This window comes from Dasypus novemcinctus, chromosome 24 (assembly GCF_030445035.2).
Source record: "Dasypus novemcinctus isolate mDasNov1 chromosome 24, mDasNov1.1.hap2, whole genome shotgun sequence".
Taxonomy (NCBI): Eukaryota; Metazoa; Chordata; class Mammalia; order Cingulata; family Dasypodidae; genus Dasypus; species Dasypus novemcinctus.
The window spans coordinates 62,249,051-62,312,840 of NC_080696.1; the positions used below are offsets into that span (position 1 = coordinate 62,249,051).

Here is a 63,790-nt window from a genome sequence, read left to right on the forward strand (position 1 = left end):
TGCAGATGACATGACACAATTACACGGAAGGCTCAGTCCCATGTCTGACGTGGAGGACGAGCTCGGTCTCTGGTCCCGTGTGGCACACTGGCCCCTGGTCACCACCCACTGCAGACCCTGAGGGAAGTCTGCGCCCCTGCTATGGTGGGGGAGAGGGGTTCTGTGGGACTCTGAGCCTCGGGGAGGAGGGGAAGCAGCATCTCTGGAGCATGTGGGTGCTCCATCAGGGGGCACGGATGGGTATGTGCCAGGAGCCAGCTCTCTCCAAGACTCTTTTTTTTTAAATTTTAAAGTGACAAATGAAGGTACCCTTGATATATATTTTTTAATATTTATTTTTTATTTATTTCTCTCCCCCCCCCTCCATTGTCTGCTCTCTGTGTTCATTCACTGTGTGATCTTCCTTGTCCACTTGCATTCTTGTCAGTGGCACCAGGAATCTGTGTCTCTTTGTTGTGTCATCTTGCCGCATCAGCTCTCTGTGTGTGCGGTGCCACTCCTGGGCAGGCTGCACTTTTTTTGTGTGGGGTGGCTCTCCTTGCGGGGCATGCCCCTTGCGCATGAGGCTCCCCTACAAGGGGAATGGCACGGCACTCCTCGTGTGCATCAGCACTGCACGTGGGCCAGCTCCACATGGGTCAGGAGGCCCGGGTTTTGAACCGTGGACCTCCCATGTGGTAGGCAGATGCTCTATCAGTTGAGCCACATCCGCTTCCCTCTCCAAGACTCTTGAAGGCAGTCCTTTCTCCACCAGGGTCAAGAAGGCCAACAGGGGTCAGTGGGCAAAGGTAGGCTGCTGGGAGGACGAGAACGGCAGAGACTCTACCCACGGGAAAGGGTTCCTTGTGGTCTCTAAGTTCAGCAACTTTTCTCCTCTCCCCTGCCCACCCCTCCCCTCCTCTCCTTTCCTCATCTATCTCATCTCTTTCCTCCCCTTCCCTATCCTCCTTTACTCTTCTTTTCCCTTCCTTCCCCTTCCCTCCCTCCCTCTCTCCTCTCTTTCTCCTGTGAACAGGGATTCTGCTCAAGGAACGTGCGTGCGTGTGAGGGCGCGTGCATGCGTGTGAGGGTGCGTGCATGCGTGTGAGGGTGTGTGCATGCGTGTGCATGTAGTTCTCTTAAAGTACGTCCACCACCTGAGCTTGGCCCACTTCCTGGTTGTCCCAGGGACATCCCCCCCCCCAACCCTTTACACGCAAGATTAACCCCAATAAACAGGGAGCCCATTGGACAGGCCATCTCACGGGGCGGATTTGGGGCTCTAGGATCTCCCTGCCGGGGGCCTCTCTTCCTTTTTGGGGCCCTGTGGAGGCAGTGCTTGGGCGGGACCCCTGCAGGAAGGCTTCGTCACGCCTTCTGGTTTCACGAGGTGGTCGTGGGCTGCGGGCTAGACCACCGAGCTGGAGCCCAGGAGCACGGAGCCGGGGGCCCTGGGAGGGCCTGGCTCCAGGGTGAGGTTTCGCTCTGCTGGCTCAGACACGCTGTGGTGAACACGCTGCTTCTGAAGTTCTGGGGCCTCTGGGCTCGAGCTGACTCAGCGCAGAGCTTTCAGCAGCCCCAAAGACCACCCAAGAGACCCCAGCCTCCCTGCCCACCGGGGTGGGCTCTCCACCTCTCCTCCAGGGGCCCGCCCACCACTGTCAGAATCTGGGGCCCCCACTGGAGAATTCCATTGCTCACCAAGGGACTGACGGTCTCCCCTCAATCCCCCCTGCCCCCTCTTCAGTGAGCCACCGTCCACCCAGTTGCCCACGTTCAAACGTGCAGCATCGGCGTCCCCTCCTGTCCCCTTCACCTCCACAGCCAGCCCATTGCCTCTCCTGGCCTGGCCTTCAGGCTGTTGCTGTGCCAACTCCCCCCATGCCCCCCAACGCCCACCCAGACCACCGGCCCCCAGCAAGGCTCCCCCTTGCCCTCCTTGGAGCTCTCCCAAGTCTACTGCTTGCCCCTGCCGGGCATCTCCCCAGCTCGCAGCCATCTGTGGGTCCTCAGTGCCACCACAGTGGATTCCAGATGCCCCTTGTTGGCCAACAAGGCCCTGGGATTTGGCCCCTGCGGACCTTCCCCCAATCCTTCTCCATGTGCTCGTTGCCCGAGGGCCAGCACCTGCCCTGCTGGCATGGAGCCTAACCTTAGCCTCTGGGTCTCCCCACGTGCCACTCCTCACAACTAGAACACGCTTCCCCTGGGCCCCACGCCCCAGGCCTACCGCCTGCCTGCCCACCTCTCGAGAGCTGCTGCCCACCCCCCCTGCTCTGGACACGTTTGATCATCGGGGAGGCAGCCATCTCAGCCTGTTAGGTGAGCCATTGCCTCCCTTCCTGCAGTGGGTCACTGCCAGCTCCCCAGCAGTGCCCCAGCCGGCCTGGATGAGCTGCGCAGGCAGGGCGTGGCCTGGGCCACTGTCGGATCGCCAAGCATCTGGCACAGTGTCATGGCTTGGTGGGTGCCTAATAGACATTTGAATGAATGAATGAATGCATTTGTCTCCATCTCAGAACTGTCTTCTCACTAATGTAGAATTTTGTAAATAACCCCTGAATAAAGCACCCCCCCAAAGTGGGTTGAATTGTGTACCCCCAAAACATGGGACCCAGAACCTCAGAATTTGAAATAAGGGTCTTTGCAGATGCAAGTAAATGAAAGATCTTGAAATGAGCCCAGCCTGCCTTAGGTGCGCCCTAAGTCCAATGATGTGGGAAGAGATGAAAGAGGAGACCACAGACCCAGAGGAGATCTGTTTTTCCTTGAGCCACATTTGAATTGGGTTTCTGTTGTCGGCAATCAGGGGTTGGGATGGGGATGGGAGAGACATAAGAAAAAAAGGCATTCTGTACCTCCACCTGGAGATAGGCTGAAGAGAGGGACACGTGAGTGAGTCCCCGCTGGCCCTGGAGTCACTGCTGACCACCCTTCCCCACGCTGTTTGCAGGAATAACTCTGGAAAGCGATGCTGTGTTTACCTGGGGCCTTTGTCTTTAGTCCACCATCCAGATAGCTGCTCAGCTTTCTTCCTGAAATCCCAGGGCTGCACCTGCCCCCACCCCACCTGGTTCCCAGCTCGGCGGCAGCCCTTGACCGGCCGGCTGGCTCTGCTCTCAGACTTCGAAGGGAGACGGAGCGTGGACCGAGGCCCGGGGCGTGCTTGTCTGAGGCACGGTCACAATCCCAGGCCGCGCCAGCCCGCCTGCACCAGCAGGCAGCAGGCACAGCTCTGAGCACTTGGCACTCGTCTAATCCTGTGGGATGGTGTTAGTCTCCACGACGTGCGGGCGAGGAGACGAGGACAGAGCCGCAGAGGGCTTGCCGCGGTGCATAGCTGGCATGCGGGGATCTGGGGGAGGAACCCAGTTACAAAGCCCACATTTTTAACCAGGAAGGAGGAAGGAGGGAGGGAGGGATGAAGGAGGGGAGAGGGAAGATGCAGGGGAGAAGGCGGAGGGGGGAGGAAGAGAGTGGGCCCACGCTGACGCTTCCCTGAACACAGGCACGAAGGAGGAGATTGCACGTTCCAGAAAGCTCCGCGCAGGTAGAGCCAGGTGTGCTTCCTTCCCTGCCCATCCTCCCCAGGTAACGCTGCCCTGGAGCAGGAGGGCTGCTCTGGCCTTTGGGGTCCTGGGGACACCTGCCCCTTGGGCTCTGCTGATGAGCCTGTGGCAGGGCAGAGGGAGACGACGACCTCGTGTCCATGTGCTGCTGCAGCTCTTCAGCCAGGTGGGGGGGGTAGGACCCATGGGAGGGGCTGGACCAGCTCAGGGGGGGACCCGTGGGGGGTGAGGCTGGACCAACCCAGTGTGGGGGGACCCATGGGGGATGATGTTGGACCAGCCTGGGGTGGGACCTGCGGCAGGGGAGGCTGGACCAGCCTGGGGTGGGGGCCCCCTGGGGAGGTGAGTTTGGACCAGCCCAGGGGGCCTGTGCCCTGACGACCTGCTGACCCTCTCAGCGGTGACCCTCTGTGGCCTGTGCTCACATCCACCTACTCTGTCCTGGATGCCCAGGGCTGTGTCCACGTGCATGAGAGCACGTGTGTCAGTGGGCATATCCGGGCGAGTGTGTGCATGTGTGAGCCCATAGGTGTGAGCATTGAGGCTTGTGTATGTTTGTGTGATTGTCGGCATGTTTGTGTGTGAGCATGCATGGGTGTTAGTGTGTGAATAGGAGTGTGTACAAGTGTGTGTGTGAACAGGAGTGAGTATGTACAAGTGTGCATGGTGTGTCTGTACAAGTGTATGTGTGTGTGAACAGGAGTGTTTATGCACAAGGGTGTGTGTGAACAGGAGTATGTATATACAAGTACCTGGTGTGTCTGTACACGTGTGAGCCTGTGTGTGAACACGAGTGTGTGCTGAGTGTGTGCAGTGTCTGTTTGGGTATGTGTGTGTGTGGGCAGTGCTCTCCAGGGCCGCCCGCCCACACGCTGCGCTAGCCGCGTGTGTCCCTGACGCTTCTCATCGGTGTGCGGCTGGCATCCGAGCCGAGCCAGGATGACTCACCCCGTTCCCCAGTGAGTCACTGCCGGGCTGCAGACGCGGGGGCTGCGCTCGGCACAAGTCCCCAGGCGGCCTCCCAGCCAACCGCCCCCATGTCCCCAGGGGGCCTGGCCCTAGGGGAAGGGCCCTTCTCGAGCTGGGAAGGGAGCAGGGCAGCGGCCCCCGGCCAGGCCAGAGGTCACAGGCCTGGCCCTCCTGGGAGGTCCTGGGGGGCGTGGGCTGGTCCACATTTGAGGGGTCCCTCCTGTGTGTGGGCTGCAGGGATGTGGTCCCTGGTGAGGCTGACAGTCCAGTGAGGGTCGCACAAACACGTACGCAGGTAGACAGACAGGTAAACAAGCAGACCTGGTGGCGGGAGGCGTGGCCTGGCGTTTCCCCATTGCCGTTTGCACCAGCTGAGTCAGGGTCCATGTCTCCTTTCTCATGGCCAGGGCCATGCCAGTCTCCAAGTCGAGGGTGTATGTGAGTGTGTGTGTGTGTATGTGAGTGTGCGGCGGGTGTGCAGGTAGGGTGGACACATGCAGAGTGGATGGCGGGTGGAGGACCTGCCCAGAGAGGTAGGATTCATTGTGCAGGAGGCATGGCTGCAAGAGCTATGGGAGAGAGGGCGCCTGAGCAGAGGCAACAGCCATGCAAAGGCCCTGGGGTGGAACGTGCTGGGGGGATTTGAGGAAGGCCGGGGGCAGTGAGCAGGGGAGGGTGGCGGGAGGCGAGCTGGCAGCAGCGGCCTTGCGGACTGTGGGGAGGAGGCCGGGCTCCATTCCCAGCACGGTGGGATGGGCAGAAGGAGTTTTTCAGCAAGCAGGGTGGGGGAGGGGACGCGCTTGCTTTCCAGTTTTAAAAGATCACCATATTTTCAAATTTCTTTCAATAAAGTTGTGAACCATTTTTGTATTTTAATTATTGGAACACATACACACAAAGATCACCGTGGCCATCGTGGGGAGGACGGCGGTCCATGACCCAGAGCCGTGGTACTGGGCGGAGGCAGGTGCAGTTGTGTCATGGGGAGGGGGACAGAGCCAGCAGGAGCTGCGTGGAGGGCAGGCGGGACAGGGAGGTGCCAAGCGAACAGGTGGACGGGGCGCCGTGGACAGTGAAGGGGCGACGGCGGGAGGGCATGTCCAGGAGGGGGAGAAGCTGAGCCCCGCGGAGCTCGCCCCCCCGCCGCGCACACGGCCTCCCAGTGTCCTCTCCATCGCTGACGAGGCAGGGACTGATCTGCGTGCCGGAGCCACAGCCCAGGGGCCTGTGCAGGCACGGCAGCGTGGCCAGAACATTCTCGCTCCGCCTCTGAGCCTCTCGCGGGGTGGACAGTCTGTGCTGGGCCGAGAGACAACAGCCCGTGGCCTGTTCGGTGAAACAGGGACCCAACCTGGACAGGACCGGGGTCAGCAGCCGTCACCCTCCACCACACTGTCCACACCTGCGGTGGACGGGAAGGAGCCTCCTTCCTCCAGCTCTACTCTGGCGCTCCAGGTGAGGCCTCACCTGGTGAGGGCCCCTGCGGGGCGGGGGTGGGGGCAGCAGCCGCACCCTGCTCCCACGCCCCGACCCGTTGAAGGGTGTTCTGCCTCCCTCACCATTCCTCCTCCCTGCCTTGTTCCCATCCCTTCTTCTTGGTCTTCACCACCATTTTCTCCTCTCCTGCATCTTCATCCTCTTCCTCTTCTTTATCTTTCTTTTCATCTTTCTCCTCTTTTGACTTTTCTCTCTGCATAGGAGCCGCCAAGGAACTCTAAGGAGAGAAGAGGCATGCGCTGGCATGGGCCCTTGATTCCTGCTGAGAATCGGGTCCCTCTGGACGGCTCGGGGCACCTGCTGAAGCTGCTGTCCTGGGGGTCTGTGAGGACCCCTGGAAGGTGGAGAGCAGGGGCCTCCTGTGGCAGTTTGATATGGTTATAAATTCCAAACATAGATATCGGATTATGTTTGTACCCTGGTCTGTACCTGGGTGTGATTAAATTATGATTAGGGCTTTGATTGGGCCACATTCGTAGGGGGACTCACAGATAAAAGACTTGGCGAAGGACAGAGTTGGAGTTTTGGTGCTGGAGTTTTGAGCTGGAGCCTGGGAAGTGAACACACAGGGGAAGAACACAGAGGAATAGAGACGGCTCCTTGGACACGGCAGAAGCCCCGGGGAGAGAGACAGAGCTGTTTGCCTGGTAGTCTACAGCTGGCCTTGTGGCGCAAGCACAGCAGCTGAGCCTGGAGAGAAGGAGCCCTGGGAAGAATGGAACCCAAGAAGCCTGAACTCTTGCCAGCCGTTGGCAGCCATCTGGCCCCAACACGTGGTGAGGGATGTAACTTATACTTTATGACCTGATAACTGTTAGCTTCTACCCCAGATAAACGCCCTTTATAAAAGCCAACAGATCTCTGCTATTGTGCATCAGCGCCCCTTTTAGCTGACTAATACACCACCCAAGGTCATGAGACTCATGTGATTTCCATTGTGACAACTTCCTGCAAGGGGCTTGTGTCCTTGGGTGGAAGCCAGACACACTTCCACTTGGCCCTGATGAAGGCCAGTGGGAAAGGTGGTCAGGGGAGATTGGATCCGTTTGGGGGAACCAAGACGGCACAAAGGGAAGTGGCGTTCGAGTGGGGCTGGTCGAAAGAAAGGGGGAGGGGCCCAGGCGCGTGGCAGAGGTTTTGGGGGGAGAGAAAGGCATTTTAGTAAGAGACAAAGAGGCGAGGTGGGGAGAGAAGGCAGACCTGGGCCCACGTGTGGGGGGCTGACCCGGCTGTGCGGCCCCGGCAAGCTCCTCTGCCTCTCCAGTCCTATGTCCTAACACAGGAAAAGGGGGCCTGTGCCTCCGTTGAAAAGGGGTGACGGGAGACATCTGCCTGCCACCCACTCAGCGTGCAGCCCCCGCCTCTTTATGGACTTGCCCGAAAGGGGCCTGGGGGGAGGTCGGTGAACGGGAAGAAAAGCCTGGAAAGGAAATGTGGTGGGCTCAATCAGGTCCCCCCAAAATATGCTGAAGGCCCAACTCCCAGACCTCAGAGAGGGGCCTCATTTGGAAATAGGGTCGCTGGGGTGCAATTGGTGAGGATGGGGTCACACCGGAGTTGGGTGGGCCTTCAATCCAGTATGACTGGGGTCCTCCAAAAAAGGGGGGACGCGGCCATGCGAAGACATGGCTACAGGCTGAGGATGGCCAGCAAATGCTGGAAGAGGCCAAGAAGACGCCTGCCCCCCAAGTTCTAAGGGAGCGCACCCTGCTGCCACCCCGACTTTGGACGTCTGGCCTTCAGACCTGAGGGACAGCACGCTCTCCTTGTTTTAAGCCACTCAGGGTGTGGCACTTTATCATGGCAGCCCCCAGAAGCTAACGGGGGTAACACTAAGAATTCATGCTCACCGAGCGCTCTCTATGTGCCAGGCACAGTGGGGCAGCCACACGTGGCCTCTCATGCCATCCTCATGACCATAACTATGGAGGAAGCCTTTGCCTCCGTGGTGACCACTGCCCAGAAGGAGAACTGGCACAGGGGGGAAGTGGCTGCCAGCTGGGCCTGGGGGCTGGCGCTGCTGGGCCTGGGGGCTGGCGCTGCTGGCCCTGGCGCCTGCCCTGCCCGCCGTGTTTCCTGGCCCCCCAGCAAGGGCTTTGGAGACCAGGGCAGGGGGTTTGGACTCTCTCCGGTGGGCTGGCAGGAAGGGACAGGCAGTCCCTGGACGTGTTCTGGGCTGGGCAAGGCACGCTCGCCTTTCTGGGGCCAGTGGGGCCGGGGACCTCGGGCGCCGTTTTTGTTCCAGTTTCTGGGAACGTCTCACCAGCCTGGCTGCTGGAGAGCGCTGTGCCCCCGCCTTGGAAGGTGCCCCCTCGGACTTCCTTCCGGCCTCCCGGCCTGAGGCACTGTGTGCGAGGGCATCTCGCTGGACACTGTTTTCCTCCAACAGCTCAAAGCGCTGATGGGCTCGCTGGTTGGGGACAGGCAATCCGCGAGGTGATTCCCGGGAGGGTGGGCTTCCCAGGGGCGGCGGCACGTTCAGCACGAGGCTGCCTTCCCTGGGGACCACCAATATACGGAACTTATTTATTTATTTTAAAGATTTATTTAATTTACTTCTCCCCCCCCCCCCCGTTGTCTGCTCTCTGTGTCCATTCGCTGTGTGTCCTGCTGTGTCCGCTTGCATTATCCGGCGGCACTGCAAACTACGTCTCTTTTTTGTTGCGTCAGCTCTCTGTGTGTACGGCGCCACTCCTGGGCAGGCTGTGCTCTTTTCAAGTGGGCCGTACTCCTTGAGCGCAGGGCACTCCTATGCAGGGGCACCCCTGTGTGCCACGGCACTCCTTGCGTGTGGCAGCACTGTGCGTGGGCCAGCTCACCACATGGGTCAGGAGGCCCTGGGTATCGAACCCTGGACCCTCCATATGGTAAGCGGACGCTCTATCAGTTGAGCCACATCTGCTTCCTGGAACTTATTTTTAATTTAAAAGAACAACAGACCCTTCCCCTCCACCACCTCCCACCACCACTCCCGACTGCTTTGTAAACACAAGCCTGTTGCTACCTCTGGGGCCAGCCTGGAAATTCTCCTCCCCCAATCCCACCTGCCACCTTGGCCAGACTCCCCTGTGCTTCTGGGCCAGGGCCAGGCCCTGGCTGGACCCACAGAGCCCCACTGGCATCCCCGGCCCTTCCCAGGCTCCCCCTTCTGGCCCGGGCTCTCCAGGGCAAGCGAATCCACTTTGCCCCCTCCTGGAGAACGTCCTGCTCCCCGCCCCGGCAGGGGCGTTAGGAAAAGGAGAACGTGGCTGCGCCTTTCGAGGGTTTGGGCAAACACCCAGAGAGGGTCGGGCTAACAACGAGAGGCCGATGGGAGCAGATGGACGCCTGCCTCAGCACTCTTGCCCGACGGCACCCCTGCTGCCACCTCTGCCGGGGACCCGCTCGGTGTCTTTTTGGTGAATCCTCCTCGCAGGCCCGTTTTCCAGACGAGGAAACCGAGGGGCCGAGGAACTTGCCCGAGGCCGCGTGGGGCCGTCGAGACTTGGCGGGGATTCTGGCCCCAGAGCCTGGCCCTTGGCTCCTCCACCGACCCGCTGCCGGCAGTGGCCTCTCCCAGCAGCCCCCGTGAAGGGCGGCGCAGGGGCGTGCATTCCGACTATCTCGTGGCGATGGCGGAGGTGGGCTTTGCAGGTGCCACTTACCCACGAGAGATTCAAATCGAATAGGTTGGGGGAGTGGGCAGAGAGTGAGAGGCCACCGTGGCGAATTCCGTGCCCACCGCCCTGCCTTGCGGGCCTCTCCTGGCTCTGGGCCCACTCCCCCTCGGCCGCTGCCACGGACGGCCCGGGGGGGGGGCTGGGACAGCTGCCCACCCGCACACACGGCCCGGGGAGGGGGCTGCTTTCCTGGATTATCTGCGTTTTGGGAGACGTGGGTCGCCTCACGGGAGCCTGCAGACGGCAGCCTTTACCCCTTCCTGGTCGAGCTTCCCAACAGTCAGATAACCTTGCTCAGAGAGAAAAACAGCCCAGACCCATTAAAGAGAGCAACTCGATTTAATGAGATAAAGCCTGGGGCATCCGGGAGCCAATTTATGGTCCTGGCTGGGAGGAAATGGCTGCTTTCTTAACGGATGCCGCAGCTGAACGCAACCCGGGGTCCTGAGAGCTTCAAAGCAACGTCTCGGCTCCAGCCTCTTAAAATTTCAGGCAAAATCCAAACACTTGTCCGTCTTATCGCTGTCACGCACAAAATGCTGTGTTTTTGTAATCCTGGGCGGGCCCATCCGCCAGGGGAGAGCGGCCCCAGCTGCTCAGGGGCTCGGTGCCAGCACGCTCGCCCTTTCCCCGCAGAAGGCACACGCCGAATGCCAGGGCCATTTTTAAAGGGGCGAGTTCAGGTGGGCGGCTGGCCCTGGAGAAGGCTAAGCAGCCGAAGGGGCTCTTTCAGGGTTGCTCTCGCCGCACCTCGTTTTCTCCAACGAGCTGGTTTGCAAGAAACTATCGCAAGTGACAACGCGAAAAACTAACAGAACAATCCCTTAAAAAAGGGAAATACGTGAGATTGTCCCCTACACCTGCCACTGTGTCCCCCAGACAATCACCTCCTCAGATGGCAGCCCCCGGGGTCCCTCTGAAAGGGCGCAGCAGCCCCCCGTGTCTGTCTGCGCTGCCTGACTTGGAGAAATGGCTCCCTCCTCTGAGTTCCTAAAACATTTATCATCCCGTCGATGCGCTGGGCAATTAATCACGGGCTGCCTGGAATATCTCCTCTATTGTTGTATCGAACGGCTGTTTAACCCTTATTGGCATAGACTTTTCCGGTATCTTGTCTTTCTAGGCAGCCGGTGGGCTCCCAGAGGGCTGGGGCAGCCCCCCGCCCATCTCTGTCCCCTTGCCCACAGCCCTAACGTGCTCGGGGCTGCCACCAGCAGGTAGGGGGCTGTCTCCCCCTTCGGAGCAGAGTGCTGAGCAGGTAGAGCCACCGCCCTAGTAAGCACTCAGTCGAGGGCATCATCGTTAGCGTTACGATTATTATTGTGCTGTTTACTCAAATATTTATTGAGTAAATAATATATGCCCGGCCACGCGCCAGCGGCTTCAGAAGCCTCCAGAAGCGGTGCCCGTGAGTTTCCCCGAGGTCTTCCGGATTCTAGTTAGAAAGCCCGGCCTCCGTTTCCTCCTGGGTGAGCAGGTGACGTTCCTCCAGGGCCCTCGGCCCGGGGTCAGGGGCCCTTCACGGGCGGAAATCAGTTTTGGTCTCCAGAGCTGGGTGTGACTTTCTAAGAACAGAGGGTTTGCAGGGGAGCCTCTCCCAGTGGCCCCCAGGAGCACACTGGGCCCTCATCAGGGGGCGGCCAGGAGGGAGGTCTGCTGGGCTCAGCCGATGGGGGCCAGCCGGGCCGACAGGGGTCCGAGAGTGGCCCTGTGCCCGCTGCGGCCATTCCCTGGAAACCACCGAGGGAGGGTGCAGGAAGTGAGGGAGGCAGAGGTGAGGCCGGCAGACTCCAGGGCTGTGCAGGGGCTAAGTCGCCGTCATCTTCAATCAGGGGACCCTCGCCGGGCGTGCCGGCCCGTCCCGTGCAGCTCCCCCCAAAACCAACTCCTTCGCCTCGCTTTGCAAAGCTCACTTCTGTGGGGGCGGGGGTGCAGGGAGGAACCCAGGAGCCCGGGGTGGGGCTGCTGCAGGGGAAAGAGGGTAGAGAGGCCTAGATGGGGAGGTGGGGGCACAGGGAGAAGCAGGAGCACCCCAAACCTGCGTTCCCTGCCCCTTCCGGCCCTTCCACACCTCTGTTTGCAGGCCTGGCAGCCCAGAACGTCCTGTTTGCCTGTCACCCCCCCATGAATGGGGGCTCCACGAGGGCAGAGCCTCTGGCTGCGCTGGCTGCTGGCCGAGCACGGGAGGAAGGCGCGCCTGGCCGGTATGTCCCTCTCTTGGTTCCGTTCCCGGGGCGTGAGCTGTCACAGGCCTCCCCTCCGAGGGCCTGATTATGATAATCTGGATCCTGAAAGAGAGAAGACTTAGCTCCCCGGCTCTCTGTGAGTCCATGCAAATCCGGGCATTTTCAAGCAGGTCTCACTCCCGCCTGGGCTTAGCACTCTCCGGGGTGCACTCTGCAGCCCACTGCCCAGCAACGCCTGTTCCGGGGGCAGCTGAGCCCGGCCCGGCCCCAGCCGCGGAGACCTGCACCTCCCCGGGGGCCGCCGGCCCGTGGACAATGGCGCCTCTGTCCGCCCTGCGAGCCCAGCAAGGCCCTGGAGACGCTTTCCTGGCCCTGGGGTGCCTCTGCAGCAACAAAACGAGTTTTTAAAAAAACAATGGAAAACAAAGTAAAAATTCATCATTACTATTATCATCATGGCCCAGAAGCCAAGGTCGCCTTCCCGCCGTCAAGCCTCAGAAGAGAAGAAGGCAAAGCGGGGCCCTCTGAGAAGACGCCCTGGAGAACGTGGGGGGCCGCGGGCCAACACCCCCGAGCCAGAACCAGATGTCCTCAGGGTCAAGAGCAGATGGACACCCTGCCTGCCCACGCGGGCTTCTCCTCTGGGGGTGCCTGGGCCTCGGGGCAGCCCTGGGGACCCTGGGGAAGCACAGAGCCAGCCCCTGTCCCAACGACCCGTGTGGGGGGTTGAGTGGCGTGCTCCCCAAACTCACACCCATCCGGAACCTCTGAATGGGACCTCCTAGGGAACACGGCGGTGAAGGATCTCCAGACAAGTCATGCTGGGGGAGGGCGGCCCCAACCCCATGCCCGGCCTCCTGGGGGCCCAGGACAGGCCCAGGGTGGGTGAAGCTGGACGGGGCCTCACAGCTGGGAAAGCACACAGTCCTGGGGTTCCCACATGCGGTCTGGGGGCCTCAGCAGTTCCAGAAGGAATAGACCCAGAGGAGTCTGGGCTTCAGCCGCGCATGAGATGGCTGCAGAGACGGGGGCCGGGGGCAGGGTCGGGCACTGGCTGGGGGCTGCAAAGGAGGTGTGGGGACGAAGGTGGCTGCGGAGGGCACTGCTCCAGGCTCTGCGGGACTCGGGCCGCCAGGAGACCCATCCAGAAAAGCCGCCAGCCAGGCTCCCAGTGTGCGTCCAGGAGGCTTCCTGCTCAGGGCCCGGGACCCGGGAATGGCTGCGGCCCTGAGCTTCCCTTGGAGCATTAGCAGACCTTCGGGGGACCCTCCTGGCCAACGGAGGGCCCCAGCTCTGCGCCCAAGCATGGGGTGAGCCCTTGACTCTGCGCCAGGCCCTCCCACCCCGTGCTGAGATACTTAGGGGAGACCGTCCGAATGGACGCTGCTGGGACAGAAGAGGCCAGCGCAGTCCTGGGTTCGAGCCCAGCCTACTGGCTCACCGGCCTACTGGCCTCCCAGCCCTGAACCCGCGGCTTCTGATCCTCTCCCCCACCCCGCTCTATAAAAAGATGGCATCACCTCCCTGAGCCTCAGTTTTCCCATCCGTAAAATGGGGCTAATAATAACTGCATCACACCAGGTTGTTGTGAGAACTAAAGAGGAAAGGCCCGTGCGTGCTTGGCACCAGGTCGGGCCACGAGAGCTCTACGGAGAGGCTGGCGTTTCTGTTAATCCACGTCAAGGGGACACAATTTCCCGATGGAGTGGCCATGCCAGTGCTTGCCTCCGACGCCTGCCTGGGGAAAGCTGAGCCCCCGCTGACCAATGCAGAGGCAAGCCCGCTGCAGGGGGACGCGGGGAGCTTGCAGGTTTCCCCAGTGGCAGAGACAGGGGCAACCCTGGAGGGGCTCCCGGGATTCTGCGCAGCCTTCAGGGAATTGGAGAGTCTACAGAGAGGCTTCGAAAGGCCTCCGGCCACCCTCGCTCACCTTGCCTGGTGACCCACGCCTTCCACTGAGCTGTTGGAGCTTCATTCTTTAAACAGATCTGAGCCAAGGATTGCCAGTGCACCTGCCACTTCGTGTGGAGGCGACAGTGGTGAGCAGGCCAGGCCAGAGCATCGTCTAGACAACCCTAAAGGAAGTAAACAAGGGGCTGGGATAGAGACCCATGGGAAGACTTCGGCGACTTGGCCAAGAAGGAGGCATTCAAGCTTGGAGCTGAAGGATGGGAAGGAGCCAGCCACGGAAGAAGCTAGGGTGAGAGCAGCCCAGGCTCAGGGTGGGCAAGAGGCTGTGTGCTGGTCGCTGAGGCTGGACAGCAAGGAGGTCTTGGGGGAAGCAGGGATTTGGGGTTGTCATTTGGTCAAAGATGCCCAAGAAGAGGTGAGACAGCTCACTGGCACATCACCTCCTCCAGGAAGTCCCTGAGGTTGCCTTTGGGAGGTGCAGCAGCACTGCAGAGAGCCTTGGTCTCTTCCATGGCCTCATCTGACCACCATCTCCTGTGGCTTTGCTTCTCAAGGTTCTTAGTATTATGAGGAGGCTGTGTCTTCCAGGACACCCAGAATAGAGGGACGTGTGGGTGCTTGGTCCAGGCTGTCTGCTAGCCCAGTGGTCACCAGGATCAATGTGACAAACCTGACTGGTCAAGCTGATAACCCCCTTTCTCCTCGAGAGAAGTACCGAACAACCTTCCCAAGGAGAAGCCCAGAGCTGTGTACCAAAAAGAGTTAGGGAACTACGATGCCCAACCGGAACAGCGTGTGGTGATCGCTTAGCCATGTCTGCTGGGTGCGCGGGAGAGAAGCATGGGGGTGGCCGTGCCCTGTGTTTACCCTTCCTCACCACCGAGAGCCTCGTCCCCCTACCCCAAGGCCCCATGCACTTTGTAGGTGGCACATACCTGCTAGATGCTCAAAACACATTTGTTATTTGAGTGATACATATTTTATAGCCTCATGCTACAAGTTAGGTTAAGAGAGGGGCAAGAGAGCAAGGGCCTAGAGGAATCTGGCTGCCAGGGGGAGATGAGAAATGTGCCGCGTGGAAAAGCTAGCCATGTGGACGGGAGGAGTCGCTCTTTCTAGGCGGACCACGTGCCCACTACGTGCCTGGCACTGTCCTCGGTCCTGGGCTGCCACGGCCCCTGCCCAGGAAGGCACCATTCCTGCTCTGATTGCAAGAATTTCCTGTCCCCCGGTGCCAGGCCCCTGCCCTCCTGAGGGAGAGCGAGAAGGTGGCCCGGGATCTGTCGGACAAACAGCCTTACGTGAGCAATCCCCAGCAGGCAGGGGCAAGGGCCTCTTCCTGGGGCCTTGTCAAAGTGGCCAGAGCGCAGATTCTCTTCGTGAGAAAGGAAAGAGACCGTTTAGACTCATACCCATAAATGCCTAACCGTGGGCGTGATTTATGAGCTCACACGTCAACCTGTGTTTTCTCTTAGTAGATGGTGAAATCTTTCTTCCTCTCCGACCAACAGGGTGGTCACTGTATGTTTTTCCACTTTTTCCAGGGCCAAGAACTGGGGGAAAAAAACTTAAAAATAAACATGGTCGTTTGGAGGCCATGGGAGGGGGCTTTCTGGAAGAACTGCAAGGCCCCCCAGCCTACCTTGGGACCCCGTGCTTCCTGGACCAGGACCAGGGGCTAGGAATGTTCGGACTCCTCTCTGTGTCCATGTTTCTGACACATGGAAATGCCCCCATCACCAAAAGGGGCCAAGGTGCCTGTGAGGGTACAAGGTGGCAGGACCATGGAGGCTTCTGGAAGCTTCTCTGCTGGTCCACTTGCCTTTCTGACCTTTCAGAGCAAGCACTGCAGATGCTGCGGCTTCGCCTTCCTCCAGAACACACAGAGAGGCCCCCTGGGTGGCCACGAGGGGCTGCCTCAGACCCTGCACTTTGGGAAAAAATCTGTTATGAGTCAGGGTCTCTCGTGGGTCAGGGCCAGTGGGCTCCAGCCCTGGACTCACAAGGGCCTCTCTGCAGTCCACCGAGTGCAGGTGCTTCCCAGCCCCCAGGGCTTCTGGAAGTACACACCAGTGGTTCTCACCTGAGCATGGTTTGGCCCCCAGGGGACACTGGCAATGTCCAGAGACATTTTTGGTGGACACTAGTTGGGCAAGGGACTTTGCTACTGGCATGTAGGGAGAAGAGCCCAGGGGTGTTACCCAACGTCCTGCAGTGCCAGGACGGCCCCCACAGCAGAGGGGCCAGCCCAGGATGGCTAGAGAGGGTCTCCTCTGCCTCCCTCGCTGCCACAGGGCTGCCCTCTCATTTGCCCACTCGCCTTTGAGCAAAGTGCTGTGACACCAGAGGAGACAAACCCAAACCGAGGCATCCAGCGGGCCGAGAAACAAAGGTGAGGAAGGGGTCGATGGCGCAGTCTGGTCCACCCCTCTCTCCTCCCTCTCCCTTCTCTTTCCTGCTCTGTTCTCCAGCCAGCGGCCCGCTACACGTTGCGAAATAAAAACGAGTGCGCGCACGAGAAGGGCAGAAACCTTCCTGCAACCTTTTCCATCAGAGGAAATAGAGTTACGCCAACTGGGAATCCATCGATGTCGTGGAGGTGGGAAAAATAACAGTACATTTCAAAAAGGGAGAGAAAGGACATTTTCTTGATGGCGAGAACTCCCTGGAGAAGGGAGAGGAAAGCGCTAGCTGGCCTCTGTGAACGTGTTGGGTAGAAATGTCAGGAACCCTCACGGTCCTTCCATTCCAATGGGGGGCGAGGGGGAGGGCAGGGCGGGCAGTGCAGGGCTGTGGGCAGGGGGCCACCGAGCAGGCGGCAGCCCACAGACCGGCTCTGAAAGGAAAGCCCGACTCAGATGCTTCTCTTGAATGCTTCCAGCTGGAGGAGAAACCGCAGCCCTGGCAGCCTGCAAGTTTTCAGAGCTGGAGAGGGGAGCCCCCGAGGTGGCCTGCACCCACACACCCTGGAGTCGCCAAGAGCCTGCTCGGACTCACGAGCAAATCCCAAAGTCCTTATTGTGGCTCTACACTCTCCGGCGCCTGCCCCTGGCTCCAACGTCACCGCCTCCCGCTCGCCTCTTTGCTGTTCCTTGACTCGGCAGGCTGTCCCCCTGCCTGGGACACTCTTCCCCCAGAAAGTTTCCTGACTTCCTCCCTGTCTTCCTTCAGGCCTCTGCTCAAATGTCACTTCCTCCGAGAAGCCTTCGCTGACCACCCTTCACACGCGTCCACTGTCTGCTCCAAGGCGGGTGCTTCCCATCGCCTCCCCAGCGGCCGGCGTGGGGGCGTGGCACGCGGGAGCTGCTCCAACAGCATCTGCTCAGTGAATGAGTCCAGCACCTCCTCCTGGCAGGTGTGCTGGGTTGAAGGCCTTGGTCACAAGGTATTCTTAGCTGAGCGGGCTCAACTAAAAGCAGATTGAGTTGTATCAGTACATGTATAAGGGGCGGGCGTGTGGGCCCTGGAACCAGCCAGACCTGATTTCCACCACCTCTCTATGAACTCAGGAAAGTCACGTGACCTTTCTGAAACTGCTCCTTCATCTGTCAAGTGGGGAGGGGCAAAGCCCTCTCCCAGGACTGTTTAGAGAGTTAAATGAGAGGATTCATTTTATTTTATTTTATTTATTTTTTCACCTAGTGGTTATTTTTTTTTACACTTTTTAAATTAAAGTTAATAGATCACAAAGAATGTTACATTAAAAAACATAAAAAACATAAAATGTTCCCATATACCCCACTCCCCATCCCCCACCCCATCTTTTTTGTAAATTGTATTTTTTTAAAGATATATACATCGCAACAAAAAAAAGTTACATTAAAAAACATAAGAGGTTCCCATATACCCCCCAGCCCCCCACCCCACTCCTCATACACCAACAGCCTCCCCCATCCTTGTGGCACACTCATTGCACTCGGCGAACACATTCTGGGGCACTGCTGCACCACGTGGATAATAGTTTACCCAGATGTTCACACTCTCCCCCAGTCCATTCAGTGGGTTAAGGCAGGATATATAAAGTCCAGCATCTGACCCTGCAACATCATTCAGGACAACTCCAAGTCCCCAAAACGCCCCCACATGACATCTCTTCTTGGGTTCTGAGCACAGTCCAGGTACAACGCCTCTTGCCCACAAGGAGAGGATGGTAAGGCAGGGTTTCTTGAGCAACAGGGTACCTTTCAGCAAGAGCGGAGAGCCTGGGGATGTTGCCTTTCAAGTCGCTGCTTTGGGAGCCACCAAATTGTTCCATCTCCCAAGTATCCCTCATTCTAAAAGACCAAGGAGCTGTGAAGAAGCCGCTCCCCGCACTTGGGAAACTCACTCGTGGGATTTGCACCCAAGGCATCCCTCAGCGCCCCAAGGCCTCGTTCAGTCTTTCAACACACATGGGGCTGCCCCACTCCCCTCTCCCAATGCTGAAGACTGCCTGTTGGAGCGCCCTGAACTCAAAACAAAACTCCAAGCCCGGTCGTCATTAACGTGTCCCTGCCTCCAGGGACCCGAAGAGCCGGGCTAGGAACAGCCGAGGGTCTGCCCCAGACCAGCGCCAAGGAAGGCCCCTACCCCGCCATCCCTCTCTGAGGCTGCGTGGGGCTCGGCAGCCCACACCCTGCTCAAGAGAAATGCCTGGAAATCTTCCATCAGCCCCCAAGGAGCCCAGGCTGTGGTCATGCCTGGGGGCTCCCTCCTATCGGTCCAGGTCCATCTGTTGGGTCTCAGGCCTCAGGGCCAATGGCCAAGGCCTGTCCTCCGGGGAGGAGCAGCCGCCCTTCTTTTCACACCACGCTGCACCCTGAGCCCCACGGCGCTGCCCCAGCACCACTGCACCGCGGCTGCGCCTCTTGAACGTCAAGCCCCAGCACCCTTGGCAGAGGTGCCACCCTGCCCACTGCAACTGGACACTCTCCAAACAGCCTGGTCTCCCGAGATTGTCCTGCCGGTCAGTTGCCCCCGAGCGCGGGAGCCGGCTGTCATTTCTTGTGACTCACATGGGTTCCCTGCTCTATCTCCACTCTGAGGACCAACTTTTGCTCTCAGGAGACTCATCCGTTCATTTACTATTCAGTTATTCTTTTGTTCACTCAAATATTTACAAAAAGTTCACCCTGGGGAAGTGGATTTGGCTCAACTCATAGAGTGTCTGCCTACCACATGGGAGGTCCAGGGTTCAAACCCAGGGTCTCCTGACTCATGTGATGAGCTGGCCCATGCATGGTGCTGCTGCGTGCTAGGAGTGCTGTGCCACTCAGGGGAGCCCCATGCGCAAGGAGTGCACCCCGTAAGGAGAGCCGCCCAGCGTGAAAAAAGCGCAACCTGTCTAGGAGTGGCGCCGCCCACCCAGAGAGCTGATGCAGTAAGATGACGCAGCAAAAAAAAAAGAGACACAGATTCCTAGGGCCATTGACAAGAATGCAAGCAGACACAAGAGAACACACGGCAAATGGACTCAGAGAGCAGACAATTGGGGGGCGGGGAAGGGGAGAGTAATAAAAAATAAATCTTAAAAAAAAACTCACTCTGCCTGAGGACAGTACGTGAATGAATGCCCCACATGGCCCCATAAGTTATTTGGGGCTCTGAAAAGGAGCTGGGAGAGCCCTGGTTTGTGGTCTGCAGGGCTCACTATTCTTTTTCTCACCCCCCCCCCCCCCCCCCCCGCCAACAAGCCCAGGATCCAGGTAATTGCATCTCCTAAATGAGAAAGCAAATGACACCCGTCGTCCCCAAGAACCAAGCTGGACGGATGCTGGTCTTTGTTGGGAGTTTCAGGAGGACAATAATTCTCCTTGGAGACAGTTTGAACAGGGCGCTAAAGGGCCCAAAAGAAGTAGGTTCAAGGCCAAGCTCTGCCACTGGGCAGCTGTGTGACCAAATGCCTTCCCTTGTCTCTAAATCCGATGGAAGCGCCAAGGCCAGGAGGCGTGGCAGGGGAGCCCGAGGGCACGGATCTGACCCGGGGCCCCTGGAGCGCAGCTCTGCCTGTCGCGCTTTGAGAGCTTCTTCCTGTGCGGGATGCTGGAGGCCCCTCCCCGCAGGGGTGCCTCTCCGCTCCCAGCCCAGCTGCTCACCTCTGGTCCCCCCTCTCATTCTTCTTCTGCTCTGGGCAGAACAAAGACAGGAAGGCTTGGTATCGCTGCGGCATCCCAGGGAAATGGAGCGTGCAACCGCACCAGCCTCAGCTCCACGTAGCGCTTCTATCAGAGCTGGTGGATAGAACCCTTGGGCGGGAGGAAGTCTGATTTCCTTGGAAAGATGGGATTCTGGGGACAGGGGCCCCAGCAGGGGATTCTGAAGTCATCTCAAGCCAAAACCAAGACCCTCAAGCCCTGTCTCTGTCTCTCACACACACATGCACATATACACACGCGCACAGGTAGACACTCCCCCCGCAGGAAGGCCACATTTTACCCCCACTTTTCAAAGGAAAGACTTTCACATGGCTAACTTTGAAAGATTCCTCGACTCCAGGATGCTCTTGGAGTAAAATTCAAATGCCCTTCCACGGCCTCCAAGGCCACCAGGCTGTGACCCGGCCGTGGCCTCCAGCCACACCCAGCAGCTGTCCCGTCCACCGTGATTCTCCAGGCCCCCTGGCTCCTCGTGCTCCTCGAAGGATCTGGGCTCATCCCCACTCAGCCCTGGGCCCTGAAGTTCACACACCTGGCTGCCCACCATGTGTGCTCACTTGCCACGTGCTCTGAGGCCTCCCTGAACCCCCAGTCTACAGCAGCCCACCCCGAGATTACCTCGTCCACGGTTTATTTTCCGAGTCCTCCTCCTTGGAAGTGAGCTCTGGGGAGGCAAGGGTCCTCGCTGGACCCCAGGGTCGTGAACAGCGGCCAGCCCCAGCGGGCGCATTAGCGGAGTTCAAGTGGACAAGCGGAGGTTGGCAATGCCCACCTGGAAGCACATCCAGGGGCTTGTCCAGGGAATTGGCCCGTATGCATTTGTGGTTGCTGCTTAAGCGTCTCCGTCGGGCTGGCCTTTGCGCCTGACGCTGGCCTTTGGGGCCCGATGAGCAAGCGGTCAGGTAGGGAAGGTGGATATGAAGTGAGGGGAGCAGGAACAAGCCAGAACCCTACAGCAAGGACCATAGCCCGGGGGGACAGACGGGCAGCTGTGATGGCTCTTGCCGCCTCTGGCCCCGGTGAGGAGGGAGAAGCCGAGCCTTCATCACGAAGCTGGCCACGCGCTCAGCCCAGGGGCCAGAGACACTGCAGGGGGCCCTGCGGGCCCGGGCAGGAGTGGGTGCAGGCTGCCTCACACCAAGCCAGCGGGGCAGCCACGACGCCCGTCAGCCTGGAAAAAGGCTGCCACCCCCTTGCCTTCCAGATCTTTCAAGAATCTCTCTTGTGGTCCATCCTAACTGTGAACACACAGGGAAGGAGATTCTAGGGAGATCAGCTCAGCCTACCCAAGTTGACACTTTCCAAAACCATCACGCACAGCCCTCAATCAACCTTGACCGACGAGTGAATGAACCTAACCGCTTAGCCTGACACCTGCAACTCATCACAGCGCAGGCTCTGCCTGCGGCCACAGCCTCCTCGTCCAAGTTCACCTTCTTTCCCACCCGCCTCACGGGCCTTTGAGCACACCAGGCTCAGTGGGGCTGTTCCGCCTGCCCAGATTACTGTTCCTCGCCCATCTACCTGGGTAACTGTCAGCACCTTTTAAGATTCCAGCTTCAAGACTATCTCCAAGGCTGAGTTACACCCTCCCTGTGGGCTCACATCCTAGCTCCCCTCCCCAGAAACAACCATTATTGTGTTTCTCGTATATCTTTCCAGAGATGGTCCAATCATTTACCAACAAAATATATATTTCTTTTTGCTCACATGAAAGATAGCATACCATATATATTTTCTGGATCTTGCAGTTTTTATCTTAGCAGTATATCTTGGGAGAGCATTCCAAATCTCTCTCTCTGTATATATATATATATGTATATATAGAGAGAAAACTACTGTGTTCTTTTTAACGGAGGTATGGGATTCCATATGGATGGCCCATAATTTATTTAAGAGGTCACTTTTTGTTAGAAATTTACATTGTTTCCAATTTTTCACTTATAAACAACACTGCAGTGAACATCTTTATGCATGTCTAGATCATGCTTCTGCCCCTTCTATACCTGGCCAAACTTCAATGTTCGAAAAGAGTTGGTATAAATATCACCTCCTCCACGAAGCCCATCTAAATCCTTCCTTAGGATTTACCTCTCCTCTCCTTGCCTCTCCCGTAACTTTTCTTATAAGATTGTGGTGTGTCTGTTTTTCTTTGTATCTTGTTATTCCATGACTTTCCAGCCCAATCATAGCTCCTGACACACAGTAAGCACTCAATACCTGCTTGTGAATTGAATGCATATATGTAAATGCCCAGCTTTCCCAGGGCCCATGTCTTGCTCCACCCTAATTTTTTTTATCCTTCCTCATTCGGTGGCTCTGTTCTTCACACACCTCTTCTGAGATTTGCCGCCTGGCTTTGCCGTGCTCTTTGTCCCTTTCTGTAGCCCTTTCCATGCTGCAAGGCATGGGTCTTCCTCTACCTCTTCCAGGAAAGGAGTTTTGGCTGAAATATCAATCTCTCCCTTTTCTGAACCACTGCTGCCCTTATAGTCCTTTTGGCATATTTTTTTTTCAAGCTCCATTGCCCACTAATTGTTTCCCGTCTGTTGGTTTTGTGTCCCCAGCCAGACCGTGAGTTCTTTGAGAGCAGAGTGTCTAATATTACTCTTGCGTCTCCCGCTATTTTGGGCTCATGGTAGCTGTTCAATACTGCTATATTGGCAAGTTGATTGATTCACTCATTGATTGAGACAGATCCTGATACTGATTGTTGGAAATGGTTCCCAGGGCGCCAAGGAGGGGTCAAAAGTCATCATCCTGATAACACTTGTAGTTGGAGACACATCCTGTAGAAAGAACCCTGGGGTAGCTTGGCCCCTCTCTTACCCTTTGACCCCACCCTACTTAGATTGGGCCTTCTGCAAGAAAGATGCTCTGTTACATCAAGTTTTATAACCCTGAAGTCCTCATAGACCTGGAAAGCATCTCTCCCTTGGAATTTACACATTGCACTTGTCCTGCATCCCCAGAGCCTGGAAACACCCTTCCTCTGGAGTTGCTGAACCCCAGAGAGAAGTGAATGAGCTTCCCCTAGACCCTGTGTCCAGTCATATTTCCAGAGATAATTTGACCCAAAGTCTGACTTGATTGGTCTTTACCTCAGCCAAAAAGACCTGAAGCAGGTTGCAGCTCTCACCAGGGTAGTATGGTTAACTCACAGCTCATAGAGCCAAAGGAAGCGTTCAACTGGGGTTTAGAACTGGGAGAGAGAGAGGGAGGGAGAGCTGTGTTTATCATTGACAATCCAACCTCAGGTCTAAATTGATTTAGACCTCCAGCTGAGAACAAATTGGCCTTTCAAAGGGAGGAGGAGATGGCCTTGGCTTCTAGAGCCTTCTCAGCCCACTCCGCCCTGCTCCCCCCGCCTCTCCCCTCCCCGGCCTTTGAGCCTCTGGATGGCTCCCTTTGGGTCCAGGTGGCAGGCACTAAGGAAACCTGCTTGGTCCCGCCTGCCTCACAGACCTCACATGTAGCCCTGGGCTCCGGTGCAGAACAAGGGTCTCCCTTCCCACCTTAATCAGCAGTAACACGGCCCCCCAGCCCTCAGATACCGAGGGGCCCACCCCCTCCCCGCCCCCCCATCAGGGATGCTCAATGTACATTCATTCGGTCATTCACAAACAATTAGCAAGGGGCAGGCACTGGAGACAGAAAGCTAAGTGAGATCAGTGCCAACCCGCCCCCCCAGACAGACAGCAGACCACCACAGACAGCAGACCACCACAGACAGGCGCGTGGCCTGGAAGCCCGTGGGGACACAGTGCTCTGTTCTCAGAGAAGCAACAGTGACTGGTAGCCCCTGGGGGATGGGGAGTCTCACTGGTAACTTTGGAGCTCGATCTTGAAAGGTGAGAGGGCGTCATCAAGGAGATGGGGGTGGACTCTTGGTATTTTCAGGAGGCCCAGTCTCCTTTGGTCACCAATGGTGTAGGGGCAGGTGGCAGGGGCAGCGAGGAGCCAGGGCTGTGGCTGACGCCCAAGGTTCTGTCTCAGGGAGCTGGATAACCAGTGGCGCCATTAAGAAAGACCAGGACTAGAGGAGGAAGAGGAGTGAACGCAGATGGGAAGACAATGGCTCATGGTTGGACACATAGACTCTGGCGTTGGTGGGAGATCCAGGCAGCTCTGTGTAGCTGGAAGTTGGGATCCACATGGAGTGCTCAGAATGAAAAGTGAAGGCTGATGATGGAATTAGTGGTAACAGCCCACAGGGAGGTAGGACCTGAATCCAGGGGAAAGTGAAGGGTAAGAGAAGAAAAACAAGGACAAAACACCACGGAAGATCAACATGGAGAGAATGCAAAGACATGAGCCCAAGTTCCAGAGGCCAGAGGAGAGAGTTTCAAGGAGAGGCAGATGGCAATGAATAAGGACACAGAGAACTGCCATAGAATGAGGACCAAAAACTGGATGGAGGCAGAAATCTTTCGCATTCACATACCCAACATTCCTTTTCTTGCTTCCAGCACACTGATTTCCAAAAAGGTGAACCTGCAGCCTATTTAGCTCCAGTGGATTGGACACTACCACCTTCCCCTTCCCGAGTCCGTAGGTGGTTATGTGACTCTGACATGGCCAATCAGACGATCACTATTTTCTGGCCACAGTGATTGGTTTAGGGATAAGAACAGGCCATTGAAAGTTGCTTCTGGGACTTCTGTTGAAATCACTAGGAAAGAGAATTGTCCTTTCAATTGGGATTGCTGTGCCATGAGATACCCACACATTGTTTCCAGATATCAGTTTGCCACCTCATGGGGTGGCCTGGGGATGAAACCAACAGAGAGGAAGGAAGAAATGAGAGCAAGAAAGAGAGAGTGAGAGAGAGAGAGAGACACTCCTGTGGATATCATGGACCCTCTGGACCCAGCTACACTTAGACATTTAGTTATTTGGGGGCAACAGGTCTGATTTTAAGCTTAAAGCCAACTTCAGTTGGGTTCTGTCACTTGCAACCGGAAGAGTCCTGACCCTTACAAGGCTAATGAGAGGCTGCAGGAGTAGCGAGTGCCTGGAGAAGGCTGGAGTTCAACTCTGTCCTTGCACACAACACTGAATAGCAACAGTGGTTTTAGCCACAAGAAAAAAAATGAGAAATGGATGAGATGCTCCCTCTCAAAACCTGTGAGCGTGAAAACACAATGGCCTTTATATCTTTCAAGGGGTGGGTCAGGCAGGCCAGCCCTGGCTTGGCACATCACCTTACTGTCCCTGTCGAGGGAGATGGTTAAGATGGCAGGGTTGATTTATGTAAGTGCACATGTATGAATACCAACCTGACAAAAGTGCTGTGCAGATCTGCTTTGCTGGCACGTACTGTGACCAAAGAGGTGTCCTCCTCAGCCTCAAGGACAGAAGCCCTGAAGTTAGACATTGCTTGAGTCTCGACGTCGACCGAGGATGGGTACCTGGTGTGATGGGCCCAGGGTCTGGGGAGAGGAGAATTCTCTCTCAATGCCAAGGACAAGTCTAAGGAAGAGGGAACAGTGGGTGCTAAGGCAGCCTGGGGAGCAGAAGCAGCCTGTGCAACTGAAGACCGGCGGGTGCAGGCGTCAAGAGGTCCAGCTCACTCTCCGTCTATGCCACTCCTCTTGGGTCTTGACTATCCCTATCCCCTGCTACTTGACGTATTTAATCTCATCTTTCCATGATCCATTCCACAAACATGTAGTGCACCAGACATTAGGCGGCGCTAAGGCTAGAAGAAAGAGTTCACCCGGCAGAAGTGGGGAGACCGACGGTGCCCCCGAGGCAGAGGAAACCACATGTGCCGAGGCCTGGACACAGCGGAGCTGACCACATGGGTGGCGTCTGTTGGAAGGCCCCTGACTGCCAGGCCTTCCTCCCGGTGAGCTCTCCACCACGATGACCGAGTGCAACAATGCTGACATGAGGACACCAGGAAATACCGGTACATGGGGAAAATTTTTTTTAATGAATCCACAAACCCACGAGAAATCAGATATCTTTTTATACTGTATTCTAATATAGCCAACTGGTAGCAGGGACCAAAGATTTAAGGGGAAGTGATAGGAGAAACTCTTAAAATGGAGGCTATTCCATCGATTAGTTTAATTTTTTTCTGCCAACCAAGAGAAGACCCTCGTTGGTTAGCATGAGCGATGGCCCGGCTTGGCTCAGCAGGAAAGGCACCTGTTTTCTGCCAAGCGTGGTCTGATAAGGGCTGGTGTGGGCCAGAGGCAACTGCTTCAGAACCTCAATCAGGCAGTGACATGATCAGATTTGTGCTTTGGAAAGGTCACTGCAGCTCCGGGGTAAAGGGTGGATGGAGGGGAAGAGATGGTGGCTATCAGGAGGCTGTTGCCGAAACCCACGTGATGAGAACAAGAATTTGAGGAGAAGGAGGGGAGACCATGACCCCCCTGAAGGCCAGGGTTTCGTTCTGTTTCCAGGCTGGGCTCAGCCACGGCTAGACTTTCAGAAATGCCTGCCGAATGGGATTGTCTGGCATAGAAAGATAATGGAGTCTGGGAAAAACAAAATGTTGCCTCTCTCTAGGGTCTCTCTGCTTGGGAGAGGCATTGTGATACAAGACAGACAGCTGGGGAATTTCCTGAGATTGGGAACACTCAAGAATTTGAGGAGCTCTTTGGGGAGGAAGAATGCAAAGCTGCCATTTCCTGAATCTGGCCAGAACTCACCTATTATGTCAGATCTGTGGCCATGAGGCATTTTTTAGCCTTGGGAGATTTGCTGCTCATCTTGATAAAAGAATGACCATCTGATAGGAGCTGGAAAGTCCAAAGTTAAAAGGTATCCACTTGAGACTCTGATGGCTCGGCTTCCACGTGAGGAGAGTACATTGTAGACCCATCTCGATTTCCAAGCCACAGAATAAGACTTCTGAAAGTGTTCTTGGGTGGTGCCCAGTTCCCACTGCCATGCCCTCCACTTTGGAGTTCAATGTGGTATCTTCTAGAAGTAGCAGAGCCCATGCGTGCTCAAATAAAGCTCACCCCCCATTGATGGAGCCCTTACCATGCACAGTCCTGGACAAAGGTTTCATGAGCCCTATCTCACCAAGACCTCACTAGAGGGTGTGAGTCTCGCAGTGCCAGCCCGTCTTGTCTAATCACTAACCTGTTGGCACTGGGCAGCCTTCCCCTGCCATTGTCTGGGTACAGCCAGGAAAGCCATGTTTATGGTTCCCTTCACACTGATTAAGATGACAAAAAGATGGGAAGCAGATTTGGCCCAATGGCTAGGGCGTCCACCTACCACATGGGAGGTCCACGGTTCAAGCCCAGGGCCTCCTGACCCGTAGTGAGCTGGCCCATGCGCAGTGCTGATGTGTGCAAGGAGTGCCGTGCCATACAGGGGTGTCCCCCACATAGGGGAGCCCCATGTGCAAGGAGTGCTCCCCGTAAGGAGAGCCGCCCAGTGCAAAAAAAGTGCAGCCTGCCCAGGAATGGAGCCACACACACGGAGAGCTGATGCAGCAAGATGACACAACAAAACAAGATACAGATTCTGGATACTGCTGACAAGAATACAAGTGAACACTGAAGATCACACAGCAAATGGACACAGAAAGCAGAGAGTTGGGGGTGAGGGGATGGATGGAAGGGAAGAGAAATAAATAAAAAATAAATCTTTAAAAAAAAAGATGACAAAAAGACAATGAAACACTTGTCCCCAAAAGTGACTTTTTGGATCCATCAGCAAAATGTTAGAAAGTGGGTACAAAGCCCAAGAAACAGGACACCAACACTCTTTAAGCTCAGGGAGTATTACAGAATCCCATCCCAGGCCAAGAATGAGTCACAACGAAAGCCTTTAAAATATAAAACCATCAACCCAGATTTCAATTCTAAGGAAACACATACTTGGCCATGAGGGAATGCTTTAAAAAAAAAATCAGGCTTAAGCCACTTGACAGGAAAATAAAACAGCCAAGGAATGTTCAAATAAAATGATTTACATCCTTCCTCCCCTCCCCTCCAATGCGGGTCAGGGCACCCATGGACACACTTGAGACTGGTAGGCACCTTCTCTGGGGTGCCCTGCTCTTCACTTAACACTATTTCATATGCACAATCCCAGGCAAGGACCTGGCTGGGTTGCAGCTGCACGGGGCTGCCTTTGGGTTGCTATGCCAATCCCGTGAATTCTTCACTATTTCCCTGCTGTTGGGGTGGCTGTTTTGGGAATACAAGGATTTTTTCTTCCATTATTTATGTGTGCAAGCACTGTTCATTTCTTGTAAAGAAATGGAAGCTTGATTGATTTCCTAAATGTAAGAATGAGATTGTCCCACAATAAATATTTAAGGCTGACCAGGAAGGGCTACCACCATTTGCTGAAACACAAGCCAGGAATTAGTTTGTTAAGCTTTCCAAGCAGAGGGAATGAATGAATAACCAACCTCTACGATATCTGCTCAGCACCTGATGGTTTACAAAGCGTTTTCACTTATCTCCTTTGATCTTCGCAATAGCCCCAGAGAGGAAGGCAGGGCACAGATTACAAGAATTATTAAAACCCCACATTTTTCCTTTTTCTTAACAGATAAAAGGCTCCACAGGCTCAAAGTCAGTTGAGGAAGGTCAGATAGCTTGGGGACTAAATCTCGGGTGTCTAATTCATCCATGCACACATTTAACATCCATGTGGAACCTGTTCCAAGCCCGGTGATCTGGCAGTGGGTGAAAAGATGAATACAAAACTCTCCCTGTGTTGGAGGAAGATCGCATTCTAGCCTGGGGGAGAGAACCAGAGTAAACAAGTCCCTGCTTCGCCAGGTGATGAGGGCTCAAGAGAAAGGAACTTAAGTGTGGACCCCATTTTCTACTCTCATGCTCTTATTTACAAATACCTGTCTTCAGAAGCAGGAAAGACGGGGGCTCCACAGTTTGCTTAAAATCAGATCTCTCTGGGGGCATTGGTCACAATGTGGGAAGTTTCCCTCATTCCACAAATATTTCCTGGGGGGCTGAGCCAAGTCCAGAGATCCACACACAGGGCCCCCGAATATCCCTCCACAGCATTTAGCCAGGGGTCTGTGCCTGTACAGGGGGCTCTCTCCACCTCCCTGCAGGCCCCCTACAGTTACAAGCAGCGGCGACAAGCAGGCTGCCCAGCTTTTCAGAGCATCTTCCACGGCCCAAGAAAAGCCTCCCAACTAGGACCCCTTTGTCCGCATATCTCTCCCCATATCGCCAGCTCTGGAAGCTGTTGCCCCTTCCTGGAGATTAACCCGCCCCGGCTTTCTGGCTCTCTCTTTTTCTTTTTTTTTCTTTTTTAAAATGCGTTTTTATACTTGCCCCAAAATATTTTAAAAATTCATATTTAGTTGCACGACCAATGGACAGAAATATTCTCCTTAGGAAAAGAGGAATGTATTCTGTCACCAGCGAGGGGACTCGGCATCCGGGTCTCGGGGCCCTTTCCCCCTCGTAGAGACGCTGTCACTGTCTCCGCGGCTCGTCGCCCGCGCCAGCCCTGGAGCCGCTTGTGAGCCGCGGACACCGGCTTTGCGTTTTGTTTCGTTTCCCTTCCCTATGCAAACCCACTACTCAGCACCCGGGAAACGCTTGGAAAATACACACGTGTGTGTAAAGTTTAATTCGGAGACAAATGCATGAGTGAGGGCGAATCCAGAATGCTTCCAGATTCTCCAGGGCGATTTTTCCTCCCTTCCGGGCCTTGCAGCCCCGCAGTGTCACTGCTCCGCGGGCAAGAGAGACCCGTTCCCGCCTCGGGCCCTGGCCCCGGGGAGGTGCCGCGGCCCCGTGGCCCTACCCAGACCCGGACCTCTCCGAGCTCGGCCCCGCGGCGCACCCGCGGTCGCTGGAAGCCGGACGCCGAGGACGGCCCGGGGTCTCCGCCTCGCCCCTGCTGGGCGCGCTCGGGCTCGGGCCGCTGGGGGCCGACGCGGCCAGCCGAGCCCCCGCCGGATCCCGCCGCCGCGGCCGGCAGGCAATCAGGACTGGGGGCCCCAGCCTGCGAGGGACGGCGGCGCGGGGGTCCCGGGCTCCGGGCTCGGTCCTGCGGCCGGCGCGCGGGCCCACTCGGGAGAGAAAAGTTGTGTTGTGGGTTGTTTTTTTGGGGGGGAACTTTGCCACTTCAGATTCCACAACCCTGCAGTGCCCCCTAGAGAAAGTGGCAGCTGGGGTGGGCGCCCCTGACCCCCGACTGCCGGCGGCGGCGCGGGAGGCCCAGCGCGCTCTTGCATTTTTTTTCTGTGCTGTTTTTTCGGAGAAATCTTTTTTTTTCCAGGCAGAAAAACACCCCACCCCCGGCGAGGCGCGCCGCCGCTGCAGTGGAGCGTGCTCGGCCTCCAGAGGCAGTCGCCTCCAACTTTTCTCCTCCTCTGGCGCCCCAACGCCGCGTGCTCCGCAAACTTGGGCTCTGCAGGAGCCCGGATTTGCCTGCCGGGCGACTTCCACTCTAACTGGAGGCGCCGAGGCGTGTGGCACGAGCGGGCGGCCCAGGGCCCACGCCTCCGAGGCCCGGGCCTTCCGGCTCGCCCGCTCCTGGTCCCGGGACCGCTTGGGGGAAGGGACACCGGGGCACCCCGGGAGCGCCCCGGGGCAGAGGGGCAGAGAGCTCCCGCGCCCGGAACGTTACGAGCAGGGCTTGTGCGTGTCGCAGGGGGGCACTCGCGAGAGACGGACAGGAAGAGGGCCAGGGGGGACTCCAGAACCCGGGACCACAGCACGGAAACGGCCCGGGGCAGAGCTGCAGTCAGAATCCCGGGATGGAGGGAGCCGGACAAGAGGAGTGAGGCGGCCGGAGGCCGGCCCTGCTGCCCTCCTGGAGGCCGGCGGCCTGCTAGCAGTGGAGGAGCAGGCCGTCCAGCACGGGGAGGGGTCAGGAGGTCGAGTCAGGCCTTGGCAGGCTCAGCCACAGCCCAAGGGGACACCAGGCGCCCTGGAGCTCGGGGCTCAGGCCTGGCCCCGGGGGCCTCGGCCAGGCCTCTGGTGGGGAAACTGAGTCAAGGCGAGGCCTGAGGGCGCGGTCTAGACGCTCCAGAGCCACGTTAGGGGTAGGGGGCTGAGATCCTTAGGGGTCTCAGGAACTAAGGGGATAGGGGGCTTCAGGGCCTTTCAGTCCAGAGCCGGATTGGCGAGTTAGACGCTTGTAGATCCAAGGTTGGATTGGGGTGGGGGTTCTGGGACGTTAGCTCACAACTCAAGGATTGGGGGGATTTAAGTGCTTAGAGATCGAAGTTAGGCCTTGGGTAGGGGGAGTCAGACAATTGGAAAGCCGAGGTGGTTATTTGGGGAGGGGTCTTTGCGCCTGGGCGAAGCGCAAAGCTGCGCCTGTCTGGCTTCAGGCTTGAGGCCTTGTCAAGAGAGGCTTCGGTGAAGGGTGGGCCGGCTAGGCCAGACCAAGAGAAAGAAAAGTGAATAAATCAGGAGTCTAAGTGGGCGGGGGGCCCCTGAGAGGGGGGTCACAGAGGGTGAGACATGGCCACCAGGCGTTTAACCGACGCTTTCTTGTTGTTGCGGAATAATTCCATCCAAAACCGGCAGCTGTTAGCCGAGCAAGTGAGTAGTCACACCACCTCCAGCCCTCTGCATTCACGTAGCATTGCTGCGGTGAGTCTCCCGGCGGCCTCTCCTACACACGCACCGTGTGCACTGCGGCTCTGCCTGTCTGTCTGTCTCTGTCTGTCTCTCTCTGTTTAAAAAAAGAAGATGAGAATACTAAGAATTATACGGAAATGCAGGGCCTCTTGGCCAGGGTCAGGGGCCATCTATAACCCCGGATGGGGAAAAACCAGTATTAGGCCCCAGCCCCTCCCCTGCTTTGCCCTCTCTCCTCACTTCCGCAGCCCTCCCCCTTCGCGGTCGTCACTGCACGACAGGCTGCCTCCAATTTACATATGTTTTAACACTACGATTTGGAAGTGTTGGGCCTCTCCGAAGCCGCCTTTTGTTTTGTTTTGTTTTGTTTTCATCCCTACCCCCCACCCCCAAACTACCCCCTACCCCCACTGCCATCCTGGGCCTCACTTGGTCCCGAGGGCAAGGTTACAGGGCAGCAGACCCAAATCCTTGCAAATGATTGCCTCCCTCCGCCAAAAGAGGAAGGTTGTGGTTTTTTTTCCGACCGTTTTCTTTTAATGGCTTTACAGCCCTCTATGCGGCCGGGTTCCCTATGAATAATTCCTTCACTGTTTTTCCTGGGGGCTCATGTTTGTGAAACTGTTAAGGTGGCTAGGCCCTTCAGTTTTCCATTTCCCAGACAGGAAATTAAGGTTGCCCCTCCATTCGAACTTTTTTTTTGTTTACATCATGGTGTGTATGTGGAAATTGGCCCCCCAAATAGCACATATTTTTTGTTAGTTTCTTTAACCTGAATCATTAGCCCAGCAAGTAGTTTTGTAGGGTGGTACTGGGCTGAATGCTGATGAATTTTTTTTAAGGGGGGCTCCTTCCCTTTTGGAGGCTCAAATCCTGCTCTGTTAGATGAGGGGTGGGTTTTGAATGATCTGTATAATACAATGAGTATTAGCTCTGTGCTGTCCTGAATTCTAGAGTGAAGTTGTGGAGTCAGTAATAGTAGGGGGAACACAGGCAAGGTTCAAATAGAAGCAGCCTTGGAGCATGAAGAAATAAACTCATCCCAAGACGAGATCCTTGCAGATTGTACTTGATATGTACAGCTTTGGGTATCTCACACTTATTTCACCTCTCACGGACTGAATTGCCTTGATTTCTTTTTCTTTATGATTTTATCTGCCTAAGTGTTTTAGAAAAATTATGTCATGTGTCTTGATTATTGACCGAGGGACTCTACAAAGACGGTCTTTCACGAAGTCACATATGGAAAATGTCTTTTGCCATATTCATAAAGAAAAGCTATTGTAAGCTGATGTGAGCAGTTTCAGGAATAAAATTAAACTCAATGCAAAAATCAGAGGGACAGAGTGTGTTAGGGTTTTTACTTGGTTAAGAATTTGAAGGCTTTATATATTTATAAACTGAAAGAAATGATACTATACTGAAAAAAGTGTGAAGATGTCTGTTAACACGGAAACGGTCTAATTCCACTGCCAATTTTGAGAAGATAGCCTGTAATAAGCCAAGAAATAAAGGATAGAAATCGAATGAATGAAATTCCTCAATGGAATTTTAGGTTTATTAAATAAGGAGAATTACATGTTCCTTAAATGGCTTGATGTTTTTGGTACCTCATGGGGAAAAGAACAATTAAAACTCACAGTAATGTTTCTAAGGGCTATCAGTTTTGATTGAAAATACAGTGTTTGCTTTTAAAATTTTAATTATGTAAGGTTCAAAACTCACTTTTTAAAAAAAATCAAGTCAGACCTTTTAAAAACCTGATGTCGGAGCCGTGCAGCTTTTTGAAAGTGCACCTCTAAGTCAGATTGCTTTTTACAATGGTTTTCTGTTAGGCAAATTAAAATATGTAAATTAATCAAATAACTAAAAATGGATAGCTACATAATACCGTTTGGAAAAATAGATACATCAGAAATGTATAAGGACATTTAATTAACAGTTTCTTGAAAACGGATTTCCAAATCAAACCATTTAAAAACAGATATGCTTAAGCCAGAACCTTAAAAATAGTTTCTATATAGGACATGCCATTTTAAATATTGTATATTTATATTAGTCTCGCCATTTAAAATCAATTCATTAAAAGCAATCAGGTTATTTAAAATATCCTTGTAGTCAACTCAGACTATGTAAAAAAATTATTTTGCCATCAAAGATAGTTTGCCTAGGTTAAAATTGAAAAAGAGAATACACTTACCTACCTTAATTGTATACCTTAAAAACGTGAGGTATCCGTATGTCATAAAATTCTAAAACCACATTTAACCGAAGAATTTAAGGTAAAGTTTATCTCAATTTATTTACATGTGGGTCTCCAGAAACCCTTTCTACCCACACACATACACACACATGATCAAAAACTGCAAGATTTAACGTGCCTAAGTAAAGGGTACAATTTTTTCAACTTCTCTGACATTTGGGAGAGCCTTATAAAAAACATTTTGGGAAGAAAGCCATGTCTAAGACTCAATTTTTTAAAACTATGGAATTACTCTTGCAGTGTTTTTCATTGCATATCTAGTTCATAAAAAATGTAAAAACTTCATTTTTGAGGAGTAAATTTTAAAAACCAAGTATCAAATCGAAACTCTTTAAAATTTGAATATGGACTTGGTATTAGGTGATATTAAGAAAATGTTAAACATAATTTAATTAAATTTGTTAATTTTGTTGGACCCACTGAAATATTTAGGGATTAAATGTCATGATGTCTGTAACTTATGTTTAGTATATAACAAAAAAAATGAAGCAAATAAGGCAAAGTGTTTTTCATTGTTAAGTCTAGTGATGAATATGTGAAGAGACATTATTTTCCTTACTTTTCTGTATGTTTGAAATTTAGAATAAAAGTTTAAAAGAAGTGTATGTTATAATGAAAACATGAGGAATCACTTAAAAAGAGATAATTTATAAATATACATTTATGTATAATTCAGGTAACTAAAAAGGAAGTAACTAAACCTGAGCTTTTAACTTAATTAAACAAACATAACCTGAAACTTTAAGTTCTTAAGTAGAAGAAAAAGCTGTGGAAACTGACTTTGCTATGAGTGTATATTTGTTCTCTCTTGCCCAACTAAAAACAAGTCACCCCTAAAGTAATAGATTAAAAAAATTTTTCAACTTGAATCTGTACATCCTTATTTGAGGAAAAAGCTGTGGAAGTTGATTACAGAGTAGAGTGTGTATATGTTGGGGGTTAGGGGGCTGTGTTATCTCACATACCACAGAACAATGCATGCCTAAAACCTTATCATCCAAAAATTGTTAATCTGCATAGTCTGCATCCTATTTTAAGGGAAAAACGAAAAGTTGGGTAGGGGAGTGGAAGTGGCATGGTGCCAAGCCAAAATGGGCCTGCAGAGCAGTCAGGCAAAGATGTCACAACCAAGCAGGAGCTCAAGGAGGATGTGCAGTGCAAAAGGAAAAGTCCCGAGGGCCAGAAGGAGCCCAGAGGTCATGTGGCTCAGCGTCCGTTCGAGCCCCTCTCTGGGTGCTCGGTCCTCAATGCCTGCCTTTCCCAGCCACATTCTGTGGTGGCGATAGAAAATTCCCCGTGTCCTAAGTATGTCTCCCTTCCAGCTGGTGGTCCTGGTTCTGCCTTGTACGGTGTCATACAGGAAATCCCTTCCTGCTGCATGATCACCTCACAGCCTTGTTGCCCGGAGCCTTTTCTAGGCTCGGCAGTCCCATTCAGATAGTATGGTTAAGAGTTTTTTTTTTCCTGTGAATAATGTCTAGTTTTTCTGTATCCTTGTAAAATTTCATTACCCAGAACTGAACACAATTCTGCTTGCTTGTGTTTCTGTTTCTAGTTGCACTGATATCAGTGAAACTTGTTAAAAACAGACTGGGGTTTTAGTCTAGACTATCAGTAGCATCCAATGGTTATTTCTCAGGCTCTCTTGGTGTCACCTCAGTTTTGTGCACTTGTCAGGACTGTGCCTTGAGGCAGCATGCAGTAAAGGAAGGAGCCCTGCACTCAGGTCCTAGTTCCCTCTGCTCCTGACCTGGGGTGCCTTGAGGCAAGGCTCAGCGGATGTCTTCGTCCTCATTTGTGAAGTTCACTTAGACCACTTCTAGTTGCCGTCTCTGTTCGGCAGTGCGTTCTCAGGTGGTTTGAGAGCGTTGTTTCCCCTGACCACGGTGCATAGCCACTTAGCTTGACCTTCAGTTTGCAAAGAGAAACCCAGTCACCCACGTTTTTGTGGCTTTGGGCCCTGCGTTAATGTCAGAAATCCTTAGGAGGAGCCCAATCCTGGGCAAAAGTAACTGACATTTTATCAGCCGAGCACAGGTTTTAAGGCAGTAGCTCATCCAAGCAGGTGCTTGCAGCTTGGGTTTGGAAAGCTGGACATTTATAAATAGAAAATCACTAGAAACATTTTTTATTTTAAGTCTTCAATGAGTGACTGAAAAGTAGATGGGTTGATGTTCCCTTCTGAGGAGTTGAGATGTGACTTGTGTGATTTCCTTGGCTCTCCTGGAGTGGTCCTACCGTCACGATTGAAGCCCGTGTTGGTGTTTACTGCCAGTCTATACTCTGCTTTAAAATCATGCGTAATCTATAAATGGAGGTTCCAGTTAATTGGTCTTAGATGAGTTTGCAATTAGCACATTGTTTTTTAATAAAACGTGGTGTATTTTAGGGCAAAAAGAAATTTAAGGACTAACTGGTTATAAGAAACCTGAGGCCGTTATTCAGTCCCATCCATATTAGCTAAGATGTTTGGAGCACTTACCGTGTGCCTGGCAGTGGGCTAAGCCTTCCCACCTGCAACCTCAGCTGCCCTCACAGTGCTCAGCCTCTGTGCTGGTTCTCCTGAGATGAGGAAACTGAGACCTGGAGGAGGTGGTAAACTTGACCAGCGTCACCCTCTTGAGGGGATGGGGGAGGGGGGAACTGGGGTTGGAACCCACGCCAGCATGTCTCCAGAGCTCTGAGTTGACCTGGTCACACTGCCTGGCTGTACTGGCCCAGAACTGTGCAGCAGGTCCTGGAAAATGGAAGGACCTGTTGTTTAAACTTTGTTTTTCCTTGAAATAGGATAGCATCTTTCTCCATCTCACTTTACAGCCTTACATAGTCCATTTTAACTTGCACATTGAAAGTTTGAAGTTTTAGCCCAGGCTGAGTGGGATGGAAAATTTGTTCTCTGTCTTTAGAATCCAAGTATGAAATCATTGTATATTTCTCTTTAGATCTATTTGCTTTTCTGCTTCTAAAGATTCCATTTGAGCAGTGAGGCTTACTTGAGAATAAGGGTACTTTGTTGGATAAAAGCGAAGCAAACTTTTATTTTGGCAGCAACGCAAATAAAGTAAACATCACTATAGCATAGACCTGTATTTCCAACTCATTCTGCTCAACTTTTCCAGACTTCCTGAGTAAACACAGATGGGTTTCCACTTATTTTTCAGTTTTATGTAGAACGTTCTTTATACTATAAATTCCACATGCTACTTGGAGTTTTCAATATTTGCTTGATGGCATGCCATTGGCAGGTCAAAAACCTCCTTTTAGACGTTATAAAGATTGAGAAGGTGATGATGTGTAGTAACGTGTTTTCATTTGGCTGCGTTTTGGTCTTTCCTGACGGTAATTCTAAATGTTTTAATTCAGGTTGTGACTAAATTTTCTGGTAATTTGATGGCAGGGGGAGTTTTGAAAGCGCTCTATTTTAAGTAGCAAAATAAGGGGTTCCTCGTAAAGATGACCTTAATTTAATTCCTGATGTGGTATGGTCGTTAATGCCCATCACAGTAATTCCCTGAAGTGTTAATAAAATGAGAGAGGCAGGCCGGCAGGACGGAAGGAGGCCTGGACACCGGGGTCTCGCCCTGTCTCCCATTCACCAGCTCTGTGACTTCAGGCAGGGCATTTGTTTATACATGCCGAAGCAGAGTTTTATTTGTGAAAAAGAGCTCTTTCTAATCGTAGAGGGCTGTGATTCTGATTTCACTTCTTAGCAACTGATACTCTAGAAACCGAAAGATCAGGATGTGTGCTCGGTTAACAGTACAAGAGGACAGGCTCCTGTGGAGCAGATTTCAACCCTGGTTCACAGTAATACTTTGCTCAAAGATTAAACGCCAAGGAGCCGATGCGGAGCAGGGAAAAATCGTGCAGATTAAGATAGTGAAGTTAGGGCTTTTGCCTTGTGTCTCTCATTGGTAAAATACTTCACTGCACCCTTGCTGAAAGTCTTAAGCTTTTTTTTTAAAAAAAACAAAAAAAACAAAAACCCAAAACATTTCCTTTTGTAAAGTAAAAGATAGTTAGATCAGATTTCCATTGACACTGTTTCTCTTTTAATATTTTCTAGTACTATTATTGTAGCAGAGTGTGTATATAAATATAGTTGCCTTTTTCTCTAATAGCAAAGGGTAGAAAAAATGAAGAGGACTTCAGCTTTCTGTACCGTCATCTAATTTAATTTTTATATGGAGGACTGTTGTTTGATTACATTTTTATTGCTGTCATTATTTAATACTATTTTGACCTTGATAAACCAGTTTCATTTGCACTATTAATTTCTAAAAAAGGAATGAATGGTTTTTTGTTTTCTAAATGTACTGCTAAGTATAAAAATATCAACACAATTGATTATTGAAATTCATCACTAATTATTTCAGTGATCAATACCATAAAAAAGGGGGGAGAGACATAGTTGTTTAGATGATCTATCATTAGTAAATGTCTCTTTAGAAGATAGAGTTCTATGTTGATCTAGAAAAAGAATCTTTAGTTTTAAATTGAAACTTAATCCTTTGGTTGCCAGGGCTGCTGTTTCTCCATTCCCTTTTTTTAAAAAAAATCTCTTTGCCCTTTGTTTTGTTTTGTTTGCTTGCTTTTATAATAGCTTTATAAATAACTGTGTGCTTTCTAGACTAATAATATATGCCCAGCAAATGGTAAGAGTATTTTCTTTTATTTTACCACCTGTGTCTCTTTCCCGGGAAGAGTTGGTTTTCAGCTCTCTATTACCACTGATAAAGCCATGTCTGCAGGCTTTAATCTGTATAGACCTTACACATGTGGCCTCTCACATGTTATCTGAATACAGCCATAGAGGATTTTTGTGGGTTGCCCATTTAAATTTTTTTTTGCATTTACAGGGCTGATTTACATGTTAAAATATACATTTCTTTTGCACAGTAAATTTATATTTCTGCTTTGCTCTTTTATTTTATCTCCCTAAGGGAAATTTAGGAAATGGTATTGTATATGATATTTGATGTTTATGAAATGGTTTAACATTATATTTTAGTGGAACTCAAGCAAGCGGTTGTTTCTATTGTATTTTAAGTTTTACAACTACTTATTGTTTGTTTCTTATCTTTTTTGTTAAAACAACCACAGTAAATAAAAATGAAAACACATATTGAAATAGCTTTGGTTTTTTGTTGTTGGGTTTTTTTAAAGTGAGAAATGGAAGTGGGATTTTTTTTAAATGCCTTGGTTTGTAGATCTTTATTTTTAGTCAACTTACTTAAAATCCCATTGTTTTCTGACCTGACCATACCTTCTCTGTCTGTCTGTTCCCTCCTCCTTTTTGCTACCCCTCACTGGACGGGACTGATGGGAACAACCTCTCTCTCCAGGAGCTGGACGAGGTATTGTGTTTTGAATATTTTTTGTGTTAGGTAATTTTAGTTTTTAAAATTATATCTGTCTTGGGTCATATATAAAATGCTAACAGCTTATTCATTTTTAGCATTTATTTTGATTAGTTATTCTTGTGTTTAACATGTCAATACTTAGCGTGTGTTGTTTGTATTTTTTATGCCATGTGGATTGATGATTTAGTAGGGTTGAAGAATATTTCTTCAGCTCTTAGGAAAGTGTCTCAACTTTGGAAGTGGTAAAGGTTGAACATTTTCTTGTACTTGAAATAAACCTGATTGGTTTTGGGATTATGCCTGTGACTTTCTTGACACCTGCAAGATGTGTGGTGACGTTCTTCATGCAGCACGCAGAGGCCGTGACGCCTGTCAAAGGCCCCATGTCCTCTGACACAGCAGGCCGGAGGCCGGGGGTGCTGCGAGGGGCACCCCGCATGCTGCTGAGCTCATCCTGGGGTGGCCCCCGGGCCCTGCCCCGCTGTGGGCAGCAGGCTTCTGGCCTTTTCACTGCTCATTAGCATCTCGCCCCGGAGGTGCAGAGAGACGGCAGTCACAGCAGTTTATTCTGGTAGCTCTAAGAAGAGCGTTGAGGAGAAAGGAGCGGAAACCTGCTCCATCGTCTCTCACCTGTTTCAGAGATGAAGGGGTATACATACTTTCCTGGGGTGGACCTTTTAAAAAGAGTGATGGGTGCGTGCATCTTGTGTGTGTGTTTTATTTTGTTGTTTTAATTCAGGAACATGAACTGTGAAGTGGGATTATGGTCAGTGTCTCCAAACCAAGGGGGTTTCTAACCAGTAGACTTAGAGCTACCTATAAGTTCTAGAAACCTTAACTAGTCGATAACAGCAGTAGACTGGGCCCAACCTAACTCTCCTTCCTCAGAACTGACTGAACACATCCTCAGCATCTCTAACGTTCTCCAGCCACTGGCAAGAGGGAAAGGCCATCTCTCTTCGGCTAATAAGAGATTGAGCTCCCAGAGGCATGGCAGCGTGGGAAGCAAGCTGGATGCAAACTATTGTGGATAGTGTGATTCCCGCTGCCTTTATTTTCTTTCAGAAAAATAACACACATTTATGCTTGTGTATGCTGAGAACATTTCTGAAAAGATATACAAGAAACTAGTAATGGTGGATGTCTCTTAAAAAAAGTCTGGGGTGGGGAGAAACTTTTATTGCAAACCTTTTCTTAGGTTGAATATATATTTTTTAAACCCTGTGCATGTATAGTTTTTAACCTTTTTTTTTTTTTTAAGTTGTATTTAAAAACAAACCCTTAGCTGGTAACCTTTGGAGCTAGGTGCCCTGGCTCAGGAACCTCACTGTTAGCACCCAGCCTTGGCAGAGGTGCTCTGGAGAGAGGAGAAATCACTGCAGCACACACACAGGGAAATAAAGGGGGCTGGGGACAGTGACCACGGCTGGATTTGTTGACCACACTCTAAAATGTTTCAAGCTTAAAGCACAGGCACCTTTAGAATAGGTGCTGCCCATTACTGAAGAGTTTGAAAATATGGAATTCTAAATATGACTCCTAAAAGAAAGAGTGTGATTGGGGGAAATAACCAACAGTAGAACAACTTAGGTTGACAAAGCATTTGAATACATTTATGACAGTGGACATGCAAGTGGTCAGAATTACTTACTGACCTTTGAACAGCTTTCTAGCCTCCTTCTTCCTCTTCAAGCAGTCAGTACCAGAAGTTGGCTGCTCACTCTCTGAACTATTAGCCCCTTTTGCTTTTCTCATACTTAGCCTTAGGGTTTTTAAAAGGGGGTGCCACATTCTGTTGTCAGAGACTTGTAGACAAGCCACGTTCCCCTTCACATACACCCCCCATGCTGTTAGAAATATGAGTTTGATCTGCCTGAACTCAAAGTCCCCTTGAGTATTTCATGCACCCCTTTTTGTCCTTTGTCCAGCACCATTCTAGTTTCCACTAAATGCCGCTTCCAGAATTGTACGACATATAGTTTAGCAGCCCCTCCTTCACTCATTCATTCTACCCATTCATTGTTGACTCTGTCATTCAGTGAATAATAACTGTGTATTGACTACTGTAGAGTGCCGAGGACCTGAGCTAGGAGCTGGGGATGGAGCTCGGAGTGGCACCTAGTAGGTTGCTACCCTGAGGCTGCAGTGGGGCTCTGGGAGCAGAGGAAGTACCTCCCAGCTGCCCCATTTAGGCTCATCGGAAGCTGCCCCTTGGCAGTTGACCCCAAGCTATCTTCCCTGACTACCTCCCTCAGGCTTCCCAGGGCAGAATCATGGATGGCCACGTGTCCACACATCTGTCATTCTCCTACTCAAACCTGAGTAGTGAACTCTGTACCCTCCAAGATACCACTTTTCATGCTTCTCCAAAGGAAGATGTTCTTAAGAGGAAGCCCAGCCACTCTTCGTTCTCCATCTCATTTCATACACACACACTCCTGACAACATAATCTTCCAAATGTTGGTTTTTAAAATTCCAAATAGAAACTGTAAAAAAAATGACAAGATACAAGTATCAAGCAGTATACAAGCTATAACACCATACAGGATGGGGAATGCAGGGTCACCTGGCAGGAGATGGGGCAGTCCACAGGCCTGGGTTGGAATTCCAACTCTGCCCCTTACACTACTGTCCGTGTTTGCAAAACGGGATAGTGCCCCTCTGAGGGTTCATTTTGGGATTAAAATAGAGGGTGCCGTAGAAGTGCTTAGATTAGTACTGGCAGAAGACAGGTACTTATTGCTCCCTATTTTTTTTTTAAGGGTTGTATATATTGAGAAAAAAAGGAAAATTGGCGAAACTGGCAACATTTATATCTGGATGGTATGCTCAGCTTTAAAAAAATCTCTATTTTTTGTATATTTGAATACATATTTTGAACATTTATTATTAATTTCATAATCAGAAATAATAAGCATTATTTAGAAATGATCACAGGTTCAAAAGAATGTGGTGCTGACATTCCTTGCTTCTCTTACCCTCGAGCTTACTGTTCCGAGAACTCAGATTTCCTGAGCTGCTCTTCACTAGAGAAGTCACCTGGTGTCCCTGCCTGGGAAGCCCTGCTCTCCTGCCTCATCCATGCCCCCAGGTTGTCTCCCGTGGGAATGAGAGCTGCCAGGCTGAAGTTGTCATTGTCCCTCTGGATTTCTTAAACATGCATAGCATCAGACATAGCAAACAGCACAGACAGAATTGTCAGTGTTGTTTCTTATTACCAATGCATTATGGCCAGACTTAGTTTTGTTTTTTTTTTAAGATGATGAGGGCTGAGAAGTGTACCTCACTCTTTCAGTTTCTACAGAGGCTTTGCCATTTCCTTAATATTACAGTACATTAAATCACTTTTCTCATAACAGCCGGATTTTATAAGAGAGTAAGGAAGCTGTATACTAGGAACAGAAAGGTTTACGGGTAAGAGACAGAAAGTGTGTGTGAGTGTGTTCCTTCCATAGATGAAGAATTTGTCCATACTACCTGGCATTCTTAGAAGAATACCAATGTCTAAATAATATCAGTGACTAAAATGGATCAGGGATAAAAGATAACTTTAGTGAGACAAGCAAGAAAGCTATTTGGTTGTACAGCTTTGGGCATCTGTTAGGAAGCTGTGAGTTAGGGCAGGCATTCCCCCCCCCCCCCCCCCCCCCCCATAGTTCAGGGAGGGCAGAGCTACAAACCAAAGAAAAGAATTCTTAAATTCTTAATTCCCATAACTACAGTTTTTATAAGCAATTATCCGATTTACAGATATGAAAAGTTTTAACGTCAGAAGCAAAGGCTCATTAAAGAAAAGCTTTAATAGCCAACATCATCTATTTGGAGGAGGCGGCACAGTTGAAATTCAACAGGGATAAGAAATAAGAGTTTTTAAAAGATCTGTATTGAATAGGGTGGCAATTTGAAAACTGATATAGACTAGATCTTAAAAAAACGTACAAAAACATGTTTTCAAATGGGAAGTAAGACTTCTGAATTTGAAAGTGTGATTATTTTGCTCTTAAAAGGTATTTTTATGTCCATATTTGTTTCCATTTTAAGTAGTTGATATTTATCTTCAATTATGTTTTCCTTTTCTAGAAGGGCAGTCTTTTGTATGTACTGTGATACAGATTTATAATCTGTATTGAAAGAACTGACACATTTGTTTTCAGTAGGGCTTCATCTCTTTATCACAATGAGCTATTACTACAGACTGTGTCATAAGGGGTACAAATTATTCCCTATTTTAAGTTTGCAGTCTCAAAGGATCAGCGTTATTTTTTTGGCAAAATCCTGATGTGTGAGAGGAAAGCTAATGCCAGATAGATAGGCTGACAATTGCCCCTCAGGCAGGATCTCCTACTTGGCAAACTTTCTGTGTTCTCTAAGAGTGTATTCTCCCCAATTTCTATTCACTTGCAGTTTTTTGGGGAACACATTTATTATGTGAAAGCATATATTCCTTACAATAGTTGATTGACTTCAGCTGACTTCCTAAGTGGTTTATAATTTCTCATTTGTTTCATATAAATTGGAACTAATCACAATACAGATAAATGTGGATAGTCTCAGAGAGATCATCTGTGTGTATATATATAAATTTATAAGTTTTGTATGTACTTGTAAAAAGTAAAAACAGTACAAAATAAGATCATGAATTTAAAAACTGTAAAGTCACTACAAATAAAACATGATTATTAAAATATGGTGTAAAAAGGAAATGTGGACTAATGACATCTGGCAGAGTGGATATTCTCTCATGACCCGTCAAGCGGTGTCTTAGGAATATTAGGTTCTGCATCGTGTAAGTTGCTTCAGGCTGGCAGCAGATCGGCACGAAGCACCTGGAGCGAGCTGGATGTGTGGTGTGCGCCCCTCTGCATCCACGGAGCTGCACCCCTCCTCCCCATTACTCTGCCGCCGGATTTCTGAGGACTGAATAGCACTGTCTGCAGACAGGCGCCCTTCTCTGCCCGCTCCTGGAGGACGAGGCTCGTTCCTCGTGTACCTCCACAGATGGTCAACAAGAAGGGCCGCTTTTTGCTTATGCTCCATTCTCACCTGGAGCCTGTCCTGTAGTCCTGGGTGCAGCTTGTGGGGAATGTATCATCAAAGGGTTGTGTTTTGTCCTTGTGGTTTTAACCTGGTGGCCTCTTATCCTTATTTTTCTTAGTAAATTGCAGTTATATTTCATGGACCTGCCAGAGTGATTGGCAGCTTGCCGAGGGGACAGGGCTTCTGGAGTCACATAATAGCTTTGTGACCCTGGGCTACTTCACTCTTTGGAGTTCCAGTGTCCTCATTACTAGCTCGCCTAGTTTTTGTGAGGAGTGAAGTCGGATCCTCTTAGTTAACTCTTACAAACAAACAAGTCAAAGGTGGCAGCAGGTACGTGTGAGGCCTTCACAGACTTGGAGTCTGGACAGGGCAGTGCTAGATGACAGCCCGCGTGTAAAAGAACTGGAGCTGTGCCAGGCAGTAAGGACCTCTATGGGTCAGTGTCATGGCCACCACGGGACACGTAGGCATTCTGGGAGCAGGGGCAGGACCCAGCCCTGGGCTAGAGAGGAGGAAGGGGGTACCAGGTGCTGACTTGCTTTTGGGAATTTTACTATGAACTCTTTGTTTAGTATTTAGGCCTTATTATTTGAGGAAGTCTTTTGATTTAGGCTTTTCCTTATATGATATTTTTTACCCTTCATGTGTGGAATTTTAACCTTTGTCTTCTTATATCTTTAGAAAAGCAAACAAGTAATTGCTGAATGAATGAAAAAATAAATTTAGATAAATGCAGGGAGGGAAGAAAAGCAATACAAATTCTTCACCCATTTCCACAGTGTGATTTAGAAAGTATACAAAGTCTTACCTATAAAGGGCTTTTATAGACCATTTTCCATTATTTCTTAATCATCAATTGGGTATTTGAAACCAGCATTTATGAAGTCTTGGCTCCGGAGGGCACCGCAAGAACCTTGTAACCTGTTTGCTGCCTTCAGGCAAGAGAGCAGCTCAAGCAAACCCGACCTATGATTTCCTTCCCATTCTAAAAGCTTTCTAAGGCAGTGTGTTCCAGAGTTAAAATAAACAATAACTAGTGCTATCATTTGAAAATAAGCAAAAACATTGCCAGTGGACATTTACCTGAAGAAAAGAAATGACAATGTAAGATTGCATCGAGATTTTAAGGATTGCTTTTGCCAAATTGTGTCTAAGTTGCTAACCGTGTTAGGCCATTCTTTCACACATTCTGACACATCGTTAATGGTCTTCTCACTAGGATAACTGGATTAGCCTGATTTTCAGAGTAAGCTAAGCGAATGGAAGTAAACCTTGATACTGTTGGAAGTTTTGTTTTAGTTCGCTTTACAGTGCAGTATTTTTTTCCCACTTGTGTCTGATCACAGTAACTGCTGCCACCCATGACTTTCTGCTCTCATAGTGCTAGTACTAAAAGGTCTTTCTTTCAGGGGTCTTTTGCTGACTTTTTCATTACATTTCCATAGACAGATCAAGTCAAATTCATGTTCACAAGTATGTCCAAGGAAGTTATGAACTGGTGCATGAAAAGATAGGGAAACAGTTCCAAATGGTAGCAGTCCCCAAAGCAAGTTTATAATCAGGCAAGTGCTTTTACTCCTGCATTTTTCTACCTTTTCAGGGAACAATATTTAAAAGGGAATAGAGCATACTTATCTCATTTGAACTCATTTGAATGCCTGTTTTCAGTGTCACTTTGTTTCTCTATAGCTTGCTGATGACCGTATGGCACTGGTGTCAGGCATTAGCTCGGATCCAGAAGCAGCAATTGGTGTGACAAAACGGCTGCCTCCTAAATGGGTGGAGGGAGTGGATGGAGTAAGTTGAATGTTAGTTTCATGTTATTTTTTTTTTAAGTATTGGTGGACATTAATAATATTTTCATATATCTTCCATAAAAATTAATTTGGCTCAACTTGAATGCATGTCTCTTTAAATACTTGAGCTTCAGGTTTATTCTCTTTATGTACCGCAGAAGGTTGTATGCATGCATGTGTGTGTATGCGAGTGATTTTGACTTTGGTCTTTGGTAGTGACTGCCAGAATTGTAGGGAGAAACTGAAAAGCTCTACAACCAAGAGGAATGGTATTTGAATTTCTGTTAACCTGAATTAAAAGCTGTGCTCATGCACCAGCAAGCCTGCCAGTTTGCTGAAGAACGTCCTCTCTCGCCTGGGTGTAGCTGGCTGTCTCCGAGGCTGACAGAGACCTGCCAGCCTTCAGCAGAGCCCTGGTGTTTTCACTTGTGTCTAGATACAGTATGATGTTGGCCGGATTAAACAGAAGATGAAAGAATTAGCCAGCCTTCACGACAAGCATTTAAACAGACCCACCCTGGATGACAGCAGTGAGGAAGAGCATGCCATTGAAATCACCACACAAGAGATCACTCAGGTGAGGGTGGAAAATGGCAGCATTCCCCTGCCTCCAGCCCTCTGGAGGTCCTCTCAAAGGCCAGCGTGAAGCTGTATCGAGTAACAGTGGCCCGATGCTAAATCTGATGGGAAGTCAGCTTCCTGGAGTTTCTATTCCCAACTTGAGGTTCACAAAGTGACTTCAGGAGGCCCTGAACCCCTCCAGTTCCCAGCCTATCTGTGTAATGTCTTGGAGGTATATGACTAGTGTGTTTAAACGCTGGTGTTTACAGTTTTCATTTGTTTAAATCTTTCGGGTGCTGATTAACTGAGGAAGCAATGTAGTTCTGTGGGAAAGCCTGGGGGTGTTTAAATCCTGGTTGGTAACAATGTAACCTTGACCTGATCCTCCTCTAATCCCTGGCCTCTGGCTTTCACCTCGGTCAAAGGGAAAGAGTAATGGTCATCCCCACTGCCGTGGGCCACAGTAGGAATTAAAGGAGAAGAATGAAGTAATTTAGGGCTCCACGGTGCCAAGGCCTGAAAACACGTGTGCCAGTTAAGCCTCAGCTTACTCTTCTCTGCCGCCCTGGGTGAACACAGCATTTTACTTCTTGCATTCAGACTTGGGAGTTGGGAGCATTAGCAGAGGGTTTTCCTCGCCCAGCTTGGTGTGAGCCGTGGGCTTGTTCTCCCAGCTCTTCCACAGAGGCCAGCGTGCGGTGCAAGCACTGACCAGCCGGGCCCGCGGGACCTGCTCCGAGCAGGAGGAGCGGCTCCTTCGCAACGTGGTGACTTCCCTGGCTCAGGCCCTGCAGGAGCTGTCCACCAGCTTCCGCCATGCTCAGTCGGGCTATCTCAAACGTGAGTGGCAGGGGTGTAGCGGGAGTGTCTCAGCCCGTCACAGGCATTTTGAATAATGCAAGATCCCAGTGCTAGTACAGAGGAACTACTCTTTTTTTCCTTCTTCCTTTTTTGTTACTCTTTCTCCATGTAGTCCTGTTCCTTCTAGTTTTAGCTTTTGAGTACACCCACACCTTATACAAACAAAGGTTACTATGCCTGTCCCCGACCTCCACCCCCATGCATATCTCTGCCCAGGTGTCCTGGGCTTGTGCACCCATAAAAATGAGTGGCCTGGGGTGAAGGACCAGCCCCTGAGCCCCTGGTGCAGGTTGAGGCTATGGGAAGGGTCACCAAAGTAGTTCATCTCTAAGAAAACAAAGTTTATTGTGTCAGTCTTGAAGAACTGGAAAAATCAATTTAGCACATTTTAATAACCTGCTGTTTTCATAGGTGTTGGGAACGGGTGATTTCCTGATTATAAATGTTAAAAATAGTTGTTAAATTTTTTTTTTCTTTACAGTCACATATTTGTGTAACAAGTATAGTTATAGTTATTTGAAAGTACCTGAAAACCTTTCCTGGGAGTAACTTGAACACTTCCTCTGCTAGAACTAATGATTTGCTTCTCTTACCTTTCCTTCCCCAGTAGTGCAGAGCCAAGTTTCAGCTACATCCCCATTCAAATTACTCAGAAATTGAGTTTGCTTTTTTGCCACTATAATCAATAACACCCCACATACTCCTCAACATCCCAGTTTTCCCTCCCTATGACAACTGGCATATTTGTATTTTAATTTTATTACTTCTAAAATTTGATTAGGGCCATTTGGAATTCTTACTACGTGCTTCTCAAGAGAAATATTGATTTTTTTAAATGTTTTGTAGCAGCAGTTGGATTAAATATTACTGTTTCATTTCTAGGTTCTCAGATGGTTGTATGTGTAATTTTTGTCTTGGCATCAAATGAAGAGGACACCTTTGCAGTGGTGGCTTTGCCTGGACTGGAATAACCAAAGCACTCACTTGCGTGTTTAGAGTCCTTGCCTCTTCCCCCATCTCCGCTGGAGATAGGTTTCTTTTAAAGCTGCTAAGAATCTCTCCATTTTGACTATTGAGTTTTACTCTAGATTTCCCCCTTTTTAATGGTGGAAGAGTAACAAGGATGGTTTACATATTCGAGTAAAGTGAATTCCTATTTATGATAGGCATGAAGAATCGAGAGGAAAGATCCCAGCATTTTTTTGATACATCAGTACCACTAATGGATGATGGAGACGATAATACTCTTTATGATCGGGTACGTGAAGGGGCTGCAAAATTTACTGCTATACATTTGCACGTCTTTCTGTTTCTTTCTTTCCACAGACCTGTAACTTCTGGGCTGTGCAAATGTATCGGCACTGTTTCCCTGCATGTCCATCCAGTAGCTTCTGTAGCAGACTGCAAAATAGTCGTGGGGTCATAATCTCTTCCTTTTCAAAGGCAGCTGCTCTCCAACATCTTTTGGAAAACAGTCCGCACGTGTCTTTCTTGGGAAAATCCTAGAGAAGCACAGGGCTACCCTGGGTGGTTTTGCTGCTGTGCTCCTGTGTAGCTGCAGATGTGGGATTCTCTCCACATCTGCCTCATTGGGCTGGCCCAGGCCAACGATACTTTAAATATTGCTGGTTATAGGAATTTGACTCTTTCCTGTTAGGGAAAAATCAGTAGTACCTATTTATGACAAAATGTTGTTTCTGTATTTTATAGAAATATTTGCAGGATCAATTTTATTTAAATTTACTTTAAAATGGTACATCATAGCATTCCTGAAGGGAAAAAAAATCTAACCTACACATCCTGCCCTTTTTTGCTAGGGTTTTACAGATGACCAGTTAGTGCTGGTGGAGCAGAACACGCTGATGGTGGAGGAGAGGGAGCGGGAGATCCGCCAGATTGTCCAGTCCATCTCTGACCTGAACGAGATCTTTAGGGACCTGGGAGTAATGATTGTCGAACAGGTGAGGGGCTCCCTCATCCTTAGTAGTGGGTTTTTCTGCTGTGATGCCTAGTCCTTCTCCAGACTTCTTTGAGCCTACACTTATGTCAGGAAAAAAACCCTAAACCTATGCCCTATAGTGTATATGTTTACAAATTTTATGTATATATATGTGTGTGTGTGTATATATATATATAGTCGTCAGTCCCTATAGAAATATCTGTAAACCTTTCTTTACATTAAAAAAAAAAATGTAGATAGAAGTTCTAATATTCTTTACCTGTAACCCATGAGTACTCACTCGCCTGAGGACCCTATTTTGGAGACCTGGTTGTTTCTGACTGAGCCCAGCAATGGTTCTGGCAATATATAAGATTTCCGTTCTGATTTTGGCAGGTTATTGTATAATGGCAACTGGAGCCACTAGCTTTCAAGTAGAATTAAATTGTTTGTTCACCGTTAAAATCTGATTAGAGTATTTTATTATCTTGCCAGCAGGGATTTGGGTCCTGATCCCCCCCGAAACCAGCTGTAGAATGGAGCGTTAAGGCTATGGAAGATCTAGTTACGCTAATTACTCTAGCAGTTCCCAATGAACCTCTATCTCTTCTATCACAACATGTTTCCATTAAGAGCCCTGTTCTGCCATACAACCCAGCAGTCCCTTCTTTCTGTTCGAATCAAGAGATCATGCAATTAAAAATTCTCCTCAAGGCAGTTTTTAAATTTTTAGATGATAGATTGGAGGTTAAAGTTCTTTGCCCTGACCCATGCAGACCTGTGGTCACGTAGATAGATGTGACAGTTTGCAGATCTCATCGTAACTGGGTTTAGCTAAACTGGCATTCTCTGATTACTTGAATCCAAGCGTTTAAGTAGCAAAAAGAGTGCAAAAACTAGCCCTTCACCACTCTGAGCCTATTTCCACTGAACCGTATATTTTTTAAAGCCCCAATAAGTCTAAATGTGTCATTTCCTATAGTGGCTAAATCCTAAGAAGCAACCTCAATTCGTCAGTATTTCTTTCTCTTGAGCTGGACTTTATTGCAGCTAACACAGCACTCTGCCATTGTGGGCCTAATACTGCTTCATGATGGATTCCAGAGCTTTCATTGTGTACCTTTACAACAACGTTAAGTAAAACAGATAATCCTGTGGATAATGATGTCTGCAATCTGCATATCTCATTTTTGAAGTTCCATTTTCCCAGTGGGCGGTTGTTGATAGCCTGTAACTGTCATTTATTACTCAGGGTACAGTCCTTGATCGAATTGACTATAACGTTGAACAGTCCTGTGTCAAAACCGAAGATGGCTTGAAACAGCTTCACAAGGTAATGACATATCATTTCAATAGTTGAGAATTTCAGGAACTGTTATCAAATACCAAGAATTCATAGGAGGATTCTCTTCTGTCACAACAGTTCTAAACACTCTTGTTTACTGTCAACTCACATTACAGAAGCGTAAGGGAAATGTATGATATTGTTTTATTCAAAGCCAACAGTGTGGGTTGTTGCCATTTCATTGCAGTTAATGATTTCAGGTTTACCTCACACTTCAGTCTGAGATTGCTGAGAATTATATTCTGTGACAGAAAATTCCAAAGGGATTGAAGTTTTCTTCCTTCTAGAAAACAGTTCCTCTTTCTGAGTCTTCCTGTTTTAGGAAATCAAGTGAAGGGGCATTTGCCTAAATATGTGTCGAAAAATCTGTCTGCTGCTTACTGCTGACTTAGGCTTCTCTTGTGACATTTTTCTGATGAATTGCTGGTAGAAGAATACTTTTGGAGAAGATAAAAGTCTGATTTTTCCTTTTAATTACTACAGCATATCTGTGTTTTACCTTGAGAAAATAGAAGTTTGATCAAGTGAGAACATTAGCTGTTTGATTCTTGATAAGATGGCTATTTCAGGGATATTTTTATGATATTTGTTAATTTCTTTTTTAAACTAAATGGAAAGTGTCTTAGAAATCTTGTAATCAGTTATGGGAAGCATACTTAACCTGCTGAGTGGGTCTCCTATGTAACTGAGTGCCTATTTTCTTGAAAAGGAACATCATAATGCTTCATAAATACAATCAATTCTGGCCCTTTCCAGTGGTGTTTCTAGCCACAGAATGAACGTTTTTCTGATTTTCACTAATGTACTACTCTATCATTTTTCTGAAGCCAGTTGCATCCTATAGCAGAGATAGCCCATCCGATAGTATCAGCTTGCAAAAAGTCAGACCTTGCACAGACGCTTGACTGTCTCTTCTACGTGCTTGCTGCCATGTGCCGGGTGGGAACGAGGCTCTGGGGCCTCACTGTTGAGAGATGGCTTGCCAGGCCTGTGCAGGGGCTTCGGAAGCCTTCAGATTGCCCTGTATACTAAGAGTGAGAACTAACTTTAGGTTCTTACTCTGTAATAACCAGGTTTTGATATGCTGCTGAATTATGCTTTGCTTTTGAAGTTTCTTAAATAGAAACTAGTGAAACATGTTTTGGAATATAACACAGATAAAGGAAAAGCTTTCTCTGCAGGAGTGTACAGATCTAGAGGGAACTGAAAATTTTGTTTTATGTTCTACTTTATACATCATTTTGAGAGGTTTTAAAGCATACTATTTAGTATTGACTTTTTCCTCGTGTTTTGGAGAAAAGTGAGCTTGCACTGTCTTACACTCAAATTACACTGATGTCAGCTGTACCACTGGCCGTGGCCTTGGCATTTGGTTCATCCACAGTGATTGAGGCCTGGGGAGTTGCTTCACTCAGACCACACTCTCAAGGTGGTCTTACCTGCCATCCTGATGCTTCCTCCCTATGATGAGTGACTCCTCCTGGGGGAGTGGGCAGGCTCACTTGGGAAAGGAAACAATGGCTCACAGGGTTGGGTGGGAATGTGGAAGCAGAAAAAAGAGAGCTGGGTATTCTTAATAGGTATTTCCACCCTGCCTCTTCTCCTGCTTCATTGTGAAACAACGGTGTCTGTGCAAGGACGGGGCCTCCTCTCCCTCAGATGTGGTTGCAGACACCCTCCCCCTTGTCTTTTTCTCCAGCTCTCCTTTCTCAGTGTCTCTCTGGCATTGGCATCTTCCTGCATGAAGGCCATGCTGTCATCTGTGAGGCTGCCCTTCAGCTTCCAGGGTGATGTTTTTGAATGAAGAGATGTTTCGGGTTTTCTCCACGATGTGCTTTTGGGGTTCCTTACTCTGTGCCATCAGTAGCGTATGGCAAACCTAGCACAGGTGGGTTCTTTCTGCAATGACATCCACAGGCTACACCTGTCAGTTTTCATTTGCAAAGATGATTTTTTTTTCTCTTTCCCAAATGCAAAGGAGGCAGAAAACAATTCTCTTTGGGGCCATCGGTTCCATATATAATAGCTCTGGAGACTTCAGTCAATTATTTCATTTCATAGTGGAGGAGGGGGTACATTCATCCAAAGAATTGTGTCCGGAAAGAAGAGGGTTTTACTGAAAGTGTAGATCCGTACATTTGGTGGAAGCAAAACCTGGGAGAAGCAGGTCTATCTGGCTCTGTCCTCTTTGACTTTTCCTTCTACCCTTAGTCTCGGGGAAATTTCAAACAAGCGCCCTGGTCAACCCAGCCTAAACAAGAAGCTCCAGGATCATGGAGCCTTCGCTTCACGTTGCCCGAATGAGCTTGAATTGATGGCTGGATTATCACTGTGTAGCCTCTAGCAGCGATGTCATTTGCTGTGCAGACAGAACCAGTGCCTGAAACCAAAAAACAAGACCTGATTTTGGATTTTTGGAAAAATTACTACCTTTTTCCTCCTCCTCTTTCTCCAGGCAGAACAGTATCAAAAGAAGAATCAGAAGATGCTTGTGATTTTAATATTATTTGTCATCATCATTGTCCTCATTGTGGTGCTTGTCGGTGTGAAGTCTCGCTAAGTGGATTTCCGGGTGAGCGTGCTCTGCCTGTGCCCCGCCGGCTGCCTGCCGAGGCCCCACCCCGAGGGACACGCGTCTGGGCACGGGACGTCGCCGTGGACGCCTTGTCACGAGTCGTCCTCCAGTGAGGGGAAGGGCTTTCTTTTTCCCTTCACAGTTGAGAATTTGAGGACCTACCTGGTGATACTGCTGCAGAATAGAGATTGAGTTCTGTGATCAGTTATATATATTTTTTTTAAAAAAGAAAATGAGTTGCAAGTTTATAGGCTCATACAGAAGCTGTTAAATATTATATGTGTATATGCTATTTTTTTAGCAATCATGTCCAAGCAGCATATTCAAATAATTTTTGGGAAATTTTTTTTTAACCATCTGGTTTTTAAGAAATTTGGTACCAAAAATGTATGAGTAGAGGCAAGGATGCCTCTTCATTTTTCTCTACATATTTTCCAGTTGAAAACAAACTGAGGAGTCCTTGAATTTATAATCCGTTCCCCATTAACTTAATTTAGCTTTTCCATTGCTTTAATGATCAGAGTAACAAAGTGTGAAAAATAAGAAACCATCATTGATGTTAATTAACACATTTAGATGGGCCAGTTAAAACAGCTTCATAAGTTTAAATTAATTGTAAATGGTGTATTTCTCATTTAAAATTTTTGCACTGTTTTCTACTGTAAACCAAAAGGGGTTTCTAAAAAAATCACCTAAATTTTTTAAGTTAGTGGTTTGAACTAAGCTCACATTAAAAGGAAGCTTGACAGTGTCATGAAAATCACCAGACTCAGCCAGTGTGTCCCCATGGCCATTCCCCAGTGGTCCTGGCGCAGTTCATTATTTATTCACTAACTACATAATAACCTGCTCCAATCAGGCTCCATTTAATGAACTGTGAATTTACACAGAGGCCATTTTAAATGGGTCACCCCATTTAGGATTAGTGGATCTCAAATTATTAACTAAACATCACTCCATTTCAAAGTAAAATACTCCACCCGTGGTTTGATTTACTGTCTCTCCTGTGGCCGCTTAGCAGCACCCAGAGAGTAGGCGTGTCACCAGCAGTCAGGAGAGGCTCGACTAAGAAGCCGTCTCCTCGCACATGTGAGCCATGGGTTGGATCAGCGCGGAGGACGGCCGTTTGCTTACCTCTGAGCAGTAGGGTGCTCGGCTCTATTCCTGGAGTTATAGAAGAACGTGGAAAGTGATGCTAAATTTGAGAACTGAACCCGGAAACGGCTTGTATCTCCCTTGGTCCCAAGCCAGCGGTAGAGGCGTGGTGATCTCTGTGTGCCTCGTGATGGCTTTCCACTGCTCTGTCTTTCCTAAAAAGTTTAAGAGCATAATGTCATGCATGTGTTAGGTTTTATTTGGACCAGTCACATGAAATTTCTTTCTAGAATTGACATATAAGTTGTTTTAAACTTGTGTCCAGTGTGTGGTAGGATTCACATTGCCCAAACAGATCCTGGGCTTTGCACCCAAACCCCCCGCCAGCTTCTCTTCCCAAGGTGTTGATGCCACCAGGCAGCCGCTGGCTTCTTACTACTGACTTGGCCTTAGAGCTCTCTAAAGGTGACCCTGGCATTTTAGGAAATAGTATGGTATTACCTGACCAACAGTTACTTAGTAGCAAAGAGGCTCAAAGGAGAGGAGTCCAGCCCTTCCTCAGTCACCCCTGGCATGTGGTCTTCTACAGATCTTCAGATCTTCAGAGGATCCTTAGGTGCTCTTGAGGCCCTGATTGTTTTATCCTGGTGGTTGAGGTGTTCAGAGTTCAAGGTTGCTCTTGGGAGTGGGACTGTTCAAATTAGGGGTTTTCCTCCAAGACAGTCTATAGTGGCAACACTGGATTGTTGTTAAAGCTTCTCAAATTGCTGAGTTTTAGTAAAAACCCTTAAAAGAAACAGATCCTTGAAGAAAGGAGCACCATTTTTTTTTTCTTCAGGGTGATTGGGGTTACTTTCTGTCCACCTCTATACCCCCACCCCACTTAAGTAAAATCATGAATCTGATTAGAAATTATTTTAAGGATCACATATAGGGATGGGGGAACCATTTCTCTTTCTGACTGAAACCCGTGCGATGCCAGCCAGAGTCCCAGCTGTCCGCTGCCACAGCCCTGGGTGTCAAAGGGACAAAGCATGGCCTGGAGCGGACCCCAGAGCCCCCAGCTCATTGGGGTCCTCAAAACACTGTATTTTTCTGTTGAGCCTTTACTTGGGGAAAGATCAGGTGCACTCAGAGAAGTAAAAGAAAACTAATAATAATCGTGTCCTGGTACCTCAGGGTGATTGGCAGCCATTGTCGTGGGCCTCTCAGCCCTCCTGGGTGGCCCGGCTCAGCCTCTGGACGCACGTGTCCCCGCACCCTGGGGTGGCCTGGGTGCCCGCCCCGGAGGGGAGAAAGACAGAGGCCTGCTCTTGGTGCTGGTCTCCAGAGCACCTGCTGATCTTCCCGAGATTGTGCCTGCAAACTCCCATCCCGCTTTGTTAATTGGGGTGGGCTGGCTTGGGTGAGGAAGCATGTATGTCTAATTTAACGGATTTACCGCTTTCTCTTCTAATTGAGAGAGCATTATTTATTTGTTTTGACACAAGTGCTTTCAGTGTTTTATCCCAGCTAATGGCTTCTTAAAGGTAATAAAACCCTTCCAACCTAATTGGTCAGATAAGACTTTTTTCCTTGTATGCTTAAATAAAGCAATTAGTGAAGCACTTCTATCCAGAATGACTTTTTTTTTTTTTTGTCGTTTTTGAAAACTAATTTACTGTTCCTGGAAACTTTTTGTACAATAAAGCGATCGTGCAGATTAAAAGCCATCTGCCATCCTAGTATTAATTTTCACGATGGGGTCCACTGCATTAAGAGGGGGCTTGGCATGTTCTGTGGCCACCAGGCTGAGGCCCCCTTGTTTTGTGCCTGAGGCCTTTTGCCCAGTGTCTGAGTCTGTCTGTCCTGTCTGTCAAATGGATACTTTCAAAGGGGCCAGTGTATTTGCTAAGCCCATATATAAAAAGGGAAACTGCCGAAAAGCCAGATGATTCTTTTTCTTATGAAAATGTATGCTTTATATGCATACCAAGAACCATTTGGGGATTTTCACATTAAATCATAGCTCATGGATTTTGCTAACTCTTAGATACAGGCTCAGGTTGGGGAGATCCTTGAATTGCTACGTGACTGAAGTTTGCTGTCCTCTTCCACTGACAGCTTGCCAGGTGAACTCAGAGCGCAGGCGGTATCAGACTTTCCCCGAGTGTGTCTGCCCTGTGGTTCTCAGGATGGGGCGGCTCCTGGCCGCGAAGCCTTAACTCTCCTGCCTGTGGCGCCCCGTGGGTCACGACGGCTGTGGGGTTTCTTAACTAGACGCATACATACAAATAGGAGTTGTCTTCCGCACAGTCATCTTCGGCAAGCTGTGTGTTTAGTCCTGAGATGCCGCTATTGCTTAGGGCAGTTAATTATCCTCAGAGTCCGGGGATGGACAACACAGAAGAAGCCCCTCCTCCTATTTTGCTCTCACCTCGTTCAACCTGCTCATCAGCCATGCACGACTGTCCAGAGATCAAATCCACCCTCAAAGGACAGACATTTGCCGTAAGCTTCAAGAACATTCTGGCCAACTATGATAATGTAAAGGAGCCCCCACCCTGATGGGGGCCGCTCAGTGTAGCACCCGTGAGCGTGTAGGCTCTGTGGGGTGGTGTCGGACACCCCTTGTGTTTCATGAGCAGTGACCTCGTGGGTCATGTTTGTAGCGAGTCTCTGGTGGCCGCTCCTTCAGCGGCGCTCCTGGTGCACGCAAGCACGAGCCCAGGTGCAGCCTGTTCAGCAGAAAGCCATTGAGATGCCTCCTGGAAAAATACGGAAAACTGATACGGCTCAGTGGTTGAGTGCCAGCTTCCCTCATATGAGGTCCCAGGATCAGTCCCCGGCCCCAGTACCTGAAACACGCACATGCACACGTATTAATACATATAAAACCCATCTGGAGAGACCTAGCTGAAATAGCTTTTCCAAAAAAGGCTCTCACTCAGTTGGGTGTAGGGAGAACAAGATAGTACAAAGAATTCCTGCTTCTTGGTGGTGCTAATTCATCTATTACTTACTGTAAGCTTCTGTTTCTTCTAAGACTTAGGCAGACCTGGTCCTTTTGCTGTTAGCTGTATTTTAGACCTTATCACTGGGTGCATGTATAAATGCTACCTGAAATTGCTTATCTCTGTTGGTATCAAAGCCCTTAAAGTCTCCCGATTTTCTCTCTCAAAAATTCTCTTGGTCTCCCAAATGCCACCTGTAACCTTTTTGCCTGACATTTTGTTTAGTTTTGTTTTGAAATGGAGAAAAAGCAACTCCCCTCAAAGTGATGGTATGGGGTCCGGGGGCTGTCTGCAAAGGAGACCTCAGCTCCCAGGGGAGCCTTTCAAATTGAAGACTCAGGCCAGTGGGCTCGGCCAGGTGCCCTTCGCATCTCGTCCCCGGCTGCACGCCCCCCTCAAGGAAGTCATTCGGCCAGTCTGCTCTGTGGCTGGGTTTTCTTACTCTACAAAGGGACGTTCCAAAGAGTCAAAGGGCAGAGGCCTGTGTGCAATTATCTGGTCAATTGAGGTGAAAGAAAATAATCATTTGTCCGGTTGTCCAAATTGGCTCTTCTGGACCGTCCTGAATGCTCAGGAGAATTGTGTGGCCCTCCACTTCCGCTCCACCTTCGGGCTAAAATGGACCATTTAAATGAGCTGCCATCCAACACTATATAGTTTTAAATTAGGCTTCTTTAGGCCAGACAACTGGGTTTAGCATTTTTGTTTGTAAACTTAACTCTCATTGCTTTTAGCTAATCATCTAAATTCTGCCATCAGCTAGTCACTCTTCCTCTCATTTTGTAGATGTCAGAATGGAGGCAGAGGGCTCTGATTGACAACATTTGATCTCTCAGAGGAAGTGCTAAGGCACTCATATGTTTTTGGTAATTTTACGTTCTGACCCCAGACGCCATAATAAACCTCCATTTTCATCAACTGCTAGGGAGAGAGCCTCGCCCCAACCCCCACTGCTAAGCACCCCTTCTCCCAGATGGGGAAATTGATACCGCAGAAGGGCTTGCCAAGGCCACACAGGTAGTACCAGGCAGGGCTGGGATGGGAATTGTCAGCTGGCTGATCTCCAGACCGGCGCTACCGCTTCTGCCGTTTTAATTGTTCATTTCTTTCCATAAAATTAAATGACCTTCTTCAAGAAAGATTTAATGGTCAAGATGTGATTGGTAAAAGCTTCCTCAAGGATTTTTTTCTTATTACAAAGATTAGACCAGACTGAGGCTACGAGAGATTTGCAAACAGTGGTATGTCATTATCCCCAGTTCAGTTTTTCGTGTAATTGGTGCGAGGCGATTGCTGCTGATGAATCCACTTGCTTTGCTGCTGAACAGAAAATAATGATTCTTTTGTGACATGACTTGGTGTATGGACATGTGTATTTGTGGTTGTTTATAAAAGGTATATGTGTACATAAAACGTTTACCAAGATGGATAATGTCATTTTAAAGTTGTAAATAATAAAAAATAGTCTTGAGCAAACCTGATTTTACACTTGCCTGAGAACGCAGCACTTCATTTCAACACTGTGCAATGGCTAGAAATTGATTTTTTTTAAATCCAATTAAGCCTCAAGGTTGGTTATCCATTTAAAAGGTCGGATGAGTTAAACAATGACAGTACCTTCAGTTCATGCTAATAATTAAATTTCCACAGAACTTCAGCTCACACGTCCCTGCCTCATGGAGGCATACCACTTGGGTTTTTGCACTGCAGTGAGCTAGCAGAGTCACCAGCAGATTGTCCCCAAGCTGCCTGCCATCCCTGTCCTCCCCTCCCTCGGATTTCCAACAGACAACTGGTGATTGCTCCACTCCCCTCCCTTTCCCTTTGGGAAATGGAAAAAAGTAGCCTCTCATTTAAAGAAAACTGAAGGGACCCCTTGGTGTAGAGACCACTCTTCGTGAACTACCAAGTTTATCTTGTAATGAATGTCATGTTTAAAAACAGTGCTTTACAGTGCATATTTACTGCGAGTCCCTAATGTGTTGAGAAAAAGACTTCAACATGTCTTTTTATGGTTCTTGTAGGTAATGTTTAAGCATTACTGAATTTGTGAAGATGTTAGGAAAGACCACGGACCAGAGTGGAATGCAATCACTGGGAAGGAATAGGTGCTCTTGCTGCAAGCCTAGCATTTCAACCTGAGTTGGACTGTGAGGTTGCTGCATTCCAGTACTTTCCATCCATAACTACGAACCAGTCTGAAATACAGAAACTTCCACATTTAAAAAGAGGAAAAACTACTGACTTTTCTTCTCACTGCCCTTGAAACTAGCAATCTCTGGTTATTTTTTCCTTCCTCCACCCTTTCCTCACACTGCTCAAGCCAAAATTCTCGGTCATAGATTTATGGTTCTTTTTAACTTTTGAAAAAAATCTGCATTTAGGTACTACAGATAGAGATGTTGCTCTACACAAGGGCGTTTCTGGAAAAAAATGCAACTCAGGTTTTTTTCAGGTTGAATCATTTTAACTGCATTAGGGAAATATCCTATTTAAATAGATCCTATAAGTGGAGGTTCCTCCCAAAGAAAAGATTTCTTGATCAAAATAAACACACCCTAATTTTGCTTTTCTGTAAGTCTCCATTTTCATAGGTTGAGTTTCCTTAAATCCATCCATTAATTTTCTCTCTTCCTTCCCACAGCCACCCTCCCCACCCCAAGGCTCCAGGTCTTCAATATGCCCTTGAAAACTTTTGCAGCTACAAAAATAATATTGCCAGTGTTCAAAAGTAAATAGGAATTTAGTTCCCAAGATGTGAAGGGTTATTACTGTTTTACCCAGGCGCTTCCTGGGAGAGCAGTTCAGGTTGCTAGAGAGGAACCTCAGAGAGCAGCTAGTTCACTCCCCTCCCCTGATCGAAAGGGCCTGAAACCTGATGTTAGAAACAACACTTTTTGGTGTGAATAAATGGTTCTGCTAGCACATTTTTATGAACTCATCCTCTCATTCCACTGATAAAGTAAAAACAGTACTTTTCATGAGGTGACAAAATGTGCTTTTCAAGCAAAGTTCAAAAGATTACGTTAGCTGCAGTATGCCACCTCTTGTGTAAGATCTATGAATATACATAATCTTAAAGAAATGGGAAAGATAAACTAAAACCTAATAAAAATGGTTACTCTGGGGGTGAGTGCGGAAGGGGTGGGAGGGACAGGAAGGGTGGGAGACTTCTTAGAGCATTCCTCTTAACAGAATTTAGACTTTTGAACCACAGAAATGTATAACATAGCCAAAAAACAGAAGGTAGAAAGAAGGAAAAGAGCAAATCCTAACCGAATACAAATACGATGAACTTGAATGTGTATCACATCGATGAACTACACCCAAAAAATCAAGTCAATTTTTAATATGTCAGTGGGATACATCCTAAGAACAAAAAGAATACAGAAAACTTGAACTTCGTATATTGGTCTTGGGGTCAAGACTGCTATTAATGTGACTTGGGGGCTCTTTGGTGAGTGTTGTGGGAAGGAACAAACGAGGATTTGTTAGGGTGACCGGGAGCCGGGGTTCTCATTGGAGGAGGAGACACGAAAGTGGCATCGGGGTAGGTGAGGGGGAATCCGTGGTGGGGGCTTGGAATTGGAGGGGCCAGTATGAACTCAGGATAGAAAAACCCAAATCCTCCCCTGTCCTGTAAAAGGACCTAGAAGCAAAGACATCCAGGGGGCAATGAGTACACCTGCCCCACCCAGCTCTGCGTTTCTAAATCCAGAGATCTTGATCCCTAAACAACCATTCCCCACCACCACCATCCCCCGCAAAAGGAACCAGTCTTCCTTGGAGAAATGGCAGACTTCAGATTGGGAGCAGGGAAGGGACAAAGTTAGACGGGGGATTGTCTTGCTCCAGAAAGCACAGAAGTGCTCAAACACGGAGGGGTTCGTGTTCCAAGGACACGGGAGCCAGTCTGCGGGGGCTTCTGCTGGCCCTCCTGCACACTCGGGAGGCAGTCCTGAAAGCAACATACATACTTACAGAGGGGGGTGAAGCCTGGGGAGGGCAGGCGGAGAGCTCTTTACTGACAATGCAGAGGGAACGCCAGAGCCAGAAAATCACCAGCGTCCAGCCAGTGTGGATTCCAGCCATCACCACTGGGACAAAGGTCATTGGGCAGCAACATCCGGGCAGTCTCAGTGTCACTTTGCAGGTTATGAAGGGGGACTTGAACATGGCTATAGGTCATGCAGGAGGGAACGCACCTGTACCATGGAGAGGCCTGGCAGACCCTGCTTACCCCGAGTGACTCAACCTCGCCAATGGGAAACACACAGCATGCGTTTTTGCCAAGAAAGTTTAACCCGGATCTAATCATAAGGAAACGCTCCAACGAAACCAGACTGTGGGACCTTCTATGAGACACATCGATGTGATGAAAGACAAAGGCTGGGACTGTTTGTATTACAGGAGACCAAAGAGACCTGGCAACCAAATGCAAAGCCGATCCTTATTTGGATTCTGGATTTAAAGAAGGAGGGAAAAAAAACAACAATCCATAAAGGACCCTTTTGGGACAATTGAGGAAATTTCAATGTGGACAGTATATGTGATAATGTTGCATTGTTCACTTTGCTCGGGTGTGATCACAATAGTATCGATATTATTTTGGTCATGTGGACTTGCATGATTGCTCCTAGGAGATGCACCCTGAGGTGTATAGGGCTCAGTGTCTGCAACTTACTTTTTTTTTTTCTTCATTTTTTAAAAAATATTACATTCAAAAAATATGTGGTCCCCATTCACCACCACCGCCCCCACCCCACCACTCCCCCCACAGCAACACTCTCCCCCATCATCATGACACATCCATTGCATTTGGTGAGTACATCTCTGGGCATCGCTGCACCTCATGGTCAATGGTCCACATCATAGCCCACACTTTCCCACGTTCCATCCAGTGGGCCATGGGAGGACATACAATGTCCGGTAATTGTCCCTGCAGCACCACCCAGGACAACACCAAGTACCAAAAATGCCTCCACATCTCATCTCTTCCTCCCATTCCCTGTACCCAGCAGCCACCATGGCCACTTTCTCCACACCAATGCCACATTTTCTCGATTACTAACCACTATAGTTCATGAATAGAATATCAGTAAGTCCACTCTAATCCTTACTTCCTCCTTCCTGTGGACCTTGGCTTGGTTGTGTCCACTCCACATCTATGTCAAGAGGGGGCTTAGATTCCACATGGATGCTGGATGCAATCCTCCTGCTTTCATGCAACTTACTTTCAAGGGTGCAGAAATAACCATGTGTATATGGGGCCAGGTGAAGGCATACAAGTGTTGGTTGCACTATTCTTTCAACTTTTCCGTAGGTTAATGAATTTTTCAAAATACGAGTTTCGGAGAAAGGTGCTTTGCACGGCAATTGGTTCTTTCTCATTCCTTCAGGGAGCGTTTAGTGCAAAAGCTAGTGGTGTGTGCCAGGGGCAATATTTATAAATGTTTAAGTGAGGCTCCCACTGACGTCCAGGCAGGGATGCCGTGGTGAGAGGCAAGACGCAAACACACGCAACTCAAGGCAGGGTCGGGGGAAGCGGGGCGTGCAAGCATCCGCGTCTAGGTGTCGGCCGGGGCTCGCTGCCAGGCCAGCGGCTCCAGGACGACGCCACGCAGGGGACCGCTGGGGCCAGGTCTCCCTCTGCTTCAGCGGGACGCGAGAAGCACCGTCCATCCCTAACCAGGAAGGAGCCCTACCTTTCCGTTACCCATGAGGTCAAGTCCAAACTCCACGGCTCTGTCCAATTAGTGAACTTTTGACGGTACAGGGACAGGCCAGGCCCTTTAATACTTTGTCCCTTCGTGGGAACAAGTCCCGTGTCGGAACCAGATTCCCTGGCACACTTCTACCTCCCTAAACCCAACTCACGTGCTCCGCCCGAGTCGAGGGACCTCCCTAGCTCAGTCTTCTCCCACTGACTGGGTGTTACTGCTGTATTTGCCACCACACACACACACACACATGCACACATGCACACGCGCGCGCACACACACACGCGCACACACACATGGTTCCCAAAGATGAACCATGCCCGGGGCTATCCAGAAATGGTATCGAATAAAAGTTGGTTGTATGAGTGAATGAAAACACCAGAAATCATGAAGCAAGCCTTCCAAGGAAACGACTGTCTTCTCCTGTCAGAATGGACTCTGGGAACATCATGGAGTTCAGGTGAGTCTAAAGAGGCATTTTTTTATGGGTGAACTCTGGCACGAAATTGACATGTAAGTGCACATTTCATGCACCTCGTGGCATCTGACATGATCTCAAAAATGTGTCTTAGAGTGTGAGCTGTACCAAATAAAACTTCTAGTAAGTCCTGGGAACATTGTTCTGATTTTTTCCAGAAGTTTTTAATCTTTTCCTCAACTCCTGTGTCAAGTCTGAACACCCAGTTGAGGGTGGAATGCATTTCAAGCCATCAAGAGCCTAAGTTACTTCTTGGGTTGCATTGAATGTCTGGTGAGTTGTCTTAAACTTTCCTTTTTTA

The 63,790-nt window shown here is 49.7% G+C and overlaps 1 protein-coding gene across 13 annotated transcripts; it reads left to right on the top strand.

Moving 5' to 3' along the window:
• The first annotated feature begins 30,581 nt into the window (after nt 1–30,581).
• On the top strand, nt 30,582–58,777 carry STX16 (syntaxin 16). Of its 13 annotated transcripts, none has more exons than XM_004460154.5 (9): nt 30,598–31,471; nt 39,068–39,079; nt 45,816–45,923; nt 46,359–46,499; nt 47,158–47,323; nt 48,511–48,602; nt 49,162–49,305; nt 50,536–50,616; nt 53,084–58,777. In XM_004460154.5, the coding sequence occupies exons 1-9, from the start codon at nt 31,340–31,342 to the stop codon at nt 53,186–53,188; spliced, it is 981 nt and encodes a 326-aa protein (XP_004460211.1). In that variant the 5' UTR covers nt 30,598–31,339; the 3' UTR covers nt 53,189–58,777. The 13 variants fall into 13 exon arrangements, with proteins under 13 accessions (XP_004460214.1, XP_071067903.1, XP_071067904.1 ...); XM_004460156.5 differs by having other exon boundaries at nt 30,608–31,420; XM_058287264.2 differs by having other exon boundaries at nt 31,369–31,420; nt 39,068–39,109; nt 45,816–45,934.
• The last annotated feature ends 5,013 nt before the right edge of the window (nt 58,778–63,790 follow it).

What these genes read in the sequence shown, in the direction of transcription:
- STX16 (XM_004460153.5), top strand. Translation starts at nt 41,544, where the DNA reads ATGTTGGTTTTTAAAATTCCAAATAGAAACTGTAAAAAAAATGACAAG. An exon ending in CCACACAAGAGATCACTCAG is followed by an intron (nt 46,500 to 47,157) that starts GTGAGGGTGGAA and finishes TTGTTCTCCCAG; the next exon opens with CTCTTCCACAGAGGCCAGCG. An exon ending in GCTTGAAACAGCTTCACAAG is followed by an intron (nt 50,617 to 53,083) that starts GTAATGACATAT and finishes CTCTTTCTCCAG; the next exon opens with GCAGAACAGTATCAAAAGAA.